Genomic DNA, 59,705 nt, shown 5'->3' with positions numbered 1-59,705 from the left:
AGTGTTTACTTGTCTTATGGGAATGGGCATTGGTGGAACTATACAGCCCCTCCTAATTGTAGTTGGTATTGGAGGAAGATTGTAGCTGTAAAGGATGTCATTAAAGCTAAGATTGATTTGAACACCTTTATCACTAAAGGTTATAGTATTCAATATCGGTATGTCTCTCTTTATCCTTTTACTGAGCGTATTCAATGGAACAAAAATGCTTGGGGAAGACTCAATATTCCTAAGCATAGATTCATTTTTTGGCTTGCAATGAAGGATAAACTTCGTACCCGGGTTCAGATTAGTAAATATAACCTAGCTATTGATCGTTCTTGTCTATTGTGTGAAGATCAAGATGAGGATGAGAAACATGTATTCTCTAAGTGTCCTTATAGCTGGAGATGCCTTACTCGACTGAAAGTTTGGCTGAGATGAAGCACTTGGGCTGAGAATCTGGGTTGTTTACTACATTGGATTGACAAAGCAAAGCAAATAAGCAAGGTGAGGAAGCAAATCTATATTGTGGTCCTGGCAGCTCTTGTTTACCACATTTGGTTAGTCCGAAATGATGCTCTTTAGACTCACAAAGTTTGGCAAATTAACCATACTGTTCAGAGAATACAAAGTGATGTTAAATTTTGAATATATCATGTAATGCCTAAGAAGGCCAAGATTGTAGATAGAGATTGGTTTAAGCATATTTGTAGTTCTATACAGGGGAGAGATTAGTTATGGGGGTTCAGGGGTTTTGGTTTTTTGTTAGACTTGGTTTGATGTAATTGTGTTTTGAAGCAATACAATGATTCTTATTCACCAAAAAAAAAACATAGCTTTTGAGAATTTGAGGCTTTCAATGGCAAAAACGATGGACAATGTATAACTCCGATTTCTTGAGATATCATGTAAAGAAGTCTATTTAAATCAATAAACGATAAAGACATTAAAAATCATTTACTCTAATAAACTGGGTATGAAATCTCATTATTTAAAGCAAAACATTTTAACCTTAAACCATAAACTACATAAACCATTCAAAATCTTTAGAAAAGCTTCACAGCCTTTTTCAATAAAACATAAATACTTTTAAAGACTCTAAAACACTGTAACCCTCCTACTAACATGTGAATTCATGCCTCGAGCTTTCCATACTCACTGCTTTGTCTTACCTTTACCTATGATACAGAATACCCATGAGCTTACGCCCAGTAAGAAGAGCTATGTAGGACACAACTCTCCCAACCAGATAATTGTTAGGATTGGTTAAATACATAGTGAAATTAGTTAGGTACAAAGAGGTGCAAAAACCATAACAATTTCATTAAAGTCAACCTGTTTGTTTGAAGTATATAAGAGTACCCAAAAAGTTCAGTGGCATTTGGAGACGTTTTAGGGGTAATATACAGGGCATTATTTCATAGGCATCTGTGTTGTGTCGCATGTGGCAGGCGATGCATCGCTCGGGATGCAAAACCCCAGACAGACGATGCATTGCCTAGGCGGTCCGTACAGTCACATGGTTTTGGCTTCAAAACTTATTTTAAAATGCTATAATCTCATTGGTTAACAGTAATGACAGTTCCTATACTATTTAAGGGGTTCATTTGATACTTTAGTGAATTTATCACTCTCTACTCTTTCTCTCTCTTTCTCTCTCTCTCTCTCTCTCTCTCTCTCTCTCTCTCCTACACTGTTTAAGGGGTTCATTCAAATTTTCCTAAAATACTTGAAGGATATTGCGATGCAAGTTGGATATCCAGTCTATGAGATAATCTCTCTACAACCAGTTGAGTGTTCACCTTTGGTGGGGGTGCGATTTCTTAGGGCTCTAAGAAACAAACGTGTATATGTCACTCAACTATGGAGTTCGAGTTTGTAGCTCCAGTGGCAATCGGCAAAGAGATCGAGTGGCTAAGAGATCTCATGCCTGAAATCGCGGTTGATATATCAACGATCTCGACACATTGGGATAATCGAGCCACTTTGATTAGAGCTTACAATAAGATATATAATAGAAAGTCTATATATATAAGTCTAAGACATGACTACGTGAGAGAATTGATTGATAAGGGAGTCATATCAATTTCGTATGTCATATTATATTTTAATATAATGTTTGATTAATTAAAGAAGTGTTACAATAGATAATTATTTGATCTAGTGGGGGAATTTTATATTATTTTATAATATAATGTAATATTATATTATTTTATAATGTAATGTTTTAGATTAAATAAATGTGACAAAGAGTGTCACATATTGTAACATATAATAGAGAGTTATAATATTTAGATATATGTGAATATCCAAATATGTAACATATTTGGTGTTACAAATTTGTAACTTCCAAATATTGCCCATTATTGTGTAGATTTATTGTTACACAATATTGAGATGAATTTCTTAAATTCATATGTGAAATGATTGTTAGAGATATGATTTTAACCCCAATAAGTGTTTTGGGGTTACAAAATCAATTGGGGGTGATTTGGAACCGTTTGGAAAAAACAGCACAATTTGGTGTGATGAAATTGGGCAGTGGCCGCGGCTTGGGGGACAGAGAGCCATGGCCGCAGCCAACAATGCCCGTGGCTGCGGCCACAGAGTATGACTGACTAAATTTCAATTTTTTCCAACCTTTTTGAACGGCTCCAAAAACACAAATAACTCTCAAATCTCATTTTTAATTCTATAAACATCTAATTAATCATTGATAACAACCATGGGGGTTGATGGAATTTGAAATTCAAAGGGTATCTCAAACTCTATAAATAGGAGTCTATTGCTCACTTGTAAGACACTAATTTTTCATCCACAAAGCACTTCGCCGGAAAATACACCATAGAGGCTTGATAATTCTAGAGAGCTATTTCCTAGAGAGATCCCTTAGTGCTTAGGGAATAGGGGGAAATAATTTTTTGGATAAAGGTTTTGAACCTTGTTCAAGTTGGTGATCCCCACTATTCTACACTTTGGTTGTGTGAGAATTTGTGTTTTTCATTGATTTTTCATTCTTTTGTTTTTCTTGTTCTCATTTACTTGTATTATTAGTGTTTTGAGTTTGTAATCCTCTTCTTCTATTTTGATATTTACATATTTAATGTATCCTTTGTCTTAGAGTTTTAGTTCTTATAATTCTCTTCTTTCTCTTATTTCTACATTTACTTGTATCGTTGGTCATTGAGTTGTAAACTTATTTATCTATCGCCTTGTCCATTGTATTTTTTTTTATAGAGTTGTATTTTGGTTTTACCATTTCTATTGAGCAATAAAATATATTCTCTAACATGTCAAATCGTGGAGAAGTCAGCGGATTCGTTTGCCAAACCTCTAGGGAGAGGTTTGGTAATTTCTAAAAATAAAGGTATGGGACTAAAACTCCTTGACAAATAGATTCTTTGATCATGGAAACCCAACTCAAAGCCCGTATACATCTAGTACAGAATTCAATGGGTAAGAAAAAGTTGTTGATAAGGGAATAGTTGACAACATTAACGACTTAAAGTCCCATCTAGGATAGTTAATGTTGGTTGCTACCAGACATGAGGGTTAAGTCATAGGCTTTTAATGAAATTTAGTTTAAAAGCAACAAGCATCTCCAAAGGCAGCAAAGATATTGTAAGAATTTCACCTATGTGAACCTAGAGGTGGTGTTGCCTATCAATAGAGTAAGAGTTTTTTCTCACGATGGTTCATGTAACGCCCTACTACCCAGGGACCATTACGCTGTGCATTTTAAACAGTGCTAAACTCGCTAACCGAGTCATTTGGCCATAATCGTGAAACTAAGTATGATTAACGGTTTAGGGTTAAAAATTTTGGTCAAAGATACAACGTTTCACTAAAACGTTTATTGTATGCATTGGGATCCCAAAATATATTTTAAAGGTTAATTACTGTAAAAGATTTACAACCATCCGACCTAAGCAGCAAGATAGGGTTTAACCCTAGTTTCTCTTTAAACCCTCAGTCGTGGTGGTCGAGTAGCCGCATATGTACACATTGTCATCTAAGCTCTCCAACTCAAGGATGGTCCAGCTTTCTTTTGCCTTTACCTGCACCACATAGCACCTGTGAGCCAAGGCTCAGCAAGAAAACTCAACATGCTCATAAACAGATAATAACATGTCACTAAATCATAATAAGCATGACTAACAGTCATAACCATATTCATGCATGCAAACAAGTCCAAATAAATGATTATGGGGTCCTACGCCCGGAATAGATGACTAATGAGTCTATCTCTAGGGATCTGCTCCCCGAATAGATAACTAATGAGTCTATCTTTGGGGATCTTCTCCCTGAAAAGATGACTAATGAGTCTACCTCTAGGGATCTGCTCCCAGAATATTTGACAAATGAGTCTATCTCTAGGGACCTGCTCCCTGAATAGATGACTAATAAGTCTATCTCTAGGGATCTGCTTCCTCAATAGATGTGTAATGTCCCAAATTCCCTAATGTTGTTTAATACCTAGATTAGGGGGTCAGGAGGACCATAATTGATTTATTATGCAATTACGTGATTATGTGAATTATATTATTATATGATGATAATTGCATGCATGTGGGCCCATTTCTTATTAGAAGGGCATTCTTCGTAATTTTGGCTCATTGAGGGCATATCTGTATATTTATGTGCATGTTGGTGATTTATGGGTGAAACCACATTGTTATGTGGATATGTTTGAGCTATTCGGCATTAGATGATCTTAGGTTGCTAGATTAGCAGTTTGGTTATAACAGGATTAATTTCTAGGCTCGGGGTAAGTCTGGGGGTAATTTGGTGCTTAGTACATTAGCGGAAATGAATGGGTAATGGGATATGATTTATTAATTATTTGAGGATATTGGGAATAACGAAAATTGGAGGACGTTAATTATAATTAATGGGATGGACGGGAAATGACTGTTTTTCCCTTGGGTGGTTGTAAAGGAATTAATTGACCTTATGGGCATTTTGGTCTTTTGACCATGGGATATGTTTAAAACTTAGAGGGTTGTAGAAGGTTGAGGCAGCAAAATAGAGTCCTTCTCTCTCCATCTCTCGATCATCTCTTTCTCTCTCTCGGGTTGAGATTTTTGAAGGAAGCTTGGGGATTAAAGCTCAGGAATCAAGGCTTGAGGGTTTAGGTTTGTGATTAGCAGCTGAAGGTAGGGGTGTTCGTGGTGCGGTTGGTGCGGTTTTTCTCTAATTTTTTAGACCGCACCGCATATGCGGTTTGAACAATTTTCCAAACCGCAATCCGCACCGCATAAACCGCACTGCAAAAATGCGGTGTGGTGCGGTGCGGTTTTGGCAGTTTATACCTATCGCCAACTAATTTAACAATTAAATATTATAATTAAGAAAGATTCATAATAAATATCATAACCATAGAGTGTTTAATAAAATAATTAAATGTACAACAAGCTAATAAACTAAATATTATTTTAATTAAGGAGGAATATCTTTAGATTGAAGCAAAATATGTGTAGCATCCTATGAAACATTATATTTCTTTCTAGATATTGCGTATATTATATTATACTATATAAATATTTATGCATTAACTTTAAATGTAGTAAAATTGAAAAAAAAAAATATAAAAAAGTTAATATATATAATGATGCGGTGAACCGCATTTATAAAATTTAAAACCGCAAACCACACCACACCGCACCATGCGGTTTGGCAAAAATATAAACCGTAACCGCACCGCAAAGGGTTCTAAACCACAAATTGCGGTGCGGTGTGGGCGGTTTGTGCGGTGTGGGTGGTTTTATGAACACCCCTAGCTGAAGGAGATTCAATTCTGTACTTAAGGTAAGGTTTCCAGGTGAAGTTTCAAGTTCTACTCCATTTTTAAGGTTATTTTAAAGCTTAAGGTTTTGATCATGGAATTGGGTATGTGTTGATGTTTTGAGTGGTTTAAGGCTTAGGTTTTGTTGTTAAACTGGTGGATATGTTGTGTTGGTGCTTGGTTTTAATTGTGGGGTTGATTTTTTCAAGTTTTGGCTAGTTTTGAATTGAGAGAAAGGCAGGGGAGCTGGGTTGGCAAGGTCAAGTCGCGCGCCGCAACCCACTGGGTCAAGTCACGGCCCGCCCCTAGCATCCTAGACGAAGGGGTTTCTGTCTTGGTGGTGTGTCGCGGCCCGCCCCTCCCTTATGTGCCAGGATGGGTTTTTAAGGGTTTTAAGCTCGGGTTTTCATTTCCTAAGGCTCGGGATCGAATCTACTAACCGTTTTAGTACAATTCAAGGTCTTAGGAGCGAGGTTTAGACCATGAACCTTTTATTACTTATTTTTATTGATGGAATTTCACGTTGGTTATGATTAGGTGACCGCTAAGGGATTTAAGGACCGATCGTTCTCAAGGGTTGTTCTTTTATTATTTCACGCTCAAACAAGAGGTAAGAAAACTGCACCCAGTATGTGACATGCATGGTTATTGATGAGGCATGTTGAGTGTTCTATATATGGACATTGATTGCATTGTATATGCCTAGAAGCTTTGCTTATTTGTGAGTGGCATTGACTCATTAGTCCGAAAAGACATTAGTGTTAGTACTAGTCGTGAAGTCTTGACTTATCAGTCATGATCGACAATAGTACTAAGCGCTGGTCGTGTGGAATTGACCTACGAGTCAAGAGCTGTATTAGTGTATTGAACGCAGAGCCGAAATGATTAGATCTAATCAACATGAGCATTAAATGCTTAACTGACCTACAGCTTCCAGGAACTGAAACAGAGGTTGATTACTGCTCCATTTTTTAGTCTTCCAATAGATCAGGAGAAGTTTGTGATAGACTGTGATGCCTCACATCAAGTTTTGGGTTGTGTTTCGATGCAGCCAGGGAAGGTGATTACTTATGCCTCACGTCATCTAAAGGACTATGAACAAAGATATCTCACTCATGATTTAGAGTTGGCGGCAGTGGTCTTTGCATTAAAGGTATGGAGGCATTACCTTTATGGGGAGAAGTGTGAGATTTATACTTACCAGAAGAGCCTGAAGTACTTCTTCACACAGAAAGACCTGAACATGAGACAAAGGTGTTGGCTGGAGTTAGTAAAAGATTATGATTAAGAAATTCTGTATCATCCAAGAAAGGCCAACGTGGTAGCAGATGCTTTAAGCCAGAAGGGTCCAAGAAAGATTTTAAGTACGAGGCTAATATCGAGAGAACTAGCAGAGGATATGACCACAGCTAGCATAGAGTTGTTGGTGGGCCAGTTGGCCAATATTACGCTACAGTCTACGCGGTTGAAAAGAATCAAGGAAGGTCAGTTGGGTGATCCACAACTGATCAAGATTAGAGATGGTGTTTTAGCTGGAGTGTCCAAAGATTATATGGTGTCAGAGATGGGTTTGTTCAGATACAAAGGTCGGATATGTGTTCCGTTAGACACTGCAATAAGGCGGGAGATTCTGGATGAATCACTTACTCTTTGCATCCAGGCACCACAAAGATGTATCAGGATGTGAGATCACTGTATTGGTGGCCTGGGATGAAGAGGGATGTGGTAGAGTATGTGGCTAAGTGCTTGACATGTCAACAAGTCAAAGCTAAGCATCAGAGGCCAGTAGGGCAATTGCAGCCTCTAGATATCCCAGAGTGGAAATGGGAGGATATCACGATGGATTTCGTGGTGGGGTTACCAAGGACTGTAGGTCAACATGCTTCAGTATGAGTTATTGTGGATCGCTACACCAAGTCAGCTCATTTCTTACCAGTGATGACTACCTATACAATTGACCAGTGCACAAATCTCTATGTGAGAGAGATTCTGCGCCTTCATGGAGCACCAAGGTCGATCGTGTCAGATCGGGACCTCACATTCACCTCCAAGTTTGAAATTCAGTACTTCTTATCATCCGCAGATAGATGGACAATCTGGGAGGATGATCCAGATATTAGAAGTCATGTTGCAAGCATATGTGCTGGACTTTGGTGGGTCTTGGAGTAAGTATCTACGTTTGATAGAGTTTTCCTACAACAGCAACTATCAGTCGACCATTGGGGTGGCACCTTATGAGATGTTGTATGGTAGGAAATGTAGGTCTCTCGTTCATTGGGATGAGATAGGAGAAAAGAGATACTTGGAGCCTGAAGCAGTTCAAAGAACCAATGAGGCCATTAAGAAGATTAGAGCTCGGATGCTTGCTTCTCAAAGCAAACAGAAAAGTTATGCAGATCCCAAACACAAAAATGTGGATTTCCAGGTGGGAGACTATGTCTTCCTTAGTGTCTCGCCATGGAAAGGGGTGAGAAGATTTGGGAAGAAGGGCAAGTTGAGCCCTAGATTTGTAGGTCCATTTGAGATCCTAGAGAGGATTGGTCGGGTGGCCTACAGGTTGGCCTTACCACCGGAATTTTCAGCCGTGCATAACGTATTTCATGTTTCAATTCTTCGGAGGTATGTATCAGATGTGACTCGTGTTTTGGGTTACGAGGATTTGGATCTTGAAGCAAATCTCTCCTACGAGGAACAGCCAGTCCAGATACTATACAGAAAGGACAAGGTCTGAAGAAATAAAACTATACCTTTGCTTAAAGTATTATGGAGGAACAGAAAGGTCGATGAAGTGACCTGGGAGTTGGAGGCAGATATGTAGAGTTAGTATCCCGAGTTGTTTAGGTAAATTTCGAATACGAAATTTCTGTAAGGAGAGGATAGTTGTAATGTCCCAAATTCCCTAATTTGATTTAATGCCTGGATTAGGGGTCAGGGGGGCCATAATTGATTTATTATGAAATTATGTGATTATATGCGTGATTATGTGAGTTATATTATTATATGATGATAATTGCATGCATGTGGGCCCACTTCTTATTAGAAGGGAATTTTTCATAATTTTGGCCCGTTGAGGGCATATCTGTATATTTATGTGCATGTCGGTGATTTATGGGTGAAACCACATTGTTATGTGGATATGTTTGAGCTATTCGGCATGAGACGATCTTCGGTTGCTAGATTAGCGGTTTGGTCATAACAGGATTAATTTCCAGGCTCGGGGTAATTTGATGGCTAGTACATTATCGGGAATAAACGGGTAATGGGATATGATTTATTAATTATTTGAGGATATTGGGAATAACGAAAATTGGAGGACGTTAATTATAATTAATGGGATGGACGGGAAATGACTGTTTTTCCCTTGGGTGGTTGTAAAGGAATTAATTGACCTTATGGGCATTTTGGTCTTTTGACCATGGGATATGTTTAAAACTTAGAGGGTTGTAGAAGGTTGAGGCAGCAAAATAGAGTCCTTCTCTCTCCATCTCTCGATCATCTCTTTCTCTCTCTCGGGTTGAGATTTTTGAAGGAAGCTTGAGGATTAAAGCTTGGGAATCAAGGCTTGAGGGTTTAGGTTTGTGATTAGCAGTTGAAGGGGATTCAAATCTGTATTTAAGGTAAGGTTTCCAACTGAAGTTTCAATTTTACTCTGTTTTTAAGGTTAGTTTAAAGCTTGAGGTTTTGATCATGGAATTGGGTATGTGTTGATGTTTTGAGTGGTTTAAGGCTTAGGTTTTGTTGTTAAACTAGTGGATATGTTGTGTTGATGCTTGGTTTTAATTGTGGGATTGATTTGTTGAGGTTTTGGCTAGTTTTGAATTGAGAGAAAGGCAGGGGAGCTAGGTTGGCATGGTCAAGTCGCGACCGAGTTCATGCAAGTCACGACTTGAACCCATTCCAGAACCCCCCCTGGGCTCTGTCTAGCAGGCACGCCGCAACCCACTGGGTCAAGTCACGACCCGCCCCTGGCATCCCAGATAGAGGAGTTTCTATCTTGGTGGCACGCCGCGGCCCTAGGGGGCAAGTCGCGGCCCGCCCCTCCCTTATGTGCTAGGATGGGTTTTTAAGGGTTTTAAGCGCGTGTTTTCATTTCCTAAGGCTTGGGATCGAATCTACTAACCGTTTTAGTATGATTCGAGGTCCCGGGAGCGGGGTTTAGACTATGAACTTTTTATTACTTATTTTAATTGATGGAATTTCATATTGGTTATGATTAGGTGACCACTAAGGGATTTAAGGACCAATCGTTCTCCCTCGTTCTTTTATTATTTCACGCTCGAACCAGAGATAAGAAAACTACACTCAGTATGTGACATGCATGATTATTGATGAGGCATGTTTAGTGCTCTATATATGGACATTGATTACATTGTAAATACCTAGCAGATTTGCTTATTTGTGAGTGGCACTGACTCATTAGTCAGAAACAGCATTGGTGTTAGTACTGGTCGTGAAGTCTTGACTTATCAGTCATGATCGGCAATAGTACTGAGCGCTGGTCGTATGGAATTTACCTACGAGTCAAGAGCGGCATTAGCATATTGAACGGGGAACTGAAATGATTAGATCTAATCAACATGAGCATTAAATGCCTGACCGACCTATAGGTCGAAGAAAACTAAAGCGGTCTAGTCTAAAGGCTAGTTACATAGAGTCAGGGCCAAAAGGCTCAAATGACTGAAACGTCACATGGCCTAGGGTACGGAGCCCCAGAGTGGGACTCATTAGTCACCTATCCAGAGTGAGACACATCAGTCTCCTATCTGAATAAGGCTGCAAGCCCCAGAATGATTACATGATCATTTACTGATATTATACACATGCAGTAGTAAGTTTTTTGCTGAGCCTTGGCTCATGGGTGCTATGTGGTGTAGGTAATGTTATATTATTTTAAATAATATAATGTTAGATTAAATAATGTGACATAATGTGATTTGTCACACAAATGTGATTTCACTACAACAAATTTGATATACAATGACTCCCTACAATGTCTTACACCATTGGTGTAAGCCATTAAAACTTATCAGGGGTTTAAATGTCTAATGGTGTAAGACATTGAAATTTTATATTAATGGCTACAATTGGAAGACATTAAAAATGGTAGAAGACGTTGGAAATAGGCTGGGGAAGTGGTCATGGGTACATCCAACGTCTCCCACTAGGAGACGTGGGGCACGTGGCACGTCTCCCAGTGGGAGACGTTGGATGTCCCTTGCCCATTTAATAAACAAATTGCTTCTTCTTCCTCTCCATTACACGGATTGCAAACCAGAGAGCAAAACCGAGAAGAAAAGGGGGCTGCGTTTTTTAGGGTTTTAGAGGTAAGTTTTTTTTAATTTTCTTGCTTTTTAGTTAATTATATGGTAAAAAAAAAAGCATAGGTTTAGTATTAGGATGAGTAATATACATGATTTTGTGTTAATTTTTCATTTTTATGCATTATTTTATATACATTGTAGGATTAGTTTTTAATGGAAGTTTTTTTTTATATTAATGTCATTTTAGTTTTTTTTTTTTTTAATTTAACCTATCACATTGTATAGATTTCATTGGAGTATAATTTTTTTTATTTTTATAATTTTTTATTTCGAAATTTAGATATATTTTTTTATATATATTTAAACTTTTCTTTTTTTGTAAATTGTAACTATTTTGTTATATATATATATAGTTATGTTAAAATAAATTTATTAAATAATTTATAAAATATAAATATATGAAAATTTGTATGTTTTTGTTGATTATTAAGTTATAAAATTTTATATTGATTTTTTGTTTAGGTTATAATTAGTGGCACATTGGGATTTTTTTTTATTTGTTTACCAATATCATTTACTATTATTAGATATTTAGTGATATTTGTTTAGTAATGTTTAACATATTAATTAATTTAATTTCATAGGTTGTGATTTTTGTGGTGAGATTTTAGAGAGTATTTTGCATCAAAATTCCTATATCAATCACACATTTGAGGTAATTAAATTTCTAAAATTACAATAATACGTTATATAATGCTAGATATTTACTGATATTTTATTTATTATTTATTAATTTAATTTTATTGGTTTGTGGATTTAATAGCGAATTTGATTACTAAGTGAAGTAATTTTGCTAGCTTTTAGATTATTGATTGCAAGAGGTACATATATATTCTCTTACTTCTACTTTTAATATTATTAAACAAATGTTAGAGGAGTTTGAATATCTTAAATATTCATCCATAGTGAAGTAGGTTCTGAGATTAAAATTGTGTGTTGCGATGATAACGGAAGGTTGAGAACTTGTGTGTTTTAGTGAAGTAGGTTTTGAGAAATTTGGTTGTGTGCTGCGGAGCTATAAGGAAGAAACTTATTGTATGCTGTTTGAATTGTTTGTTTTGCTATTCACATGCAGATGGTTAGGTTACTATTATAAGGGAAATGCTGCCCGATTTTATCTAGGATAATAAATAATTAGTTTAATATAGACATCCTATAAGGAAGAAACTTATTGTATGTTGTTTGAATTGTTTGTTTTGTTATTCACATGCAGATGTTAGGTCACTATTATAGGGGAAATGCTGTCCGATTTTATCTAGGATAATAAAAAATTAGTTTTATATAGACATACAAGAAAATAAAACTGTGAGAGGACGTACATGGATGTCTAGAAACACCAAAAAAAGGAGTGAAGGACATCTTACTCCTATTGAATACAATGAGTATGGTCAACTAGTGGGTGAATCTAGAAGTAATGTTTCATCACAGCTTGGATCAATTGTTCGAGAAACTGTGTCTATCAACATTAACAGTTGGAAAGATGTTAATGTGGTGGATAAAAATAAAATATGGGACACAATGAAGGTATACTTTTATTAATTATATTTCATTTAATGTTTTTAAAATATATATTGTTTTGATAAGATGCTTCTTATTACTTTCAAACTTGCAGAAAACTTATGATTTGGACCCCAAACAAAAGCAACAGATGTTGAAGGATGCGGGAAAGTACTTCCGAAATTGGAAGACTAATCTTACAAGGGTACACGTTTACGACGCTTTGAAAAAATACCCAAATGAGTTCCCGCCAGCTTTGCCATTTGGATTTGAGAATGTCATAACTCCGGATGAATGGTTAAAGTTTGTGAACTCAAGATTAACTCCCGAGTGGCAAAGAAAGAGAGAGGAGATGCAAAATTATCGAGCACTGAATAAATACAATCGCAACCTCTCTAGAGGAGGCTATGTACGTATTGAAGAGATGTTAATGGAACAAAGTGGGAAAAGTCTGACTGAACTTGATAGGGCAGACTTATGGAGCATGGGTCGTCGGAATGCAAAAGGAGAGCTAGTTGGAGAGGCCTCTGAGATTCAAAAAAATATTGTAAGAGCTCATATTTAATAATGTTGATATATCAAATTATTAGCTTATATATATAACTTTCTGTGAATATTGTTTCACAGGATCATTACCGACAACTCCAAGCTGAGGGTAAATGGGCACCTGATGGCCCTGATGATGTGCTGACGAGGGCGTTGGGCACTCCTGAGCCTCGAGGATGTGTTAGGGCGGGAGGACACGATGTGTCCCGCTCAATATACTGGAATACTCCAACACCTACCTCAATGAAAAATAAATCAAAAGCCTCTTCTTCAAATGACGACATTAGAAAGGAATTTGAAGAAAGATTTTGAAAACAAGAAGAAGAGCATCATCAACAAGCACAACGCCTAGAAGAGCGCCTTCGGCAACAAGATGAGCTCTTGAGAAAATTATTGGCCCAACAGAGCGGGTCAGGATCTAACGTTGGAGTCCCACCAGCGCCATCATCATACTATGTGCCCGACCCACCAGTGCCACCAGCGCAGGCGTCTTACTATACTCCAGATCCAGTAGTGCCTCAAGCAGAACACCACATTATTGCACTACAACCGCTTTTGCAAGAGGTAATTAAACTTTCTTGAATATTCTGAAACCAAATAAATTTCTTTACTGCTTCAACATGATTATTTGTATATAATATGTTTCTTGCGCAAGGCCGAGCATGCCAATTAGCAATTGGTTCGGTTTCAAACATTGTTGCATCAGGTACACTCATTGAAAGAGAGGCAGGAAACAACTTCCAAGTTATGATTACGAGTGTTCTTAAGCCAACCTGTCCTCTCCCTTTTACATATCCTGATTTGGACATGTACATAGTTTCTCAGGCCATTGGGACGCCAATAGCGTGGCCTAAGGATTTTGTCATTATATCTGAAGATGTATATCATGAGGTGATGCCATATTTTTACATAATTATCTTTACAATTCTATATTTGTTTGCAATTTTTTTAATTGTTGATATTATTGTATACAGACTCCCTCTACAAATAGGACCAAATCACAACGACCAAGAGCTCCATCAACACAACAACCTCGAGAAAGAAGACGACAACAAAATCCTCCAACACAATTGGCCCACACTCCATTGGAACGATTACAGAATATCATATCTCATTGGGATGATGGCGAGTGTGTCAATCTAGGCATAGAGTCTGAAGTTTTTGATCAGGATATGTCTCACTGTTATATATTTAAGGATCACATACTTCAGTTTGCTCGAAAGGAGAAGATTGGACAAACAGTAGTCGTCAGCTACATGAGGTATATATCTCACAAATAAGTTTGTTCATTTAATTTTCTAATTTGATTTATTCATTCATATAACAATTTTTCATATTTTTGTATTAGGTTCATTTACAGATATGTGGTACAACAAGGTCGCCAAAATAAGTTTTTATTTGTCAATCCTAATATCGTCGCCACTCAAGGGAGTTCATTCAACGATCGTGTTCAGAATCTATTCAGACATTGCAATGACGTAAAATCAAAAGAACAAGTTATGCTTGTTCCTTGGAACCATGGGTAAGTTTAAAAAGTTGTCATTTTTCTGACCCATATCAATAATTTCTTTGTTTAACATTTGAGCTATAATTTTTTTGTTTTTCTTATACAGTGAATATTGGATGTTGCTTATTTTGGCACCATATGCATATTATGTTTATTGTTGTGATCCGGTGAATTCAGAGCTAAATAACCGTGAGGAGATTGTATCAGTGATCGTCAGCGCTTTCAATCTTTTTTTCTCTATGAATCTTCCTGATGTTGAGATCCCTGATACTCTACGCATTAAGCAACCTCAGGTAAGTAACTTCAGCATAAATTTTTGAACATTTATAATAATTAAGTAAAATAATATGTATGCATTTTTTTAAAAGTTTCAATTTAATAATAAATTACTCATATTTTTAAATAATTAGTGTCCATACCAACCGGACAATGTGGCATGTGGATACTACTTAATGAGGATGTTGAAGGATTTGATTGAACATGCGAGTCTCGGACATTACTTGAGAACAGTATTATTAATTAAAATTTACAAATTATTTTTGAAACTATAAATGTAATCAAATAATTAATTAATATATTTTACTTTATATTTCTTGCAGCTAACAAGCACATCATATACAGAGGCACAAATTGATGAGTTGTGACAAGAATGGGTGACATATATGTTGCCGATAATCCAAAGTTACCGACCTCGTTGATAGGTTTTTTTTTTATTTTTTTACCTCTTTCTTCATACACAATGCAATATTTATTCATTTTGAATATGTCTAACAAATATTGTATTTCTTGTATATGTCTAACAAATATATTTTTTTCTTTCAATTTAATTGATTATTAAATCAATTTAAATTTATATTAAAATCATTTCAATTTAATTAATTATTAAATCAAATTAAAATAATATTAATTATAAATTTATTTTATTTATTTTTTTAAAATGTGGGAGACTTTCAATGCCTCCCACTGGGAGAGGTGGGAGACTTCCCACGTCTCCCAGTGACTTTCAACCTCTCCCACTGGGAGACATTGGATGTCTCCTAGGGACTTCCCACGTCTCCCATTGGGAGAGGTGAGTCACTTCCCACGTCTCCCAATGGGAGACGTGGGATATATACCTACAATGACCCTAGCAACAACGTCTCCCCAATTGGGAGACATTGTAGACTTCCAATGTCTCCCAAATAAAGTCATAAAACTCTTATTTTCTTATAGTGTTTGTCACACCTTGTAACATAAGTGATTTATTATTTTAATATGTGAATTTAATGAGTATGTGATTAGAAATGCATGTTTAGGTGAATTAAATATGCATGTGGGCCCCGTTTGGTTATTAGGGGCATGTCTGTAATTTTAGTCCATTGAGGGCATAAATATAATAATTGTGAATATTGTGATATATTCATGTTGCACGATCCGAGACAGTCCAGGGAGAGGATTAGCTAGAAAGTCACAACGGGGTCGAATACCTGAGTCGGGGCGAGTCGAGGGGTATTTTGGGTATTAGAAGTTTTATGGGGTTATCAGGTTATGAAAATAAATATTTGGAGATATATTTGAAGTTAGAACGTTTAGGAGAGAATATCGGGGAAATTTACCATTTTTCCCTCGGGGACGTTTTTGGTACCCCAAGCCTTTGAGATGACCTTAGGGACCTAATTTAAGTAAAACAAAACTAAGAAACATTCAAAACCTTAGAGAAACCAACCCTCTCTCTATTTTGGAGTTCTCTCTCTTTGGAAGCTTGGAGACTTTGATCTATAGGAGAATTTTGGCTTGCTTATCAAGGGAATTGAAGCTGGCTGTGATTGAGGATTAGCTCAAGGCCAAGTTATCAGTTGAGGTAAGGATTCTAGCACCTATTCATCTGAGTTATGTTGAATTTCTGCTAGTGTTTCAAGGTTGTGCATGTGAGCTAGGTGGAGAATCACTCTTGGGTTTTAGATGAGGTTTGGGGTTAATTCTTGTTAGGTTTTGTTACTGAGACTATAGTAGAGCTACTGTGGTAATTAAGTTGGGTTGTTGGAATGATTTTGGGGTAAATTGGTTTGGTTTTGGAGGTAAAAATGGAGGATTTTTCTAGGTTCGAAAGGTCGGGCCGCGACATTATTCTTGCTGAGTCGCGGCCTTCTAGAACACTTGGGAGGCCAGAAAGAAGGGCGGGTCGCGGCACACCATGGACTGGGCCGCGGCACGCATGCCCTATTTTGGGGGTTGGGGTTTTGGGTTGAGGCGAGCCGCGACATGGATTCTTGGGGCCGCGGCGCTTAGTGAGTTTTTGGACTCCAAGGAGGTTTTAGGCTCGAGAACCCAAAAGTTAAGGCTCAGGATGGATTTTATTACCCAGATTGATAGAATTCAATGTCCCGAAGACTAGAATTATAACCCAAAGTTATTTAATGGATTAGAACTTGATGGATGGATGTTGTTGATGCGTTGTGACTAGGTTTTCAGAGAGGCTCGGACTAGGGGACTGTGCTCGGGATATCGGTGCTCGGAAAGCTCGGGACACAGGTAAGAAAACTATTGTACCCGTAGAGCAGGGCGAGGCCCTATAGTTTGTGTTGCAGGGCATGGCCCTATATGATTGTGCTGCAGGGCGTAGCCCCCCATTGATTATGTTTATATGTGTTTAAGTATTTGTTTAATTATGTTATGTGTGCATATATGTGAATGAACGGCAACAGCCGGGAACGGCGAGGGCCGAGTACGGCAAGGGGCCGAGAGCAGCGTTAAGCACGCGGAGTGCGAGTTGCCAAGGTGAAACCCATATAGGATACCTGGGATATCCTCACGGTGTAGACAGCGAACCCAGGGCCTAGTAAAGCGCCTAGGACGGCATGGCTATTATATGTTTAGTCTGTTGGTGGTTTTATTATATGTTGATTGATAATTATGCATTTGTTGATTGCTTGTGTGGAGTTTTCTTGCTGGACTTCGGCTCACGGGTGCTCTATGGTGCAGGTAAGGGCAAGGGGAAGATTGACCAACCATGAGTACGGAGAGCATGAGCGACGTGTACATGTTTGGCCTGCCTGGCTGCCACGGCCAGGGGTATTTTTGGGAGATGCTTGTATAAAACCAGATTTTTTCGTTTAGTCGACTTTAATTATATTTTGAGTTGTAAATATTTCTAACATTATTTTGGGATCCCAAATGTTAAACGCTTTACAATTTTCAATGAATGGTTACATTTTCAAATTATGTGACTTTTATTATAGTTTAGCTACACTTTTGAACTAAAACCTCGATTAGCGAGTTATTTGCACATTCTAAACTCACTTAGTAACGGCTCTAAGGAAGTAGGGCGTTACATATATCATATGTCAAATATCCAAATATAAGGCATTCATCATGCTTACTCAACATTCACCAGCATAATTATGATCATGTACATTTACAGAGACTCAAGCTCTGATCAATTCCATATTCAATATTCATGTCATACCATAATCACATGCATCACATACTGGGTGCAGTTTTCTTACCTTTGGTCCAATCACAGGTTACCAAGAAACAACCCTTAAGCATGATCATATTTCCAAGCCCCTAGCGATAACCTAGTCACAGCCATAATATAGCATCCTGTCAAAAATAAGTAAATAAATACTTCCGGACCAAGTCCCAGCCTCCGGGATGTCGAATCCTACCAAACCGAGTAGTAAAATCGATCCCGAGCCCTTAGATTAAAGTTCCCATGACTAAAAACCCATTTTGTCCATTTCTGCCTTTTTGGGCCGCGACCTAGGCTAAACCCCTCTATGTTTGTGTCATGGGCCGTGACCTAACAAAAAGGGGCAGCAGCCCAAAGTGCCCCCAACAGCCAAAATCCTCATTTTTTTCAATCTTGGGCCATGGCACACAATAAAATGGTCGCGGCCCAACCACGAACACAACCCAAAAACTCCAATTTTCTCACTTTAAAATCTTCCAAAAACCTATCCAAACATACCCAAATCTCATAAACAAAGTTTACAATCATCTCAACGACACAAAATCCTCAAAACCCAAGCTTCAAACCATTCAAAAACTCCTCCAAATGTAAAATCCAAATTCAAAACTTAAGAAATTCTAGGAAACAGAAACTCGGAAATTCAAAGCTTTAATTACCTCTAATTATGTCATTTCTCACCAAATCCTCCTGCTAATAAGCTTCTAATCTTTCCTAGAATCGTTATAACTCGATCCTTACTTGAATCTGAGTCCTAAAACTCAAATTTCCTTCAAAAATGCTAACGGAAGTCAAAAAGGGAACGGGAGAGTGAGAGAGAGAGATAACGTACTAAACGTTCCTTTTATGTTTCTGACAAGTTACTTCGATCTTAAGTAACCTCATGCAAATCCTAATGCTCGGGGTCCCAAAAACGCCCCCGAGGTAAAATAATCAAATTTCCCAGAATTCCCTCCTAATCTTACTAACTCCCAATATATCATCAAATAATCATTCTCATTACCTAATATCCCAGTAATGTGCTAAGTACCCATAATACCCCTTGACTCACTCTGAGTCAAGTATGGGTCCTGTTGTGACTTTCCCACTAGCTTGCTCCCTAGGATCGTCTCGTGCCGAGTAACCCAAACATACTCACATAATAATGTGGTCACACACATATATCACATATATACCAAATATACCCAAAACGGGCCAAATTATGAAAATTGCCCAATTAAACAGAAATGGGCCCACATGCATATTTAATACACCTAAACATGCATATCAAGTCATATTATAATATAACTCACATAATCACATAATGATACACATAAATATCATATAATCACATAATTCCATAATTTGTCATCATGGCCCCCTAATCAAGGCCCTAAGCCTTATTAGGAAATTTGGGATGTTACAGTTCATGAATGCATAAGCACAATGCCATAAAAGTGCTAAGCGCGCAAAGTGGGAAATACATGACTAATCAGGTAGAGGTGTGTAAGATACTATCGTTTTTACCACTAGGAATTTTGGATTCAATCTTTTAAGAACCTTAGCATTTCGATAAAGATTTGTAGTATTTTCACTAAGATAAAGTTTAAACCCTAAAGGCATTTTATTTTATGCATCAATATCATTCAAGATAGAGAAAGATGATGTACTTAACCAAGTGGGGGATTGTTAGGATTAATTATATACATAGTGAAATTGGTTAGGCACAAAGGGGTGCAAATACCATTACAATTTCACTAAAGTCAACACGAGTGAGTTGACTTATGGATAGACATCTATAAATTATCTTTTTGGGTCCAAAGTGTTTCTTTGGAGTATATAATAGTACCCAAAAATTTTGGAGGCATTTGGAGACGTTCTGAGGCAATACATGGGGTGTTACTTCAAAGGCATCTGCGTTGCTTGTGGGAGGCGGCGCACCGCTCAAGATGCAAAACCACAGACAAGAGATGCATCGACTGCATGTAGGCGACATATCGCTTGGGCAGTCTGTACAGTCACGTGATTTTGGGTCCAAAACTTATTTTAAAATGCTCTAATCTCATTGATTAATACTAATAACGGTTCCTATACTATTTAAGGGGTTCTTTTGAGACTTTGGTGAATTGATCATTCTTCATTGTCTCTCTCTCTCTCTAACTTAGAAAGATTACTAGTTTTCTTCAAGATCTTCATCAAGAAAGCTTGACTTGATTGAACATTGAGACTTGTAAATCACAATCTCATTCCAACATGTAGTAGCTTCAAGTAGTCTCTAAGGGGAGGTTAGGAATAGTGATTTTTAGACAACAAAATTGATTTGTGTCAAGTCTTTTATTATCTCCATTGATTCACATAAAATCATAGTCTTTATGGTTTTATGTAACTAAGGGTTTCTCTCCAAAGGTCCACTCTATCTCTTGATCTTATTTGTGTTATTCTTCTATTGTGAACTAGGTCATCTTGGGTTTTGATTTATTTGAATTACAACATTCACATTGTGTGTTAAGCCATATCCCCAACAATAATAACATATCACTAAATAAAATCACATACGATATAAACAAAATACCATAAAGTATAAACATAATGCATGCTATGCTCACATGCATGCAATCAAAGTTTTCATATTGCATATTATACTCACATACGATAATCAACCATACAGTCATGTTGATCAGACATGAGATGTGAATTACCCTACCACATGCTATACACACATATGGCATATTCAATGGAGTGTTCCTCACCATGAATTGTACTCACCCATAGTAACCCTTGGAAACGTCCTGCAAGTGTTATGCTTAATCAAGCAGTAAAAGAAAACATGTCTAACATTCATACATCTCTAGCATTATACACATGCAATTTTTCCATTGACCACATCACAGAATACAAAAATACAACAAACAAAACAAGGTTGTATGTTTCAACATACACCCTATGCTCAGGTTTCCATTCTTCTTACCTCAGGTGATGTGAATTCATTTTCCCTTCTCCATACTGGTAAAGACCAGACTAATTTAAAGACCTCGGACCTTTAAAACTACTAAGACATACTACTATCTTTTGGACACATACATAAAATAATAAAAATTTATTATAGAAAATCCAAAAGTACGGGATCCCATTGTTCATACATAAAAATAATAAAGAGAACAAAATCTTTAAGATATTTCAAAATACTAAGTGCGGAAATCATAAAGACATAATTAAAAGACTCAAAATATCAACGTCATCCTAGATCAATCTCATCGATTCATTCCTTTAGTTCCTCACCCAATACACATGCCAAAGCAACCTCGGATCCATCCCGCCTTCCATGTTCATTTTCCTGCACAATCTAAATAAAAAGGAATGAGCCTAATGCCCAAGGAAAAACTACTAAAACATAAAATATAAATTGGACTACAATATGAATGGCCATTAACTCATTATCGTAGTATGTTATAAAAACTGCTATAGTCCTCTTAACTACTATTTTAGAGGTAGGTTTAGACATAACTATAGTCTACGATAACAATAAAAATCTCGGGATTTGCTATCTAAGCAACCATATTTCCCAAGCGACTAAAGACATAAAAAATAACATACAAACACATAACACATAAAATCCAACTTATTTTCCTTACCAAAATTGAAATATTGGAGACAAGTGTGGGATCGAAAACTCCTACAACCAAACATTAAAACCATAAGTTTCTTAGAGAAAAGAAGATGAAGAGAAGATCTAAACCATTGGAATAAAGACTTACAGAAAACCTTAAGTTCAAAGAAATCGAGCTCCTAACCAAAAGTCATTATAATGAGTTAGGATTTGAAGTAAAAGAAAAGAATAAGAATAATAGAAATAGACTAGACCTAAGGATTAAGAGTACCTTAGATAGCTTAGAGCTTTGATCTATACCTCAAACACCGAAATCACACTACAGCTTACTTCCCAAGTGTTTAGAAAAGCTTAGATTTGAAAGCTTTAACCCCAAAACCCCAATGTTTCTTTCTAGAACGAAAATAGCAGCTTGGAGGCTCTGAAAAGTGTTTGAAAAAAGATGCAAATGACTGAGTGAAGGGTCCTATTTATAGAATTCAATGAGTGAAACTAACTCCCATTAAAAAGAATAAATAAATGAATAAAGTGGCACTTTCCGCTCAACAAATACCCAGAACTCGGTCAAAATTGATTAAGAACAAGTCCAAGTTGTTGAGGAATGATTCTAGCTTCGGACTCCACGGAGTTTCAAGCATGGCTCATGCAGTCAATATATCGCCCACTATTGGCGATATATCGCATGTCTTGATTTGTCAAGGCCCCGTGGTTTCGATCATGCAAAGTCGACGTGTTTTTCCGTATTAGCATAGGCGATGTATTGCCCCTATAGGTGCAATATATCGGCTTACGCTTATGTGCTAAACCACATTTTTGCACGTGTTAAGCACACTTAAAGTTGTTTAAACCACTTTGACTGATTAATATGAGATCCTAGCATCTGAGGGAAGGTTCCAGACTTCCTAGGCTTATCCTTGATTATTTTATTCATCTAAAATCCTTAAATCATTAATAAATATACATGTGACAAATGTCACATTCTTAATTATTCTATTTAAACCATAGGCTATAATAAATAATATTTCTAGGACCAACTACATTAATTAAACCTTATGATAAAATTAATATTTCTAAACTATAGGCTAAACTTATAAAATTCATAACTAGCTCTACGAGTTTTCAAATAATTCCCGGCTTGGACCAATATCACAAAAACTAAAATACTATGGCATAAAATATTACTATCTAACTAAGTAAAATTCTGAGGCACTACAGTACTCCTCGCTAAGTTCCCTTGTTGAGGACAAGACCATAAACACTCAACAATGCAGCGATGCACTCAAAATACATTCAACAATTATGGTTTTAAACATACAAACCCTAACTCTAAAGAAAAACCCTAGGTTGAAACACTATTCATACAAACATTCCAACCTAATAATCACTACCATGCACACAAGCACAATCAACATAGTACACCCACTACTACAAAAACGGGATTTCCAGACAGTTTTTAACTGTCGCTATTGAGCAACAACGACAGTCGACTAACTGTCGTATTTGCCTATGTCGGCATAGAGGTACTACGCCGAAAGTTATTAAGTGTCGTCGTTGCTGGCTACGCCGACAGTTATTAGATGTCATTGTTTCTGGCAACGCCGACAGTTATAAGGTGTCGTCGTTGCTGGCAACGCCGACAATTTTTAGGTGTCGCCATTGCTGGCTACACCGACAGTTGTTAAGTGTCGTCGTTGCTGGCTACGCCGACATATATTTGGTGTCGTCGTTGCTTGCAAAAAAATTATTTATTTTTGTTTTAAATTAAAAATTATGATTTAAATGAAACATTTATATACAAATCTAAAAAATTATAAATTAAAATAATAAAACTTATACAAAGTATTTACAAAGAATCATTTACTCTAATAAAAATTACAAAAAAAAAATAAAACACTAAATTCATTATCCAACAACATATATTTCTTCTTCTTGCCCTTGTATACACTCTAGTTACCAATAGTCTTTCCAAAGTAAGAATTGGTACTACTTCCTACAACAATTCAAAAAAAAAAAGAGTTAGCATTCTCAATAGTTAAGACTATGATTAGTGTCAAGAGTTTAATCAGACTATGATTAGTGTAACAGTCATAACTGTGAGAAAGACAAAGAAATAGAGATATACCTTTGCCCTATGTTGTAAAAGCAAACTTGTTTCAACAGTCTCACGCATTCCTGAGATGCTACTTGTTACCTTCTGTCGTGAACTTACCTGGAAGCAACAAAATCAATAAATGGAGTCACCCTACAGGATACTAGAAGAACCATAAGTCACGAGACAAAATTTAACCAAACTTTCAAATATGATTTCAGCTCAGAAGGACAATATATAAAAGGAGCCATCTCTACAACAATCTAACAACTAATGTCAAAAATAACCAGTTCACATGCATACCATGAGCAACACAGTAATAAAAACCACAAACTACAATATCATCACACTAAAACCACAACTGGAAAAACACAAAACTGAATCAAATAATAGAAACACTTAAAAGGAGAAGATGTGTACCACTGCAACGATTATGACTAGATCATCCCAATGTTTCTCATCTGCTAGTTGAATTGCAACACTGTCACTTCCATAACTAAGCAGCCACTACTTGTATAATAACATATATAAATGCTTCAAGATTCATTACTGGCATATACATGCTTTAAATAAATAGTTAAACAGTCACAGAAAACATTTCTAGACTATTAGATATTAACTATTAAGTTTGTAAGGTATACATACAAAATTATAAATGGAGAAATACCACTACTTATAATGGATAATATATACATTATTACACTACATATATAAAGAATATATATTTATAGATGTTGCTAACTGGCTCCTTGTTTAGAGAATTTCAGTCCAATTGTAGTCTATCAACATGCCAGACAAAGCAAGCAGCTCAAACAACTGAATGATTAGAGTGATTGACAACTTAATTAATTAATAATAGTAATCATTCAAGATTAATCACAACAAACTATATAGAAACACAAGGAAAAGGAGAGACATTTATATAAACTCTCTATGACTTTCATTGTAATGGAACAATACTCTTACCATGTGGAAATTTGAGGCCATCAAATACTTTTGACAATCCCCTTGAAAATATATTGTTATAAGCTCCATCATTGATTGCCTCTTATTCCTCCACATGATAATTAATAATTTATAGTTTTTAATTTAAGTTTTGTTACACCCAGATTTCGAGCTATGTTAATTATGACCTCGAAAGTTGGATTCGCAAGTCAGTGGACTCATAAGGTTGGAAACATGCTCCAGGATTGTATGTCGAGCTTGCAGGATATAGACGACCTCGAGTATGGTGACCTCGAAGTATCCATGATCTCGAAAGATAGCTCCGGGAACACACTCATCTTCAGGGACGACTTCGGATCAGGAGTCTCGAGCTCGACGCGCGTACGATCTCGAAAGCCATGTGGCCTCGGGAGATGTTTCTAGCTCGATAGGTGATGGGAAACCTGGGAGGCTAAAGCCTTAGAGATACGCGATAGCCGCCTTGAATACCTACAAGTGTTATAAATATGAGATGTAATCCTCATTTGTTATTATAAATCCCCTAGAATCGTGGGATATTATTTGGTCAGTTATACGTCTCCTGGTCTTCAGGGGACGTTTCCTTTTATATCTGATTATAGGCATTTAAAGCCATTTATTTTATTTATACAAAAAGAGCAACTACCCAAAATATGTGGGATAGTATTCTGCAGCCTTCCCTATAAATAGAGAGGCCATGCACCATTGTAAAGGACCGAAATTCTGATCCTTGAGAGAAAACTCTGAAGAATTCATTCTTGAAGAATTCTTGGAGATAATCTTGAGATTAATAACAAAGACTCGTGGACTAGGCAGATTTAACTGCTGAACCACGTAAAAATCGTGTGTTTATATTGATTTATTTGAATTGGCCATTTTCAGTTATCGTTTACGTGCTCTTCTTTCACTGTTGATGAAAAACGGCGTCAACAGTTTGGTGCTTTCATTGAGAGCCTTAAGCGTTCATCCCTGAAAAAATCATGGCCGCAAACAATCAGAACACCCCTGATAAAAACTACCCAAGGCGTCCTGGAAAACAACCAATGGAGAACCCGGATGCTGAGGAGAGAAGTGGGTCCTCTGATTCCCGGGGACCACCGCCTCCGCCAAGGGATGAGGACATGTACTACAATCCCGAACGTTACGTTCCTATTGTAGAACTGGAAAACTGGCAATTGAAACAGCTATTGGTAGAGGCCAACAAACGGAATGAGGAGCTGACTAGGATAGCCGCAGAGGCGCAGGTGGCTCAGCCCCCGCCTCCGCGCGAAAACCAAGTCCCTCCTCCAAGGGACGTGCATGTTCCTCCCCGGAGGCCCCGTGGATGTCCACGAAAGGATGCTGCCACAAGGAGGCCAACTCAACCTTCGACGCCAGCAGAACCATCTGCTCCTCCTAGGCCTCAAAGGAGTACCCGAGCTCGGGTCCCGCCTAACTCGCCTGTAGAAGTGCCTGCAGGAACTGAGAATAACCGAACCCCTGCAGAGGCGCGGACTCAGATACCTAGTAGCGCACCGAACGCGACTGACCCGTCTCGGGCAAATTCAGGACCCTCTAGACCGCGGCAAGGGTGGCAGCCACCGTCGCTAATACGGTTCCCTCCGTCACCCATAAGGTATCCTTCGCCGCCCCGCAGAAATGCTCAACCTGCTCGAGATCAGGATCAAGGGCGTGCAGGGAGTGGACAAGGGAACAGGGAGACTTTCCGGGAGCGGAGAGGCGCTCCATCTGAGAAAAGTCAGACATCTCGGTCTCGAACTGCGGAGATGAGGCGACGTGGAAAGAATCCATCTCGAAATAACCGCGCAATGAGTTTTACCAGTGAAGATTCAGGAAATATTGGGACGGTCAGTAAGCATGACCAAGGTCGTAAGAACACTGGAAGTCGCAAGAATTGCCCCGACCTGCGCAATCATCTGAATCAGAGTCGAGGGAATGGAGATCAAACAAATCCGGACCTGAGGGATCGCTTGAATAGGTGTAGGGATCCCTCGCGGAGACGCGAGCCTGGGATTACGATCAATGACAGTCAATTTCAAACAGTACCTCATACTGATCCAGTCCAAGAAAGAATCGATCAGCTCGAAAAAGCCTTTAGGCTTTTGAAGAATGAACGAGGATTAGGTCGATATGAGGACTCTGATGAGGAACTCGAGCTGTTTGCTCCCCATATTTCCAACACTCAATTTCCTCAAGGGTTCCGGATTCCTCATGTCCCAGCGTTCGAAGGAAAGACCGACCCATGTAGTCACCTGAGTACGTTTAACACTATTATGAGAGCCAGTAACGTGGGTTACGAGCTCAGGTGCATGTTGTTTCCAACATCATTGGCAGGACCTGCCAAAAGCTGGTTCGAAAAATATAAAAGACACTCAATAACTTCGTGGGAGCAGTTGTCTAGAGACTTCAAGAAGCAGTTCCGAGCTATGATGGGAGTCAGACCAGAGGCATCCACCCTAACTAACGTCCGACAATAGCCGGGAGAAACACTGAAAAGTTACCTGGTCAGATTTAATCTGGAAGTCGCCCGAGCTCGGGACGTGGATGACAGTGGGCACTTAATGGCTATTCGAGCTGGTGTTTTACCTGGAAGTGCCCTTTGGGATGACATGCAAGGGAAACCGGTGAGGTCGATAACCGAGTTTAACAGACGTGCGCAGAGATTTGTCAATGTAGAGGAGGCGAGGTCAACGCTCAAAGCAACCTCGCAGACCGGAACTACAACGATAAACATTAATTCTGCCTCAACCTTGGCTGACCCAGCGGCTCCACAGCCTACCTCCGAGAATCCCTCCAAGAGGAAAAAGAACGAAGGAAATAACCCCGAAGCTGAGGGAGGAAAGAAAAAGAAAGGGGAGAGGTATTTCTCTGTGTACAAGGTATACACCGAGCTCAATGAGTCTCGAGAAAACATATACCTGGCTAATGAAAACCAGGTACCCTTTAGGCGTCCGGACCCGATGAGAAATCAGAAGTCCAAGAGGGATTCCAGTAAGTACTGCCGGTTCCACAAAGACACCGGGCACACGACTGATGAATGTCGACAACTGAAGGACGAGATCGAAGGGTTGTTCTTGAGAGGTTATTTCCGAAATTATGTCAAAAACCAGAGTACTGGACAGACGGCCGCGAGCCAGAAAGTAGCCGCGCCTCCGACGACACAAAATAATAACTCCCGGTCTCGGGAAGAAGATAGGCATCCACCGATAGATGGAGAGGACGTAATAACCATCTCGGGAGGGCCTCATCTCGCAGAAGGGGGCAGGAATGCCCAAAAGAGATATGTTAATGAGCTTAAGACAGGGGACGGGTCTCCTTATGAACCCGAACCTAGGGCACCTAAAAGCCAGAGGGTTGAATCACAACCCATAACCTTCACTGAGGAGGACGCCTCCCATGTTCAGTTCCCACATCATGACCCGCTGGTTATTACTCTTCAGCTCGCCAACAAAAGAGTCCGCCGAGTTCTCATAGATAATGGGAGCTCAGTCAACATTCTTTATAAAGAAACCCTCGAAAAAATAGGACTCTCCCTTCGCAAACTGAAGGCATGTGCAACTACTTTGTACGGCTTTTCAGGAGAAGGAACTGCCTGTATGGGATCCATTGAGCTCCCTGTGACTTTGGGAGACTACCCAGTCTCGGTGACCAAGATAATGGAGTTCGTGGTAGTAGATTTACCATCTGCCTACAATGTGCTGCTCAGGAGACCCACCCTGGTCGGGCTGGGGGCAGTTTCATCTATGAGGCATCTGGCCCTTAAGTTCCCAACCCCTAGCGGAATCGGGACATTAAAAGGAGACCAACTGACAGGGAGGGAATGCTATAGCATCTCCTTGAGGGGAAAGAGGCAAACAAGTGCTCAGGCACTCGTTGTCGTCCAGAATAAAGACGGAACGGTTTTAGAAATTGACGAGGAGATTGATCCGAGGATTGAGGAGAAAGTTGACCTCGAACCTCTAGAGGAGCTCGAAGAAATTCAGCTCGTGGAAGCTGAACCCTTTAGAAAGGTGAAGGTCGGGAAACACCTCCCAGATGAGACAAAATAGCAATTAATTTGCTTCCTAAAGAAGAACCAGGATGTCTTTGCATGGTCACACTCAGACATGGTGGGGATAAGCCCGAATGTAGCAAGCCATGCTCTAAACATAGATAAGAGCTTCCCCCCGAAGCAACAAAAGCAAAGACAGCTGGACAAAAACAGGAAGAAAGCACTAAAGGAGGAGGTTGACAGGTTAAAGGCAAACCATCTCATTAGGGACGCCTTTTACCCTGACTGGGTAGCCAATCCGGTGTTGGTCCCAAAGCCCAATGGGACGTGGAGAACCTATATTGACTACTCAGACCTCAACAAAGCTTGCCCAAAAGATTGTTTTCCGTTACCAAGGATTGACCAGCTCGTGGATGCCACAGCGGGGCATGGCCTGATGTCGTTCATGGATGCCTATTCTGGATATAACCAGATTCCCATGCACGCCCCAGACCAAGAGCATACGAGCTTCATCACGGATAAAGGGTGATATTGTTATAATGTCATGCCATTCGGGCTCAAGAATGCTGGAGCCACATACCAGCGGCTCGTAAACATGATGTTTTCGGAACAAATTGGGAACAACATGGAGGTTTATGTTGATGACATGCTTGTAAAGTCTCAACTCAACAAGAACCATGTTGATGACCTCGAAGAGTGCTTTGGCGTGCTCAGGAAGTATAACATGAAGCTAAATCCTCAGAAGTGCACTTTTGGGGTATCATCGGGAAAATTTATGGGCTTCATTGTAAACTCTCGTGGAATCGAAGCTAATCCCGATAAAATAAAGGCCCTGATTGACATGCCTTCACCTCGGAAGCATAAAGACGTCCAAAGCTTGACTGGCAGGATGGCAGCCCTAAGCAGATTCATCTCGAAATCAACGGATCGTGGCCTCCCATTCTTCAACTTATTGAGAGGAAGTAAGAAGTTTGAATGGACTGAGGAGTGTGAGCTGGCCTTTCAGGAGCTCAAAAAGCACTTAGCTGAACCACCCATCCTGTCAAAACCTAAGACGGGAGAAGTATTGTACTTATACCTCTCAACCACCGAACACGCAATAAGCGCGGTGCTCGTTCGAGAAGAGGAGAGGGTGCAAAAACCCGTCTACTACATCAGTAAAAGATTACTGGGGGCAGAGTCAAGATATCCATTGATGGAGAAACTCGCCCTTAGTCTAATACATTCATCTCATAAGCTTTGCCCCTACTTTCAGGCACATCCCATTCATGTACTGACAGATCAACCACTTAGGCAGGTCCTGTCTAAACCAGAAGCTTCAGGTCGACTTCTTAAATGGGCTGTTGAGCTCGGACAGTTCGAGATCACCTACCATCCGAGGACGACTATTAAGGCACAGGCATTAGCAGAATTTATAGTGGAATGTACCGGTATAGCCGACAATGAGGTAATAACCACGGCCCACGAGCTGTGGAAACTTTACGTCGATGGCTCGTCAAATGAAAATGGAGCGGGAGTAGGGGTTATTCTGATCACCCCCGCAGGGAGCAAATTTCACTCCGCTTTAAGATTTGGCTTTAAGGCATCGAATAATGAGGCCGAGTACGAGGCTCTACTCGCGGGACTACGAATAGCAAAAGAGCTCAAGGCTAAAGCTATACATTGCTATAGTGACTCCCAGCTCGTAGTTAATCAAATTTTGGGAGAATATCAGGCTCGTGGCACAAGAATGGCAGCTTATCTGGAGAAGGCAAAATCCACATTAGAGTATTTTGAGTTTTATGCGATCGAACAGGTCCCCCGAGAACGGAACTCAAATGCAGATGCCTTAGCTCGACTCGCCACATCCACCGAAAATGAAGAGCTGAATGTTGTACCCATAGAACACCTATCAGCACCCAGCATTAACGAGCCAGAAAGGGAAGATGTGTGTATGATCGAAACGGAGCCAACCTGGATAAGTCCGATAGTCGACTATCTCGAAAATGGAATTCTTCCAAAAGATCGGAATCAGGCTCGAAAGTTGATGTATCAACTTCCTCGTTACACCATTTTAGACGGAAAACTATACAGAAGGGGATATTCCATGCCGTTGCTTAGATGTGTAACCCCCCCCCCCCCCCGAAGCTAAGAAAATCATTGAAGAAATTCATGAAGGGTTCTGCGGAGACCACACCGGGGGGCATAGCCTGTCCAAGAAGATCATACGCCAGGAATATTTATGGCCAACCATTAAAACGGATTCTTTTGAGTATGTGAAGAAGTACGAAAAATGCCATAGATTCGCCACGATACCTCGATCTCCACCATCCGAGCTAACCATGTTGACATCCCCACGGCCTTTCGCGGTATGGGGCATCGACCTCATAGGCTCTCTCCCGACTGGCAAAGGCGGAGTAAAATATGTTGTGGTCGCCGTTGATTACTTCACGAAATGGACGGAGGCTGAACCATTGGCGACCATAACTTCGAAAAAGATCCTTGATTTCGTGGTAAAGAACATCGTATGCCGATACGGAGTACCGAGGAAGATCGTATCCGATAACGGAACCCAGTTCGATTGCGATTTGTTCACCAAATTTTACAAAAAGAACGGCATAATAAAGAGTTTTTCATCAGTGGCTCACCCGCAAGCGAATGGTCAGGTCGAAGCCGTTAACAAAACTCTCAAGAGCTATCTAAAGAAAAAGTTGGAGGAAGCAAAGTGACGATGGCCCGAGGAATTGCCTCAAGTCCTTTGGGGGTACAGGACCACAGCTCGGACATCAACAGGACATACCCCGTTCTCTCTAGCATACGGCTGCGAGGCAATGTTGCCCATCGAGGTCGAAGTCCCAACGATCCGAACTCAAATTTACGATCAAAATTCAAATCACACTCAGCTCGAAGAAAACCTAGACTTGATCGAAGAGAAAAGAGAAGAGGCTCAGCTGAGAAATGCTGCTTACCAGCAACAAACTATCAGATATTTCAACAAGAGGGTTCAAGATTGAAAGTTCGGAATGGGAGATCTGGTGTTGAGACGCGTATTCTTAGCAACCCGAGACCTAGCAGCTGGAGTGCTCGGGCCAAACTGGGAAGGACCATACCAGATAGAGTCAGTCATCCGACCTGGCGTGTAAAAACTTGCGAGATTGGACGGGAACCTAGTACCGCGAGCATGGAATGGCGAACACCTTAGACCTTACTATCAGTAGTGTAGAAAGTGTGTTGCCTGTAACCATTATTTTCTATATGTATTAGCTAGTCTGTTTTTGAATTCCATCAAATAAAAGATCTATTTTGTTCAATATGTAATCTCTTTTTGTTTTTTATTTTTGCAATCTCTCTTAATTTAATAACCTATTGTCACACTCATAGGATATTAAGGGGGCATCATTGGTATATATACCATCAGCTTAAAAAATAAAAAATATATATAAAGTATTTGGATGTAACCAAGTACGCGAGCTCAGATAGTTCGGACATAACCGAATTATCAAAAAGTATTTGGATATAACCAAGTACGCGAGCTTAGATAGTTCGGACATAACCGAATTATCAAAAAACAAAAAGTGTTTGGATATAACCAAGTACGCGAGCTTAGATAGTTCGGACATAACCGAATTATCAAAAAACATAAAGTATTTGGATGTAACTAAATACGCTAGCTTAGATAGTTCGGACATAACCGAACCATCAAAAACTTAAAACATTTGGAGTTGACCAGATGTGCAAACTTAACAGGTTTGGAACAAACCGGCCAAAAAAAAAAAAAATTATCGACGATAAGGAGAAACCCAAACCCACTTCGAGATGAGTCGAGATCGAGGCCGGAATATCTTAAAGAAAAATAGTTTCGAACTCTTAACCTTGGAGCAAAAACTGAGGATGAGGAAAAGTGACTAAACAAAAAGATATAACCAAACCATATACGTTACATACCATATAAGTACTTCCGGGTTCATGGTTAAAGTAATATCCGACCTTGATAAATAACAAGGTCGGAAGCGGATAATTCGAACAAACTATGCATGAATGCATCGAGTTTCGAGCCTAAAATCCAAACTATGTTTATATGAATAAATAAACATAACTGATTCATCAACATAAAATGTGCAAAATATTTCGGGCCAAGAAATGAAAAGCATGTAAAAGAATAGTTAAAGAAATTGTATCAGCCCCATGGGCATAAATTAAAATAATTACAAAATAAGGGGACGCAGCCCCAATAAATGATCTCCCCGAGGTCAGATTCAAAGAAGAGGAGTCTCCTTGGCCTTCTCAGCATCTGCAGCACCGGATTCCTCAGGACGAATAGCATGGCTATCCTCCTGAGCTCCCTCCGGAACGGCGTCCCGAGAAGCCTTTTCCTTTTCGAGCTGCTCAGCCTTCTCCTTCTCGAGTTGTTCAGCTTCTTCCTTCTTGAGCCGAGCATTCCACCTCTCAAGAAGCGGCACCTCATGAGGACCTAAGAACCTGGTGTCCAGATCTTCATTATAGGCCCACATCCGGTACATGGCCGAGTCGACCGCCTTCTCTTTCTTCTCTTTGTACTCGGCAAGGAGACGAGCTTTTGCATCCTCCATGATGTCGAAGGTGGCGGCCTTATCCTCCTCAAGCTTCTTATTGGTCTCCCGAAGCTGGGCGATCTCTTTTTTATGCTCCTCAAGCTCGGCCTTCATGCCCTCACGCTCCTTAGCTCCCGCCTCGAGTTTCGCATTCGCTGCCTTCAGATCATCGCTCGCCTTGAGGTGAAGATCTTTCGCCTCTTGAGCATGAGTCTTGCTCGAATGGACCTGATGGTTTAACTGGTAATTGAGCTGAGTAGTGAAGGCAAGAGCCTGAAAAGGGAATAAACCGCCATTAGCTCCAGGTTAGTATGATTACAAGTAGAAAAGGAAGGAGTATAGAAGAATGCTTACCGCGGCAGTGTGCTCGATACTCTTCTCATAAAGAGCAGTGCAGTCTCGGGTATCATTTAGGCACTGCCACTAGGGAGCTTCGAGGCTGCCATAGCTCTGGCCGATCCGGGACATGACATCCGAGATCAGCGTGGACCCATGGGACCCAGCAGCATTGTCCACCGCATATGCATCCATATGGGTGGAGATTGACAGCTTCTGAACTCGGGAAGCAGATGGCCTTTTGGAAAGCGGAGCAGAGAATGATTGACCCGCCACAAGAGGTTGGGGCTCAACCATGATGGAGGCACCAACTAGCGTAGTCGGTGCCACCGCAGAGGCGACGGCCTGCGAGGATGGCGCCGTTGTGGAAGTGCCGGCCTGAGCAATCGACGCGGCAACAGAGCTCAGAATCGGCGGAGCAAAGGGAGGTGTTTTCTTGGACCTCTTAGAACCTTTGCCCGGCTGGCCGGTCTTCAGCGACCCCGCCCTAGGGCGTTTGCTCCTCTTGGCACCAGCAGTGTCGATGAGGGTGTCAAGGTCGGAGTCCATCTCGCCTGCACAAGTCACAACACGGTGAGTAAAGTGAAGCACACAAGTTGTTTCAGTATCAGACATATAGAGTGATGATAGAAGAAACCTAACTGGAACTCTCCCCCGAGCTCGAGCTTGGGGACCATGAAATTCCCCTGCCTTCAGAGGAGGCGGGGGGAGTGCCTTCCCTATAAGTAGGTGATAACCTTGAGAGGTCCCTATAATCATTGGTCCCATACTGCACAGTTATCCCATTCCACACCTCGTCTGTGGTGTACATGGTGTCGTATTTCCCGAGCCCACTATCAAACCTACGGACACAGTCATCTACCCAACTCCATATGTAGAAGTGGTATATATCCTGTGGGCACGAGACTAACCTATTGGGCCGGTGTTTTAGTAAAGTGGGGGACCACATTCTCGAAGTAGGAAGGACTTTACCTTCGTCTGAATCCGAGCTCGAAGCCTCATCATTAGCCTCATTCCCAGATCGCGGACTCCTCAGGTGAACTGGGAGCGATGGCCTTGATTCTCTCCTCGGATGAAGGGCACCTGTGGGCAGTGGCACCTCCTCCCAGTGTTCATATTTTTTATTGGACCAGTCATAGGTTGACTGGCCCTCTCCCAACAGCCCACAAGCTCGGAGCTTGTCCTCATGTAATTGGAACGAAAGAGACCTCCTACCATAAGGGAGTTGGAGCAAGGCCTCTCTGTGCCCCTTCATTGCTTCATCAGGGGTAGGACGCTGAAAATTAGCTGAAAGGTGAAACACATTTCAACTAAATAGGGATTTATGAACTAAAGTCTCGAGACGGGGACAGACCATCTGTCCAGAAGAAGGCTCTTTTGAAATCAGGCGGGTGGTTGGGAAGATCCCCAAAAACCTTCGTCTCCTTGGGGTAGCTCGAGAGGTAGTAAAATCCATCCCCTCCCCGAGCTCGGGAGGGGTTACTTTTTAAACAAAAGAGATATAAAATCTCTTGAGGTGAAGGTCCTTCCCACCCCAGCTCGTGGTACAAGGACCTCAGGGCAGACAGCACCCTGTACGAATTGGTGTTGAGTTGGAATGGAGCCAACCCAACGAAATCAGTAAAGTCTTTGAAAAAAGACTTCAAAGGCAGCAGTGCTCCTGCCCTCATATGTTCTTGGCTCCATGCCGCATATTTCACTGTGGCGTCACGGCCGCCAGGGGCGAAGCAGCTCCGTTCTTGACCAGTCGGAGCTCGACACTTCAAGGTGCCTGACAAACCAAGGCCATGGAAAGCCAGGATTTCAGATATTTGACTGGTTGTGGTAACCGTGCTCCAGTAGAGCTCAGCCTCGAACATCTCTCTCCTCGGCTGTGAGGAGGAAGGTTCCCCCATTAATGAAAATTTGAGCTCTCCGGGGGGGTATGCGACAGTAACCTTTAAAGCAGGATCGAGAGGAATCGGCCTAGGGCCTGAATTAGATTCCGGATAGATGGCCTCCCGAAGAACTCTCCTCTTCCCCTCAATGACTTCGTCTATCTGACGACGGTAATGAGTTCGAATGTCTTCTTGCTCGCGCGCAAGCTCATATTCTCTTATCCGACGTTGATTCCGGGCGAACAGCGATTCTGGGCTCGGAGATTTTGACTCGTAAAGGATTGCCTGCGATGACCCCCACCGTCTTTTCAGATTCTATGACATCTAACGAGAAAGAAAAAATGGTGAGGGCCATGCATACAAGAATCACGAGCTCGATGGAATGAGCTCAGAGATTTAGGAACGAGACAAACTAAATATTAATACCCTTATTGAGGAGTCAGGGGCGTGCATTCCACGAAAAAGAAAAGGAGCGTGGATAATTTTTTGAAAATCCCGAAATTCAAGGGAAAGAAGAGTGGCGGTTAACCAGGAAAGGCGTCTTTGGGTTTCGTGCATTTATCAAGGCCCATGTTTTTATCCGAAAACTTAGTGTACAAGAAACGTTGCCTAAAAATTTCAAAACCCTGAAAAATTGGAACCTCACTCAAATATGAAAATTGGGTATAAACCAGTGATGTAAATCCGGTACGGGAGTCTAAAAAGCATCTGAGCCTATCGGATCAAAACCTCCTATCACATTATGCTAAGGATGTAAACTAGTATATACACATACACAGCAATAACAGCGTGAATAAAAACTGATGAAATGGAAAACAAAAATTGTATACTTACACTGTAACGGCGATTGCAGAGAGATTGTCGATTGAAGAAGAGGTTATAAATAAGAACTCACTGACTCGAACAGACCAGGATTTCTTTGTTTCTTTGGCCGAGAAAACATGCGCAAGACAGAAGCTTTTTAGGAAGGTCTCTGGTTTTCTTTGTTCTTCCTTTTCTTGCTTATGGTGAACGAAGGTAAAAGTGAAGGTGAAGAGGGAAGTCTTGTATATATAAGCGGGAATAAGGAGTTAATCTGGAACGTTGAACAAAATCCTTGCAAAATCCAATGGTCAGGGATCAATGACAAGATGGCGCCGAAAAGGTGTCAGACTGACGATCGTGGGCGTGTTTCCAAGGTACTCAAGTATCAAAAATGAGCAATACCCGGCTGACGCGTGTCCATTTTAAAAAAAGTGTGACGGTACAGTTTTCAAAGAAAGTAGTTCAAAAGTTTCCTTCTCTTAGGATTCGAACAAACACTTTTGAGGGGGCAAGATGTTACACCGAGATTTCGAGTTATGTTAATTATTACCTCGAAAGTTGGATTCGCAAGTCAGTGGACTCATAAGGTTGGAAACATGCTCCAGGATTGTATGTCGAACTTGCAGGATATAGACGACCTCGAGTATGGTGACCTCGAAGTATCCATGATCTCGAAAGATAGCTCCGGGAACACACTCATCTTCAGGGAAGACTTCGGATCAGGAGTCCCGAGCTCGACGCGCGTACGATCTCGAAAGCCATGTGGCCTCGGGAGATGTTTCTAGCTCGATAGGTGATGGGAAACCTGGGAGGCTAAAGCCTTAGAGATACGCGATAGCCGCCTTGAATACCTACAAGTGTTATAAATATGAGATGTAATCCTCATTTGTTATTATAAATCCCCTAGAATCGTGGGATATTATTTGGTCAGTTATACGTCTCCTGGTCTTCAGGGGACGTTTCCTTTTATATCTGATTATAGGCATTTAAAGCCATTTATTTTATTTATACAAAAAGAGCAACTACCCAAAATATGTGGGATAGTATTCTGCAGCCTTCCCTATAAATAGAGAGGCCATGCACCATTGTAAAGGACCGAAATTCTGATCCTTGAGAGAAAACTCTGGAGAATTCATTCTTGAAGAATTCTTGGAGATAATCTTGAGATTAATAACAAAGACTCGTGGACTAGGCAGATTTAACTGCTGAACCACGTAAAAATCGTGTGTTTATATTGATTTATTTGAATTGGCCATTTTCAGTTATCGTTTACGTGCTCTTCTTTCACTGTTGACGAAAAACGGCGTCAACAAGTTTAAATTTATGTTCAAACAAAGGAGGCCAACTCAGATTTGTTCAAATTTGAGTTTAATTACATTAATTTCTTTAATTTAGCTCAAGTATGAATTTTGATTATATATATAGGCTAACTCACTCTGTTTTTAAATAGACGAACCCAACTCAGATTGCCAATACTTACTACACGTGAAGAAATATATCAAAACACTAAAATAAAAATAAAAATGATAATTACCACTACTACTCTTTTGTCCGATTCAATATAAAATACAATTAATCCACCTGCATATTAGTAATCCAGCTAAACCACCTAACAAACAGTTGGAGTGGAAGAACAAAACAGAGCATTATATATCAAAACAGAACAACTCTAAAAATTACCCATAGGGAAGTTTAAGTGGAGATACCAATACAAAAATAGGTTTATTCAAATTTAAAGCACACACACATAAATATTGCGGATGGATGGAGCAAAAGCCATAAACCCAAAAAAGAATAATAAACTTAAATATACAGAGTCTTGGATCGACAAGACAGAGAGTGGGCAAGACCAAGAGCTGCTCTTACCAGTAAATGGCGAGACAAGAAAGCAACGTTCAACAACAAAGAGAGAGAGAGAGAGAGGCTTCATCCTACAGGAAAAGGGGAAGCATGTTGCTCTTGTTGCTGCTCAGTAAGAATGCAAGAGAATGAATTTAGTGTTAGGGCTAAGAGCATATTAGGGAAAGAGGAGAGAGTTTTAAATATACCCGACCAAAAAGAAAGAAAGAAACCTGGAGTGTTGATTATTCAGGCGAGCCTCGTCGCCGTTGCCGTCTCCGTCGAGACTCCTACACCAGCCACCTGCAAGAGAAGACTTGGAGAGAGATCCGAGAGGTTTTAGATGTGAGGGAGATAAAGAGACGAGAAGAGAGAGGGTGAGGCTAAGAGAAGAGAGTTGAGGGAATGAGATAGGTTACTTTAGAGAAAATAAAAATTGCCTCCTATATTTCAATTGCCGCTTGTTATTTCATTTGGCTCCAAACTTTTTGCCTTCTATATATATTTACATAATTTAATTTATTTTTAAAATTATACTATATATTAATTTTTTTACAATATTTTTCCAATTAATAAAACAATTTTTTTAACTAATATAAATTTTATAAATATGTTAAAGAATAATATAGTTAATAATATAATTAATTTTAAAAATAGGTTAAAGAATAATAAATTATACTATATTAACTGTCGATGTATAGTCCTACTAAGTAATTACGACAGTCAACAAAGTTGACTGTCGTGGTTGGGTGTCGGGAAAGCTTAATTTTGTAGTAGTGACCAATGAAACACAATTATAAACTTGTCATGCATGTAAACATGAACCCTTTGCATGACATACTAAACTCAAGCATAAAATCGTATATTTCACATCGTCATCATGCATGCAATCCTATAAATATTTTCAACGTAAAACTTTATTTAAATACTCACCCTAAGTATCCATAATTATACAAAATCACAAATTTTACGTAACGCACTAACATGTATAATTTTTTTGGTTTCACAGATTCTGTAATTTTTTTAACAATTAAAATTAACATTGTTACAACAATTAATTAATTTTTTAAAAAAATTATTTTGTTAAAACATCTAAATTAAATTTGTTATTTCATTGTTTATATTATTGATTATACATTTATGTGTAATTTTTTAATTAGATTTAAATATTGAAATAAGTACTTAAAATATAATTAACTCAAAATACTAAGTATATAATTTCATATATTTTGAATATTTATTTAATTGAAATTTATAGGCACTTTTTAATATAATATAAAATATTTAATTTTAAATTAAAAAATTATATATCATATGAATTATATACATGTATTTTACTTCTAGTGTATATATATAGGGAGTTTTTTAGGTATGGGCATTACTTTTACCCCTACCATATGAGTGTTTTCTATTTTCAGCACTTGGATAAATTATTACTCATTTTTTTGTATGATTGTGTACATGATAGTTATAGTAGGCATCCCACCGATTTTCGGGAAATTCTGAATAATTTACAGTGTCGAAATCAGAGTTCAAACAATTTGTTTTCTACACATATAAAAAAAAAAAAGCAGGCACATGTGCAACCGATTTTTTGAATTCTGATTTCGGTACTATAAATTATTTGAAAATTCTCAAAAATTGATGAGGTGTCTGATATACCTATATTGTACATCATCATACAAAAAAATGGGTTATATTCTCTCCAAGTGCCGAAAATAGAATACGTCTGTAGCACTTTTGTCCTTACATTATTCGAAATTTCTTGAAAATTGGCGGGAGTCTATTAAATCTATAATGTATGCCTGTTATGACTACCTAAGGGAGCTTCTTAGGTAGGGGCATCATTTTTTCCCCTACCATAGCGATGTTTTCTATCTTCGGCACTTTGAGAAATTATAACCCAAGTTTTTTGTATGATAGCATACATTATTGTTATAATTGGCATCCCGCCAATTTTTTGAGAAATTCTGAATAATTTACAGTGTCAAAATCAGAGTTTAAACAGCCTATTTTCCACGCATATAAAAAAATTAAGCATACATGCAACTGATTGTTTGAACTCTGATTTCGACACTGTTAATTATTCAGAATTTCCAGAAAATTGATTGAATGTCTGATATAACTATAATGTATATCATCATACTAAAAAAATTGGGTTATAATTTTTTTGAAAATAGAAAATAAGATGACAATAAGAGAGAACGACCAGTTTCAACAATGTGTATGTATTTTCTTTCGGCAACCCCATTTTGCTCTGGTGTATCGGTACAAGAGGTTTGATGTAAGGTACCATCTAAAGCAAGCAATTCAGAGAAACGATTGGAGGTATATTCACCACCCAGATCACTTCGAAAATATTTGATAACAGCATTATGTTGAGTTTTAACAAAAGCACGAAACATATGATAAATCGCGAGGAAATCAGAACAATGCTTCATAAGATAGACCTAACAAAAACGAGTATAATCATCAATAAAAGAGACATAGTAACGTGATCCACCTTTTGTTAGAACGGGTGATGGCCCCCACATATCAGAGTGAAGCAAATCAAAAGGTGCAAGAGAAACAGAAACACTCTTATAAAAAGGTAAAGCAGAAAATTTTGCCAATTTGCAACCACAACAATCTGAAATATCATGGGTTTGTAACTTTCCTAATGCTCTTGTGGAAGCTAAGTACTTTAAACGTGAACCAGATACATGTCCAAGACGAGAATGCCATAAATAAAAACTAGACAAAGACGAACTTAAACGAAATGAAGACAAATCGACACTAGAAGCTGCAACATCAGGAACTCTCAGCTCATCTAAAATGTAAAGCCCCCCTGCCTACGGCCTATCCCAATCAGCTTCTTGGAATGAGGATCCTGCACATAACAACAAGAATTAGAGAAAATAACTGAGAAACCAGAGTCACATAATTGACCAACAGAGACAAGATTCAAAGTAAGATTTGGAATATGATATACATCAGAGAATGATATTTTTGGAGTGCAAATCAAGCCAATCCCTGCTAATGGCATGGGAGTGCCATCAGCAGTCATGACAAATACAGAGGGTATTGATTTAATGGACAAGAAGGAATTGGAATTAGGTGACATATGATGTGAAGCTCTGGAATCAAGGACCCATATAGAGGAAGATATACCTAGTGTACTACTAGAAGGCAAACCTATGTGTGAGGAGGCTGACATGGCGTGTGGCTGGGAGGCAATGAACTTCTGAAACTGCTCTGTGAGTGTAGCAATCGAGGTACTAGGAGTGCTTCCAGAATCTGCAGGTGAAACAATAGCTGCCATGTTCGAAGACATAGAGTGAAGAGGTCGATGAGGTTGGCTGCCAGATTTCCAGTGAGGAGACTGATTCGGTGATTGTGCCCTGTTCAACAGTTTGGGACATTGAGCCTTCCAGTGTCTCTTTTGCTTGCAAAAACTGCATTCGTCGTAGCCAACCTTGGCTTGAGTCTTGTGTTGATTGTTGGAGGCTAGCCGATGAGGAACTGCAAAGACAGAGGGATTCGGAGAAGGAAGAATCCCATTTTCCGCCCCCCCCCCCCCCCCTTTATCAACACGAGACTTCAAGCGAATCTCTTCTGCTAACAACTCATTAACCACCGAATCAACCGACGGAAGAGGACTGCGATGCAGGATTGTTCCACGAAGACCTTCAAACTCATCTCGAAGAGCCATCAAAAACTGAACCAGACGTTGTGCGTCTCTCCGAGCAATGTAAGGGGCAAATGCCCGTAACTCCGCTGATTTAGTCAAAGCAAGCTAATCCCACATATTAGACATAGTAAAATAAAATTCCTGAACATTCATGCTATTCTATTAAAGGGCCCGAATGTCAATCTCCAACTGATACTGCTTTGCGAAATTAGACTGTGTATACAACATTTCCAAGTGCTCCCAGACTTCCTTCGCCGTCTCATATTTCGCCAATTGGATACCGAATGATTGTTGAACCAAGTTGTTGATCCAAGTGATGATTTTTGAATTATTGGCATCCCAAAGATCGAACTGTTCTGCAAAGCTCTCATTCTTATCGTCCTTCGATTTCGTGGAAGTTCCAGAAACATAACCCCACATACGTTTCTCTTTCAGAAAAAATTTCATAACATAATGCCAATACGAATAATTTTGCCCATTCAATTGCACATTGATGGATTGAAGCGAATCATCTTTTGCACCAGCCATGACGAACAATCGAAATCCAAATAGACAGAACAAAGTGCGAAATCCCCAAGATTTGTGCGAAAACCTCAAAATCAAAGCCAAAGACAGAGCCAAATCCTAGCGCAACCAAATCAAGGGTACTCAAGAACCCGGCTCTGATACCATGATAATTTTGCAAAATAGACAAAGGAGATTTGAGAGAAAATCAAAAGGGAGGCTAGGTTTTCATTATGTCGAAAGAGATAAAAATAAGAGTACAAGAGCAACAAAATGTATAGCCAAAATAATGAGAGGCTAAAAGACTAAACTACCCTTACATATTAATAAAACTTATATTATTAACAGTCCCTACCTAAAAAAAATCGTATATATAGGATTTTTGTATGGGACAGGTATACTAAACGTACGCACCAGTGCAATTCTTTTGGTTGGATTTTAATTGGTTTAGAGGAAATGTTGTATGGTTTAAAAGTGATGTATGGGTGTATGCTAACAAGACCAATACTGACAGAATCATTTAAATAAAAGGTTTATACTTTTTTGAACCCTGTGTTTTGTCTCATTACTTGTTTGGACCCTGTGTTTTAACAAATTACTTTTTGGACCCTATGTTTTGTAAAATGGTTAAAATATGACCCTAAACTCAATTTTGATGAAGAAAAAATTGAATATAATAACACAGTTTTTAAGCAGAATGATTTTATTTTTGTTCTGAATTGTTAGTTTGGTAAATTATTTGTGATTTTAGTTGAGAAATAATTAATCAAAATCGGGTTTAGGGTTCTATTTTAACTATTTTACAAAATATAAGATCCAAAAAATAATTTGTCAAAATACAAGATCCAAACAAATAATGGGAAAAAATATAGAGTTCAAAAAGATATAAACCCTTAAATAAATGATTTATTTTTCTTTGTTGCATGTAAGGGCCAAACCAAACAACAGGGTAAGCTTATCATTTTCTTTATTGTTTGCTTTTGTAACTAGGAATTTCACAAGCCCAATAGTAATCCACTCTCATTAGTACCACCTTAGCCATCAAATATATATATAAATACAAATGAGACTCGAGGTCGCGTGGAGAGTTTGGCAGTTGAAGAGTATGTCAAAACTCATCAATGATATTACGGCAATCTTTGCAATTTGGCCTATTTATTCCTTCGAGAGTAAATAAAAACAAAACTGAGACAAAATGTCTCTTTTCGAAGAAAACAAGCATACATATAAAATTTCAAGATCACTAATTAATTCATATTTAATACAAAATTATTTTAATAATAAATCAAACTATTTATAATATATATTTATATATATATAAGTTACCGATCCCTACAAAATGTAAATATCTCATCTCCAACATGTAAACTAAATATATACATATCTTCTATATAATAAGTGTGTAGATAACGGAAATTTTTGGTTTTAACAGTTTTTTATTTTTTTTAATGTTAATTTTAACATAATATTCTTATATTTAACAAAATATTCTTATATTTAACGGTAGTTTGTAAACACTTAAACTTAAATAAAATAAAATAAAATAAATAATTTAAAAAATTAAAATACGATATTTTTTAGATATTTTACAATGATAATTATTTTAAAATAGTAAATAATTAAACAAATTAAAATATGATATTTTTCAGATATTTTACAATGATAATTATTTTAAAATAATAAATAATTAAAAAAATTAAAATAAAATATTTTAAAGATATTTTACAATGATAATTATTTAAAAATAATAAAATCATACATTTTATAACTTAAATAAATTTTAATTAAAATTAAACTCACTTATTAGAATAATATCATATTAAAAATATAATATAATCTACTGTCAATTAACAACAAATTTAAAAAAAAAAAAAAAACTAGCAAGAAACTTAAATTTAAAATCAACGTATAATATTTAATATTATATTAAACATATAATATATAATTTCTTGTTATCACTCTAAAATTAACAAACTAAAACAAACATAAACTTAAACTTAAACTTAAACAAAAATAAATAAATTATTTAATTAAAATATGATATTTATTTAAAATTTATATGACATTAATATAAATTTAATAAAAATAATTAATAAATTTAATAAATAAAACTAAACAAATGTGCATACTACACGTTGCTCGTATATATATACATATATATAATGTTTGATATAAAATATGGTTATGGTCGATTAATGATATTTATATATATATATTTATTTTGTTTATTAAATAATTTTTGGGTTATATATAAACTATGTATGAAAGCAATGGCAATTTGATTTAAATTTCAAGGAAAGAAAGAAATAGAAATATCAAAACAAAAAAATAATATTATTATTAAAAAATTAGTTATCAATAAATATCTTATTTAAATTCAAATCAATATAAATTAATTAAATATCAATTTATATAAGATGAATTTTTATTATAATTATTAGAAAATTAGCACACCATATATCAAACACGTAACAACTCCTTGAAGATAAATAACCGCGCTACACGTTAATAAGTGTGTAGATTAATAGATCTTGATATTCAATTATTAGTCTTATTTATTTATTAAAATATTTTATACAAAAATATCTTCTATATAAATAATATTTTTATATTATGTATAACTTGAATTCCTAATTATCATTAATCTAAGCGCCTATAAAATATATAATATAAAGTACCGAAACCAAAATTTGAAACCTCAATTGAGATACGTAAGGGTTTTTTAATATTATTTATTAAAATATATAAATAATATTTTTATATTCCGATATCCTTATTTTAAAAAAAAAACCACTAATCCCTAGCAAAATTGAAACTTTATGAGAATCATATAAGAAAGTTCTAACCTCTCTGCACTATTTTCTTTAGGTGCACTATTTTCTCTAATAAAATCAAATTGTAAATGTAATCCAATCAAATTTTTATAATTTAATTAAATATCTAATCAAATTAGAATTCAAATTTAAATATTTTTTATTTTTTGTCATAAATTTTTAAATGAAAATTAAAGAAATGCGAAAAAATATGAGAAAATACAGATTTTTTTTAATATATAACTAACTATTTCAAAAATAATTCAATGATTTAAATATAATCATTAGATTACGTACTTTCCTTCCAAGTATATAGAAGAGAAGAAAATATCATAACAATATATACTGTTCTCATTAATTTATCTGCCCAATAATCCCTTCTTTCTTCATAAAAATTATGTCTTTCATCAAATTATTTCTTCTTTTCTCATTATTTTTCACGTTAATTTTGATAACTTCTTCTTCAACACCTCCCGCGGCTTCTCCTTTTTCCTTCCTAAAAGACGTGGAAGGAGCTAAAAAAGGCGACAAGGTTCATGGCATTGGCGATGTCAAGCATTATCTACAACGCTTTGGCTACTTAGAACATCATCAGCACCAACAAAATCACAATCACAATCACCATCGTCATCGTCATCGTGATCATATTCACAGTCACCAAGATCACGATCATCATCACAATAATCATTTTGATGATGCTCTGGAATCGGCCATCAGAACATACCAGATAAATTACAAACTCGAACCCACAGGGATTCTAGACCAAAAAACGATTTTTAAGATGATGCAACCCCGTTGCGCTATGCCAGATATCACAAGTAGTAACAACAAAACTCAAATGCTTGCAGGCATGAAATGGGCCCAGGCCCACGGGTACGGCCCGCTTTACACTTTCTTCCCAGGAGCTCCGAGGTGGCCGCCATCCAAATTCACTCTATCATTCGGGTTCCCTGACGGTACGACGTCGTTGGCGCAGAACGCAATTCGGCGGGCCTTCTCTATTTGGAGCTACAACACTCACTTCAGGTTCATTCAAGCCCCATTCGAAGTGGCTGATATTAAAGTGAGCTTCCATAGTGGAGACCACGGAGACGGGGTTCCCTTTGATGGGCCTGGCGGAACCCTAGGCCACAGTTTTCAGCCGACGACGGGGGTTTTGCATTTGGATGCGGATGAGAATTGGGTGGTGGGGGAGGCTCCTTATTCTTTTGACCTTGTCTCGTCTGCTTTGCACGAAATCGGTCACACTCTTGGGCTCATGCATAGCTCGGATACTGATGCTATCGTGTACCCCATTTTGCCCATGGGAGAAACCAAAGGTCTGAATTGGAATGATGTTCAAGGCATTCGTGTTTTATACAACGATCTTCTTTGACGTTTCAGTTGTGATATACTGCCTCTTTGTTTGTTTTTTTTTATTTTGTTCAATTGGTTTCACTCCAAATTATCAGGTTAAAATTTGCTTTTTTTTATTAGGGTCAAAGATTGTTTTTCATTAATTAAATATGTTATTAGAATCTATTATCTTACTTGACAAGTTTTTCAAGTTAATGTCATTCATTTGCTAAAGCGGCGCTTGCCAAATATTTTGTCGACTCATTTTAACTAGTTAACCCAAAGGATGGCAGCATCGTTTTTCTTACTACAAAACTTTTGGGTATATATCTAAAGCTTTTGAATGTTGGTATATATCTAGGTTTTTTTTTTTTTTTTGAGATGATCTAAAGTTGTAGTTGACTGTTTCTAATTGATTGTTGTCACGTTAATAAAAAAGAAAACAAATAATAATAATAATAATAAGTTAGTTGGAGTTGCAACTATTTTCACGGAATTCGCTGCACAACACCACCACCGGCCGGCATCAACGAGAAAAGGCAAGTGCATACAGAGTACGTTCATACAAAAAGGCTAAAAACTAAAACTACGGCCGGTCATATTTAATAAAAGTTTGCCTATATATAATTACAATAGATTATTATTTTCCATTTTATACAAATGATGAAGTATATTTTTTAATTAAGGATTGAGTGTCTCTTTATTATACATAAAAAAATTAATATTTGATCTTTTTTAATTTGGTGAAACCTATAAAAAATAAATTTAATGAGATTATATGTACCATTTGTTTTGTCTCGTTGCCTTCTCTGAGTCTGTTTTTGTAAAATAAATTATTAATAATTAATCAAACTAACAATTTAAAACAATAGCACAATAATTTTGTCTAACAGTGTTCTAATATTTAATTTTTTGTTAATCAAAATCAGATTTGTGTATTTACTTTAATTATTTATAAAAAAATTCGTCCAAAAAGTAATTTTTCAAAACACATAGTCCAAACAAATAATAAAACAAAATGATCGTACAAAAAAGTATAAACTTATTTATAATTCATAAGCAACCAATGAAACCTTAATAACTGTTTTTAGTTTGTTGAAAAACACTCAAATTTTTTTTTTTTATTTCTATTATTATTATTTTTATTTTGAGAAAGAAAAGGATCTAATTGTGTAATACATATATGGTAATATAATGATACCTATCTATGTCATTTATTTATTTATTTTGGTGTTGGTTGGTATATCCTTGTAATTAATTAAAGAAAAGGAACAAAATGAGAAGAAAAATGAAATCAAACTCCACACCTCTGTTTTTCCAATCAAAACTCCTCTGTTTCTCTCTGCTCTACCTCTCAACCTCTCTCTTCTTAGCTCTCTACATTTCCCTCTCCAAAACCAAATGCCTATTCAGATCTTCACCATTCGAGCCTCTTCACACACCTCTTTTCTCCTACCCTTCTTCTTATGGAGAACACAAGTACGCAATCTCAACCGTCCGTTCCACTTGTTCTTCCCCTGTCTTCTTCTCAGGTACCACCCCACCAATTTTGTTTTTTTATCCAAAATTCTTATCTGGGTCATCTCAATTATGGATTTTGGTTGTTTTGGTCAGATTATTGGAAAGTATTGAAGGAGATTCAAGATTTGTCCAAAGATTCACCTCTGTCACCTTTGAAATATATGCAAGGAAAGGCTGAGAGTTTTGGTGGGAATTTTAGTGCCCAAAAGAGGTTTTCATATTTTGATCATCATCAAAGCAATGTGACAGAAATTCCTTGTGGATTCTTTAAGGATTTTCCAATTAGTGATTATGGTCAGTTTCTTTCTTTGTAACCATTTTCAGCTATATGTTCATAATGCATTTGAATTTGACATGTTCTTTTGGGTACAATTTTCATGTGTGACAGATCGAAATGAAATGGAAAATTGTAATGGAGTGGTTGTGGTCTCAGCAATTTTCAATGACCATGACAAAATTAGACAACCAAAGGGGCTTGGATCCAAAACACTTGACAATGTATGCTTTTACATGTTCATTGATGATGTAACACTCACAAGCCTAAAGCACCACAAATTACTTTCACAAAACCACCCTGAAAACAGAATCGGTGCATGGAGAATCGTCGAAGTTTTGAGCAAAGATTTGTATGAGAATCCAGCTATGAATGGAGTTATAGCTAAGTATTTAGTTCACAGGCTTTTCCCAAATGTGAAATTTAGTATTTGGGTTGATGCCAAGTTGCAATTGGTGGTTGATCCTTTGCTTTTGATTCATGGGCTTGTTGTGTCACAGAAAGTAGATATGGCCATTTCAAAACACCCCTTTTATGTTCACACCATGGAAGAAGCCATGGCTACCTCAAGGTGGAAAAAATGGTCGGATCTTAGTGGTTTGAGGACACAAATGGAAACATATTGTGAGTTTGGTTTGCAGCCATGGAGCCCTAACAAGCTTCCCTACACCTCAGGTAATTTTATTTGTTTTTTATTATTTTGGTATATATGTGAAAAAGGGTAATTAGTGAAATGTTTGTTTATTTATTAATGTCAATGCAAAGCTTAATAAGCTTAAATTAGTGATAGGGAATAGAAGAGTAGAAGTAGATCGTGCATAGTGTAATGCATGATATCATATCTGAAAATGAAATGAATAAAGAACAATTGATATATTTGTTGTTAGGTATACTCACCTTCAACAGTTGTTGACATTTTTAGAACCTATGATCATCATCCATGTCTTATATTGTTGTACAAGTAAAGTTGAAATAATTGATTTTCCTAAGACAAGATTGTGATGAATCAATTAGTGATATAAAATTTCAATATTAGAAGTTTCTTAAGTTACAAGAGATTATCATTGCTTTATTCAATGATTATATGTATGTATATCTTTATTTAGACAGTTAGCAAAAACTTTAGGTACTTAAAGCCCTGGCTGTGAAGGCTCGACTGCTTGTTTTAGTACTTGCTTCGTTGAGAATTTTCTCAAACACTTTATTTCGAGTATATATATATATATAAAAATGTGTGTGTGTGGAGATTACACTTAAAAGCATGATCAGCTATGATATTGAGGACCAAGTTTTTTTGACTGGTAGTTTAAAGTAATACTAAGCAATGTGACAAGTTGTCTCAATCAAATATTTAAGTTGTTGTAAAAAGAATTTATGATAAAGAAGAATAATGGTGAAAATCTTTTTGGCTGTAATTAAAAGCATATTCATGCTTAAATAAGACAAAAGAATAATGTAGAATCCTTAGTTGTTTTTTTTTTTTTTTTTGAAAGAAAGAATCCTTAGTTTAGTACAAAGAAAATGAAGTTTTTAACTGTATGGTCCAAGGTATTGATTAGTCATTTTAGAGTGGTCCCATACATATAAATATATATATATATATCATACATATATATGTGAAGAATCATCTTTTTTAATGAAAGAAATAAAAAACAAAAATAGAGAGTGTGTGCTATAGAATCTGAAGATGAACTTCAAATAACCCTCTAGCGTTTATCATCAGCTGTTCATGAAGAAGAAAATTTTCAAGCCATTGGACTATAATAAGGTTGCCTACTATTATTATTATTATTATTATTATTACTATTATTATTATTATTATTATTTTACATTGGATCTACTAATGATCTGGAAAATGTGGTGGGTCAGATCACCAAATAATAATAATAATAATAATAATAGCGGAAAAACTGAACAAGTAGTTACGATACTGTTAGTTAAATATCATATAAAAAATTTGACAAATAAATTACTTAAGTAGTTAGATTTTCTTACACTTAACTTCATATCGTTAAGTTAATTATTAAAACTAACTCTATGGAACACGTGACAGTCTCCAATTTATTCATTTTTTTTAATTTTAAATGTTTTAAAATTAATTAAAAATTTAGGGAAAAAATAAAAAATAAATAAATTCCAAAAAATATATATAACATATATTAAATTCATAAAAAAAAAACTAAAACATGTATTTGAAAAACTAAAAAAATAACATTAATTTAATGAAAAATCTAAATAAAAATCATAAAAATTTCATTTTTAATCAACATGAAATTAGACTGTATTTATATTTAACCAAATCCAAAATGAAATTTTTATGATTTTATGTATATTTTTCATTAAATTAATATTTTTTAGTTTTAAAAATACTTGTGTTAATGTTTTGGAATTTAAAATACTTATTTTATTTTTTATGATTTTTTTTAATTATTTTTAAAATATTTAAAATTAAACTTTTAGGAATTAAAATAATTTTTTTATTTTTTCCTGAATTCTTTAATATTTTAATTATTTTTAATTAAAATATTTTGGATGAATTAGAGACTATCACGTGTCTCATAAAGTTAGTTTTAACAATTGATTTAACAATAGAGAGTTAAGTGCAAAAAAATTCACTACTTAAGTAGTTTTGTCGTCAAAATTTTTACATGAGTATTTATGTGACAGAATTGTAACTATTTGAGTAGTTTTGCCGTCAAAATTTTTACATAGATATTTTACTGTAAAATTTGTATCTACTTGAGTAGTTTTGACGCCATTATTCCTAATAATAATAATAATAATAATAATAATAATAATAATACTTTATGGAAGTGTCACTTGTTGTGGTTTTTCATGCAGACGTAAACCTAAATTTTATGTGCTTTAACACTTCTTCCCATATGTGAAAATTATATATAAGATATATATATTATTGTCCTTTGCTACATGACTATTAATATTTCTCAACTAGTCAATAATAAATAAATGTGGTTATATAATTAACATGTGATATATGCATGTAATTTACTAAAGAGAATGATGAAGAGTATATCTTTATACATATCTATATTAAATATAACTCATTATTGCTATATTTATATTGGTATAGATGTACCAGATAGTGCTCTTATAATGAGAAAGCATGGATTGAAGAGCAATCTATTCTCTTGCCTATTGTTCAACGAGTTGGAAGGTTTTAACCCAAGAGACCAACTGGCTTTTGCATTTGTTAGAGACCAAATGAGACCAAAGTTGAAAATGAACATGTTTGAGGTGCAAGTGTTTGAGCAAATTGCAGTGGAATACAGGCATAACCTCATAAAGTTTTCAAGTCATGATAATATGACCATTATTGGAGGCTCTCAATCTCAATCTCAATCTCATTCTCATACCAAAAGGTCAAAAATAATTAACCCTTCACTTGATTTGATCAACTATGGAAGTAACAAGTGCCAGAACTACCTTTCCAAGATGTGGGATGAATCTCAATCCCATGATTGATTTTGTCTCTACCATAAATATATATATAGACTTTTAAAGCATAAATTTGACTAAAGCTTTCTTCCCTTTTTTTAATTGTATATTTAAGCTTGTTTTATTGTTCTTTTTCACCTTAGAATTAGACTAGTTTTGCTTTCACTTTCACAAGCCTTTATTTATTGTAAAAATAACACACAGTATCCATTTTAAGTAATCATCTTTCATTTTCATTTGTAGTCATATTTTGAATATTTTTCTTTTGATATTTAGTATTTTAGTTACTATTTCTGTTATATTATTTTTTTTGCTCAAATACTTACAATACATTGTACTTTTCAAGTGATATTATGGAAAATATAATACTAAACATGAGTAATAATAAACTAAATATATTTAGTGGCTAATTTTAGTTGATTAATCTTGAAAATGAGTACTTTTCTAATCATCTCTTATTTATTTATTTTATTATTGTAAAGAGACATACAGACATTTTTTTTAATTAGGTTAGTCAATCGAAAAGTGGATAAATATTTCTTAAATCCTGTTGTATTGTTTGCTATCTAGCACTTGGAGAAATTAAACTATCATTAAGATCTTGAATTTGAGAAAGTACATTGACAATATATATTAAGTCCTTGTTGTTAAATCATCAAACTTTAAAAGACTAAATTCATTTTCCATATATTTTATTATGAATCTCACAAAATTTTGAAAATATATTGTAATAAAAATTAAGGGATCGTTTGTTGTAGAGAGCTTAAAACTATTTGAATAATCATACAAAAATTTATATAATTAAGGCAAGCTGTAATATAAGCTGCTGATATACAGAAGGGTAAAAAGGGAAAAAACCAAAACCATTTTAATGAACCTATAACAACTAAAATAACTGATTTAGTATTACTAAACCAGTCTAACAAAAAGAATTAGTTAGGCTAACTAACTACTTCTAAGATCTTATGAAAAAAAGAAACAACAACGCTGTACATATAGGATCTCTTAATAAGATGTAAATTTACATAAAATAAAATTTAAATGAAACATAACTTGAAATTACATAATGCTTTTTTGAAAACAGAAAAACAAAATGTATTTTTTTTATTCCATGCTTACAACTTTGTTAAAAATTTACCAATAAAAATTTCATTTCAATATTATTTTTAGAACTTTAGAATTGAATTGGAAAAAAAAATCTCACTAACTAGAAAAACTTGATAGTATTACTACTAAAAAGACTAGTATTGGTAGCTTGTCAAAATTGGGTAAATTTTTAAGTTAGTTTGAACTTTGAAAGAACTAAGGGCACTTTCAATTGGTGCCATGAGTGTTGTACTTTATATTATAAAATACATCACCAAAATATATTTTTTTTATAATTTACTTTAAATTTTTATATTATATTATATATTAATTTTTTTATTTTTTCTCTACATCATTTAAATATTATATTTTTTTAAAATATTTTATTCATTTTAAAAAATAAAATAATTAAATATAATAGTATCTCACTCTCATGTATATATATATATAAGTTTATAAAAAAATAATAATATATTTATAGCTTACTATTTAACTATTTTTTTATATTATAAAGAATAAAGCATTTTTCATCTTATATTATGAATCTAACTATACTTGTGTTGGGTTAAAACACAACTTGAATAATAATAAATATAGTGTATGTATTTTATTGAGATAACTAAACTTTCTTCCAAAAATAAAAACTTAAAAAGTAATTACAAAGTGAAATATACAAGATATAAATCTAAATTCAAAAATAAAGAAGTAAACAAAAAAAAAAACTTCAGAACAAAAAAAGTTTAAAATCTAAAATTTGAAAACTTCTACTAAAAAAAAGCTTGATATTTATTTTAATTTATTATTAAGAAAATACATCATATTTCTTCAATAAAAAAGTCGAACGATCGAAACTTCACTTTCTTGGATCGCGTTCACGGTTGGTGTGGTCTTGATCGTCGAGACGAAACGCAGAGACCGGGAAGGAGCGAGAAATCCCGGTGGGATTAGCGAAGATGATCTTGCTGAGATCCGAATCATTGATGAAGATATCGGAGATGGAGACCCATATAAAAAGTTCCTTGCTCTTGACCCCTGTGAGGCGCCTCATACGGTGCTCCTCCACGAAGGCGGAGACTTCTTTGTCGTACGAAACAGTTCGACCGATGGCGTGGAATCGGTGCTCCTTGGGCTTGTTCTGCTTTAGCCAGACGAAGCCGGTGGTGCGGTTGTAGCCGACCTCCATGATGTCCTCCAAGGGGAGGAGACCCCGCGGCAGAGACATTTCGTCGAGCAGTTGGCGGCATTTTTGCTGGCAGATGGCCTCACCGTAGAGGACCTCGGCGTGGTCTTTGTGATTTGCGATTTGCTGGGAGGCCATTTTTTTTTTCTTTTTGGAAAAATAAAAATAAATACTAGTTAATATATAGAGATTTAAATCTGTGAGATAAGAAGACTTTTGGTGCTGAATTTTTTTTTCCCCTTAATTCATAATTTAAAAAGAAAAATAACAACCACAACGAATTTGAAAGCATAGTTTTCTTTGACTAAAACAATTATGGCAAGAAAATATTAAGTTTCAAAAATACAATTTAATAATAATAAACAAATATTATTTCCAATATTATTATTAAGTTTTAAAAATAATCGGTGCTTTATGTAAAAATAAAAATTAATAAAATAATTGGTGCTTAGAGCACTCCAAATAGATATTCTATTTCATTTTTTTAAATACTTCTTCAAAACACACATTTTCCTATTTTACTTCTAACTTTTATATTACAACATACTTCAATTTCTCTATTTTTTTCTCTATATCATTTAAATATTATATTTTAAATATTTTCTATTAATTTTAAATATTTTATTTAACTATCAATAATATCATAATATCTTTTAATATTTATAAAATCTACTCATATATCATATCACATAATTATATTATAATACTACCTATAAAAAAAACAATAAAAATTTATTAAAAAATGAAATATAATAATATTATAAAATATAAATAAAACTCATTTACTAGGTATATAATTATATATATATAAATATATAAAAAGAGAGAAAAAATGCAATATCCACGTTTGCTTAGTTTTATTTATAGAATTTTTTAATTATTTTTATTAAATTTATATTAATGTTATATAAAATTCAAATAAATATCTTATTTTAATTAAATAATTTATTTATTTTTGTTTAAGCTTAAGTTTATGTTTGTTCTAGTTTTTTAATTTGGGAGTGACAACAAGAGATTGTATATTATATGTTTAATGTAATATTAAATATTACACGTGAATTTTAAATTTAAGTTTCTTGCTAGTTTTTTTTAAAAAGCAATTTGTTACTGATTGACAGTAAATTATGTTATATGTTTAATATGATATTATTCTAATAAGTGAGTTTAAGTTTAATTAAATTTTATTTAAGTTATAAAACACATGATTTTATTATGTTTAAATAATTATCATTGTAAAATATCTAAAAAATATCATATTTTTATTTGTTTAATTATTTATTATTTATAAATAATTATCATTATAAAATATCTCAAAAATATCATATTTTGATTTGTTTAATTATTTATTATTTTTAAATAATTATCATTGTAAAATATCTCAAAAATATGCTATTTTAATTTTTTTAATTATTTATTTATTTTATTTAAGTTTAAGTATTTACAAACTACCATCAAATATAAGAATATTCTGTTAAATATGAGAATATTCTGTTAAAGTTAACATAAAAAAATAAAAAACCGTTAAAACCAAGAATTTCCGTTATCTACACACTTATTATATAGAAAGAGATATATATATATATATATATTTGTGTGTGATTTTATGTATTTGTGAATAATATAAGAGATAATATGAAAATTAATATTATATGTTTACGTAGATGAATAGTGTGTTACAAATATAGCTATGTACTATAGATGAAGGTAAAAAAAATTTAAGGATAAAATATTTATTGGAGACTTATTTTAGTACATTTTGGTATAATTTTACTTATTTAGTTATTTTAGATCACTCAATAGGTGTATTCTAGTATATCCACTATTAATATTATTATTAAGGAATAATTACATTTAGTATTTTATTCATAAAAATAACTACCTTTCCCTAAAATAAAATTATACATATACCAAAATTAAGTTTGTCGACCGGCTAAGCTCCGACCACCATACTCCCCTACCACCTAGGATAAGCACCAGGCCGGCTTAACACAAATGGTGGCCTTAGGCCTATAAAAATATTTGAGGCCCTATTTTTAAAAGAAAATGGTTTTTTGGGCCCTATTTTAAAAAAATATATAAATTTTGAGCCTTATTACCATACAATTTTAAGCCTTATTTTTTTAACGAGGAAATTACATGTTATATGAGATTTTTAATAGAATTTGCAAAAATGTGTCTTTTTTGTAAGATAAGTTAATCTATGACTTTTTTTTAAAAAAAAAATACTTTTATGGGTTTAGTTTCCCATATTTTTGTATAAAAGTTTATTTATGTCATAGTTTTACTCTTAATCAAGTTTTATTAATTTAGAAGGGTATGTTTGTAATTTGATTATTTTTTTAGCTTATTTAATTTTTTATATTAATTTTATATAACTATTTTTATAGTAAATTTTTCCATGCTTGTTTTTGCCAATTTTTTTTTTTTGTAATATGAATTGCGTTTATTTTTTATTTATTTATTATAAACATTCCTTTTCTTTCTTTTTTAGATTGTACGTTTTTTTTCAAAGTTTGGGTAAGGTAATCAGTTACTTAATTGATTTTTCACAATTATATAATAAAAAAAAAATCCTGCAGCTAGGTTAAATAACATTTATCCAGAGGGGTAACTAGTTACTTGTTTGATTTTTCACAGTTATATAAAAAATAGTCTTAGAGGTTAAATAACATGTATCAGGAGGAGTAACCAGTTACAGTGAGATGAGTAACTTTCTGCCATAAGAGGGATAACCAGTTACCATAAGAGGGGTGACGAGTCACTCATATTAGAAATGAAAAGAAACATCAAATTTGAAGGAAAAAAAAGAAAAAGTAAGTATGATTTAGTAACCTAGGTAACCAGTTACCATAAAGAACCCAGAAATATACACACACATCAGACACATGAAGGTAACTAGTTCCCACAAATTTGAAGATAGGAAAAAAAACCAGATTTGACTACGAACCAACCTCCTCCCTCGCCTCCGACCACCACCAGAACCCCCCCATCTCCTGCGCGCAAAACCCCATCGCAACCCCAGCCATCCCCGTCGTTTTGTGCAGCTTCGAGCACCACGAATCGCACTTAGCCCAGGCGCCACCCTTCTCCCTCGCCTCCGACCACCACCAACACATCCCTCACCTCAGCCTATCCCCGTCGTTTTGGATTTGGGGGCTCGTGGATGGAATCGTGCAGAGATGCGTGAATTAGGGTTGTGTTCGTCGATGGCACGGCTGGGTGTTCTTGGCTGGGTTTCACGGAGGTGCGCGCTTAAGGTGAATCGCAGGTGGTGGGGGTGGGGTGGGGTGGGGTGGGGCGGAGATGATGGTGGAGATGGTGAGGCAGGCGAGTGGAGGACATGGAGGTGGCGGCTAGGGAAAAATGAAAGAGAAGAGGTGGCTTGGCTGAAGACACGATATGAAGTCAAGTTTCAGATGAGGAGTTTTTGCTATGTTAATTACCATAGTACACTTCCTTTTGCTGATGTTGTTTTGTTTAATTTTGAGTTCCAATATGTGATTAGCTTTCCTATAAACTCAGTATTTGCTAATTCAATTTTTCCATACAAATTAAGGAAAGTTTAATTCACATATTTTTGCACATTGATGGCTAAAAAGCCATATTTTTTTAAAAATTCCTTTTTTTTATTTTAGGTCTTATTTCTTCATTAAAAAATTATAAAAAAATCGTGTGTCTTAAGCTTTTGCCTAATTGGACTTATGGTTGAGCCACCCCTGATAAGTGCGACTTACTAAGCTTGATATCAACGTTTCGATGGCAACCAACATTAGTGTTACACCCAGATTTCGAGACCTGAGGTTGTGACCTTGAAAGCTGGATTCGTCAGGTGTGAGCTCGCAATACCTAAACTGCATGGGTTGTGGTCTAGGTGCGAAACCTCGAAGCAAGGTGGCAATCTCGAAGAAATGTAACCTCGAAGTTATTACTAAGCTCGAAAGACATAGTATCGGAATATGTCCGTCGTCAGGTATCTTTGGTTCAAGTAGCCCGAGCTTGGCAAGGGTGTAAGCTCGAAATGTAATGACCTCGGTGGTATTTGCCTACTCCAAGCTGGTCTTGAGGAAAGTTATACAGCCCGTAATTTGTTTAAAGGCCTAGACTGACATGATGCTGATTGTTGACCTCGAACGACATAGTGAGTCATCTGATGAGACGTAGTCCGTGCATTCAAAAAATATTTATTGTTGTAACTTCTCTATATTAAAGGGATATTAAATAATCTGTTATATGTCTCCTGGTCTTCAAGGACGTTTCTTTGTATATGGGAGTTACAAACTTAAGTAATTAAATTTATTAATTTCCAGAATAACTTCCCGAAACGTGTGGGATTGGATTCTGAGATCTCCTCTATAAATAGAGATGTCATGTACCTTTGAAAATAACCGAATTTTTGTAATCTTGAGAGAATCTCTGGAGAATTCATCCCTGAAGGATTTCTAGAAAACTTTAAAGTCCTAATAAAAAAGACTCGTGGACTAGGCAGAGTTAACTGCTGAACCACGTAAAAAATCACTGTTGTTCTATTGTGTTATTCATCTTTGCCATAGTTTTATTGTTTGCATGCTCTACATTTTAAGTTGACGAAAAACGGCGTCAACAATTAGACCATGTCACACGCATTGGTCAAAGATAATGACGTCATGAGTTTGTCTGCAAATTTTGATGAGCAACAACCACCCCAAGGTTGAAGGGTAGTACCAACAGAAAGAGCACCTTGAATGCACCCTACTCTTCGCGAATCATTTTGGTACATAGCAAGCCCAAGTTCCTCGTCGTCACCGGAAATGATGATTTCAAGGTGTCAGATTTTGTGAAGGAATTGTTGTGCTTCAAGTGCAAGTTCAATTTAAAAGCAATCAACCTAATGAGTTACCTAAAAGTGAATTTTGATTTTCCACATACAAGTTACTAAATAGTATCATAAACAAGCCATTTAAAAAAAAAAATTAATTTCAACAGATATCCAAAATAACTCTTCAAGTAACCAAAAGGTAACTTAAAAGTTACTAGAATTAAATAAATTACTGAAAAATAACTACCATAATTCCTTCACAAATATTAAATATAATAACAAGCAACCAAATAGTAACTATAATGATAAATTATTAAATAGTCCCACAATAATTTAACCTATAAATTAAAGTCATTTTTTAAAAGGTAACCAATTTTCATCTCACGTAGTTTAAAATATAACCGAAAGGTAACTCAAATATCCTAGAATTAATGGAAATTTCCTACCCATGATTTTTCAGTGTCTTTTGTGGGATGTATCATGAAAATGATAGTATTGCTTAAAAAAATGAGCTTTTTTCCCTCCAAGAATGAGTATAGAATAAATGTATTATATACAAATTGGTTATAAAAAAAAATTAGATATTTGTGTAATTATTTTTCCATTAGTTATTTGTTATATCATAAAAATATTAAAGTTAGTAAGCATAATAAAACTACGAGAATTAGGATAAGGTATGCAACACGGCATTAGAGAATTAGGATAAGGTATGCAACACGGCATTAGGTAACATTTTATGAGTTAAATTATTTTAATATTTCAAATTATAATAAATTAAACCAAGAGTAATGATATATGCAGTCTCAATTTGCACTATTAAATTATACAGTATGATGTGTAAGTGATCTCAATCATTGATATTTATTAGTAAAGACCCCACAATATTTAATTGTATGGTTGAGATTATTTACACATCATAGTGTGTAATTTGAGTGTACAAATTAAGAGCG

The 59,705-nt window shown here is 36.1% G+C and overlaps 3 protein-coding genes and 1 long non-coding RNA gene across 5 annotated transcripts; 2 read left to right on the top strand and 2 right to left on the bottom strand.

The window, feature by feature from the left end:
* Window positions 1-23,429: 23,429 nt before the first annotated feature.
* LOC133801066 (uncharacterized) lies at window positions 23,430-38,527 on the bottom strand. 2 transcript variants are annotated; one of them, XR_009876722.1, is made up of 5 exons: window positions 38,355-38,527; window positions 38,149-38,247; window positions 24,182-24,271; window positions 23,795-23,881; window positions 23,430-23,662 (listed from the first exon to the last, which is right to left on the bottom strand). It is a non-coding gene; the product is annotated as an uncharacterized LOC133801066 (long non-coding RNA). The 2 variants fall into 2 exon arrangements; XR_009876723.1 differs by having other exon boundaries at window positions 24,182-24,268.
* Window positions 38,528-45,505: 6,978 nt separating this feature from the next.
* Window positions 45,506-46,483, top strand: LOC133799406 (metalloendoproteinase 1-like). The gene has a single exon (XM_062237427.1). It carries the CDS (start codon window positions 45,506-45,508, stop codon window positions 46,481-46,483), a length of 978 nt encoding a protein of 325 aa, XP_062093411.1.
* A 1,203-nt stretch (window positions 46,484-47,686) lies between these two features.
* Window positions 47,687-51,936, top strand: LOC133799276 (alkaline ceramidase TOD1). The gene is made up of 4 exons (XM_062237291.1): window positions 47,687-47,975; window positions 48,058-48,258; window positions 48,353-48,913; window positions 51,330-51,936. The coding sequence occupies exons 1-4, from the start codon at window positions 47,720-47,722 to the stop codon at window positions 51,719-51,721; spliced, it is 1,410 nt and encodes a 469-aa protein (XP_062093275.1). The 5' UTR covers window positions 47,687-47,719; the 3' UTR covers window positions 51,722-51,936.
* A 1,531-nt stretch (window positions 51,937-53,467) lies between these two features.
* LOC133800821 (uncharacterized) lies at window positions 53,468-54,215 on the bottom strand. The gene has a single exon (XM_062238887.1). The coding sequence runs from the start codon at window positions 54,096-54,098 to the stop codon at window positions 53,634-53,636; it is 465 nt and encodes a 154-aa protein (XP_062094871.1). The 5' UTR covers window positions 54,099-54,215; the 3' UTR covers window positions 53,468-53,633.
* Between the last annotated feature and the right edge of the window lie 5,490 nt (window positions 54,216-59,705).

Source organism: Humulus lupulus, chromosome 9 (assembly GCF_963169125.1).
Source record: "Humulus lupulus chromosome 9, drHumLupu1.1, whole genome shotgun sequence".
In the NCBI taxonomy this organism is placed as follows: domain Eukaryota; kingdom Viridiplantae; phylum Streptophyta; class Magnoliopsida; order Rosales; family Cannabaceae; genus Humulus; species Humulus lupulus.
The sequence above is the reverse complement of the archived record's forward strand: the minus strand, read 5'-3'. Positions and strand labels throughout refer to the sequence as shown.

Excerpts from the sequence above, each read along its gene's own strand:
- LOC133799406 (XM_062237427.1), top strand. The coding sequence starts at position 45,506 with ATGTCTTTCATCAAATTATTTCTTCTTTTCTCATTATTTTTCACGTTA.
- LOC133799276 (XM_062237291.1), top strand. The coding sequence starts at position 47,720 with ATGAGAAGAAAAATGAAATCAAACTCCACACCTCTGTTTTTCCAATCA. Across the intron at positions 47,976-48,057 it reads TTCCCCTGTCTTCTTCTCAG|ATTATTGGAAAGTATTGAAG; the intron begins GTACCACCCCAC and ends TGTTTTGGTCAG. Across the intron at positions 48,914-51,329 it reads CAAGCTTCCCTACACCTCAG|ATGTACCAGATAGTGCTCTT; the intron begins GTAATTTTATTT and ends ATATTGGTATAG.
- LOC133800821 (XM_062238887.1), bottom strand. The coding sequence starts at position 54,098 with ATGGCCTCCCAGCAAATCGCAAATCACAAAGACCACGCCGAGGTCCTC.